General features: G+C 36.2%; 1 protein-coding gene across 1 annotated transcript; it reads left to right on the forward strand.

Moving 5' to 3' along the window:
• Positions 1 to 30,639: 30,639 nt before the first annotated feature.
• LOC131034637 (uncharacterized) lies at positions 30,640 to 33,825 on the forward strand. The gene is made up of 3 exons (XM_057966188.2): positions 30,640 to 31,178; positions 31,572 to 33,349; positions 33,429 to 33,825. The coding sequence occupies exons 1-3, from the start codon at positions 30,725 to 30,727 to the stop codon at positions 33,648 to 33,650; spliced, it is 2,454 nt and encodes an 817-aa protein (XP_057822171.2). The 5' UTR covers positions 30,640 to 30,724; the 3' UTR covers positions 33,651 to 33,825.
• The last annotated feature ends 38,264 nt before the right edge of the window (positions 33,826 to 72,089 follow it).

Consider the following 72,089-nt stretch of genomic DNA (forward strand, 5'->3'; position numbering starts at 1 on the left):
AAACACTAAGTAAACCTACCAGTGAGATAAAGAAAGATATCACAATGCAACCACACAAAGGCACATCACATGACACTGGTATATACAAGGAAAACCCAAGATGGGAAAAAGCTTGGTGAGAAGAGATGCTGGAGACTACTACTCCAATCTAGCCTCACAATGAAACGCTCGATTACAACATTTAGGGCACCAAGCCAAGGAGCACCAACCCCTGCACTGAGCTCCAACTCAGTGACAACAATACAGTATATCAAAATAATACAATAGTTGAATCCTAGTTACAAATTAGTTATGTAACCTCTGCATGTAATCTCTCTCTACCGGTTTCTCACCTACTCAGCTTTGCCAGTAGTATTCTCTGTCTTCCACTCTACTACCTCTCTATCGGTTCACACTTCCCTGCCTCACCGGTTCACTACTATCTCCTGTCACAGTGCCTCCTTATATTATCTCTTCTTACTCTCTTCCTCTATCTTCTTAGCTTGCTGCTGCTACCTTATCGGTTCAGGCTCTACCGGTTGTCTATCTTTGCACCTGGTTACTAGTGACTCCCTTAGTGCTAATTAAACCCTGCTCTGTTCTTCACCTTGCTGGATCTCCTTCAACACGCTTCCTACATGCTTCACTCTTCTCTGCTCGTTTCTCTCCTCTTCCTACTTCACTCTTCTCTATCTGCTTCTTACCAGCACAAACTCTACCAGTTTATACTACTGTTAAACTCTATAACAGTTTACCGGTTGTCTAAGCCTTACAAATTATAGCACTTTCAATCCTCTTACTGGTTGCACCTCCAAATGCTTAGTTGTTTCACTCTCATAGTTAGATCAACTCTTTTCATTTAAATGGCATCACACGTTTTGGCAACATGAATCACACTTCATCTTTGGTCCACATACTTATATTTGAGCTCTCCTACCAAAATGCAACTTCAAACTATTGGTGCGCTAGGGTTTCTTCCACTCATCATGAGGAGTATTGGATCTAATCAGATCTCGTTCTGCACGAAGATAAACAACCTTCAAGCAATCATGCATCACCTACCATCTCTTCTTTCTTCCAAGGCACATTTTCTATACTTAGTAAACACGAATAGTCCATCAACAAGGCACTTGGTCAATCACCATAAATGGTTCAACAGATTGCATCACCAATCTCATTCTGTACTTGGACATTCTGCATCAATCGATGTATCCCATCGATCACCTCTATTCGAGCTTCCTCAAGCCGCACACCTCTGCAACAAATCCCATGATTTACGAGGTCTACATTTAATGTCGACCAACTTTGTAACTACCTCATCGGTACACACTCCATCTACCGCTGCATGCGTGTCCGCCACCTTCACTCCACATGGCACTTTTGTTGGCATCTACCTTAGCTCACTTAGTCGGTCCGACTTGGGCACCGACAAATTACACACAACTAGTGTGTGCTTCATACCACTGATCCCTCTTTGCCTATCGATTCTCTAACCCTGCAGGTATATATTTCCTTACCAGTTAACCTTCTTGCCTTCACCTTCCTTGTGTTGGTGGATTAGGTCATCCTGATCATCACACATACCGGTTCTTAGCAGCTATCTAGGGTGACTCACCATGTGCTTCTTCAACTGATTGAGAGCATTTCACTTTTGTCTCTCAGTACACTTTGTTGCATCCCGGTATCCTTATTTATTGGTTGGGACTCTACATCTGCCTTCATGTCCATAACATGCATGATAACATCATGCAGTCAGTCTTCAACTGTCATTGTACCAACCCACATCTTCATTCCGGTTGCACTCTATGACTACAGCTGAACCTTTCCTTCTTCTTCATCTGACAGGTTCTCCTCTTAGCCGGTTTGTCAAAGTGACAAACTCATCACTCCTTGTTTGTTTTTGGTAGCTCACCCGCTTACGCTGCTGATCAAGTGTACATCTCCGATCTCACATGTTGGAGGCTCACACATATCATCCGTTTGGTTGAGGTGCATACACAGTGGCTCACAATCTGCCAATCACTGGTGGGAGAGGATCTATGTCATCTGCTGGCCAATGGTGTGACTTCCCTATTATTGAGTAGATGCAACTGCCTTACAATCCTCAAGCAACATTCTTCGTTCAGTCTTCTCTTTATCCAAGGACAACATCATTTACCAATGGGAGTCCTGCTAGATTACATCACACTAGCATATGCTTTGCCCTTCAACCTTCTCCCTGAGAAAATGATACTTGATGGCTATATGCTTTGTCCTTGAATGCATTACCAGATTCTTTGATATGTTGATTGGCACTTGAGTTATCACACCAGATGGGAATAGGATCCGAGATGTCCACCTATATGTCATTGAGGGTTTTCTTCATCCAAAGAACCTTAGAGCAACATGTAGCAACAACAATGTACTTTGCTTCAACAATTGATAGGGAGACTGAATCCTGCTTCCTGCTATGCCATGAGACCAACCAGTCACCTAGGAAGAATGCACCACCACTTGTGCTCTTCCGGTCATCAATGCAGCTTTCCCAATCAACATCAATATATGTTTCCAAGATGAATTCCCCTTGTTCGGGTACCACAATCCATAACTGAGTGTTCCTTGAAGGTACCTAAAAATTTTGCTTACGACATTCTTATGTGATTACTTAGGTGCGTGTAATGACTGCTTCCAGCTTAAGGGTTCAATAATAATTTTTTTTTTTGAGACCACATAAAACATTTGTAAAACTTCAACACAAGTATATTATAGCATGTATCCAATTCCATACAATGTTGATAAACAATAGCGTATGGCTTCTACTAGGTACAACTACTCATACCTTCTTCATTCATGAGTTTCTCTCACCAATCCATCATCATGCAATTCCTTTATTTCTAGTACCTGCATCCGCAAATTTGTCTACTTGTCTAGATACACAATAGAAGGTTAGCATATATTAGAATTCATGATTTCCACACCAAGTCATACTAATACTTTAACCAATTCAATCACACAATAGATGATTATTGATTTTATAAAGATGATTAAGATATACATACTAATGGAAAGGTACAATAAGATCAATGTAAACCCAAAAGGAGCATGACCTAAGGCTATACCTAATGTATCGGGGGCTCATCATAGATGGCCTTGCCTACGTGAATGCACAAAGACATCGTAGTTCATGAAAACAACTAAAACCCCATCTAATATGATGGAATAAGAGTGGGTACGCAACCCTTTCTAGGGTCCAGTCCCCCAGACAAATCTCTCGTCGGCTGCCACCCACTAAGGTGAAACAGAGACGAATACCTTGATATAGACAGGGATTGGCTCGGGTTACAAGTACTAAAGGCTCATTACTCACCATACAATCATTACTATTCATTATAAGGGTAACTGCTAATAGTACTATAATAATTGCTTGGAATCAAATCATCCTATACAAGAGACTATTTGGTGTGGGTTCTCCACAAGTTCAATAGGATTTAGTGATCAAGGAAACAACCAAGAATATGCACATGTCGAGTAGGCACTACTAATTAAACATCAAGTTACTGACCATAATGAGACCCTATCATAGAGTTTTAGTGCACTTCTAATCGATGACCAAAGTTAAATAATCAAAGGACTATGCATTAATATAATATCAATCCATATGCTAATAACAAACCACAAATTGCTTGTTTAACTCTACTAAGGAAACATTTGCCAATGTATATTTTTCATAATTTTAAATTGGTTACTACACCATCAAAACATCTATGACTTAACAACTTCTTAAAACCAAGATTCAAGAATCCCTATTACATCATAAGTAAATCTCTACTATCCCTTACCATTATTTCGAAATAATTGCAACTTCAATTAAAATCCTTACTTTTACTTGAGCACCCAGCCACCATATCCTAATTGTTACTCAATGGGGGCCATAACATTCTCTAATGACCATAAAATTCATGAAAAATAATGTCCCCCTATTCGTTTTGACATGAAATTTATAAGGACATAAATAAAATGACTATATGATTCCTCTACCAAGCTAGGGTGATTGACTCATATAAGATGATGCCATAAAATTTACCTCTCAAAACATTATATGGTGGAAGCATAGACTGAGTAAGATCAAAGTGTTAATACAATTTACAATTTGCAAATGAGAGTAAGAAATAAGGTACTCTACAATTAATATTTTAAATACTCACAAGAATGTTAATCCAATATCTTCTTACCATTCCATTAGGCTCTAATTTATCATAATAAATACCTTCCAATACCTTGTAATTATCTCAACTATATTTAACTATACACATATGTTAACTCACAACATATAACTCTTTACCTGCAGCTAATCACATTAATCAAAATCTACCTAAATTAATCCACTAGAGCCATCATAACAAATCCTAGCTATATGTATACATTCATCCAAAACAATATAATCTTTTTATTAATTATACCATCTCAGCCAAACATTCTACTCTTCCAAATTTTAGACATAAAGACATCTAACTCCTTGATTATTATTATTGATTTCTCTCTTTCCATATATGTCCAAGTACCATGAAACTAAATTAATCTCATTGCAATTATAAAAGACAAAGTCAAATGATACACAAGAACCCACTCACACACAGATAAATAAATAAATAAATAAATAAATAAATAAATAAATAAATAAATAAATAAATAAATAAATAAATAAATAAATAAATAAATAAATATATATATATATATATATATCTGAAAAGATCAACAACTGGATGTGATTATTTAATCTGTAATTTGTACCTCATGCGTAAATATATGAGCATTCATATTATATATACATATGCAAATATAAAGAATGGAGCTATACACTGTCAAACACAGAAATCCACATAAATATAAATGCTGATAGAATCCATTGAATATGGGACGTAACGTATGACAGGTTAGGGAAAGGCCGAAGAGTTTGCTGGCCAAAACATGTGAAGGAAGGGAGCAAGGTGTTGTGCAGATCACCCACCCCACGGGGATGGGGATGGCTCCCCATAGCACGGGGAGGTCCCTATTGTGGGTCGAGCCACCCACATCATTGGTGAGCTCCCCATGATCCCCCAAAGTAACATGCACAAGGTTTAAAAGCATGCAGGGCTGAGAGAATAACAGAGTTATCCAACAATATTTCGATACGAAGGAAATAGATAATCATATATATACACACAGAGAAAAGAAAACTGAGTTAGAAACAAAATGACAGATGCAAGGTATAAAAATTCATGACCAAAAAGGATATTATAACCACCACATAGGGTGATGAACTCATTAGAAACAAGGAACAAACAATATAAGGAATGATGCAAGTGAACATATATCTAATTATAATATGAAATTTCGATAGCTACAACTAAGAAAGAAAGGCTCTGATCAACTAATCAAATACAATTCGATAACAAGGAAATTTTGATAGGTACTAGCAAACTGTTAAACAAGGGGATCAATAACACACTAGAAAAAAACATGTTCTCGCTAAGATAACAATTAAAAACAAACACATGTATTGAGCTACCTCCAGGAAACATATCACAGGGGACAGACACAAGGATTCTGAGCATAATCAGAAATCAAACAACAAGCGACAGTTACGGTACTGGGAGATAAATAGGAAGGTTTCAATACACATTATCGCAGCTGGTGAAATAAATAAAGATGAAGGTCGACTCAAAATATATTGTGCACTGGGTCACTGGTTTGTTCCTCTGGGTTAGGCAACATAATTCACATACAAGAATGGGGTTGCCTACGATTTAACTAATCAATTAAGTGAATAGAAGAAGACAACATCTAGGCCTAGATTGCAATGCGACTCATTATTGGGTAATCACAGAGGGAACACGCCGATAGAGGAAAGAAGGAAAAACAGATACAGATGAAGCACATACTAAAAATACCCAGCAACACAGACACAATTACAGATAGAAGGCGAATCAATTCATCTATTTGGTTAAGACAGTAGAGAAGGGCACTAGGCAAGTTTATCAAAAAGAGAAGGCAAATTGATTAACAAGCAGGAACATGTTGACTCTTCCAATTGGTGGTTCCAGGAGACAACCATGTCGATATATAAAAATCAAGCAATAAAAGGAATGTTTCTAATTGAAGATCAATAAAAGAAAGAAGGTACCATTATACTTATTGTCACAGGGAGCCAAATCACAGTGGTAAGAAAATGGATCTGAAGAAAAACACGAAGCCACCACAACATACGGTAGAGATGACAGGTGAATGACATTTAAATGGCTTAATTATGATGTTCACCATAACAACTATGCGATTATCATATTACCTATAAAGATTATGAAAATACGCTTCTAAATGTAAAGGTTTAAAGCATCGATTAATTTATTCCGATCTACTCACTAATTTAATTCAATCTGCTAGTAACAAAAGCACAAATAAAGATTCAAGGGGAAAATCAACTTATGCAGAAGATAAATCAAATAGCGAGTGGATGTTTGTCAACAACATCAACCGGTAGAGGAAAAAGAGATTCACAGAGATTAAGAAGAAATCACCACTGAACATTGATGAGCGATACAAATAATGAAAGATTTGCACTCATAGACATGGCTGAGCAGAGAAATTCGAGATTCCAAAACCTGACTGGAATCCTATGCTAATGGAGAGAGTTTCTCCAAAAAAAACACCACTAACTCCCAAAAGCCAAAAATTTTATTCCAAAAATTCCCTTGAAAATCTCATGACCGACAAAGAGCAAAATTTTTAGAGCAAATGAAATTCAACCCCAAAACTTCTTTCTTCCTCCTAGTGTATACCTGCGTCTTCTTTCATAGACTATTTGCATGCCCAAAATATTTTTTGTAACTTCCAACATTAAGTATTGTAATTGCTGAATAGCGTTAGTGTGGAAATTTTCTTAAAATATTTGAACATCCCTAAAATGCTATTATTATTATCAATTTTACAATTGGATATAATTAAAGCAAGTGACATGGACGTCGACAATTCCCGTGAATAATCATAATTCCAATTCCTTGTGTAACTTCTATTATTACGCATGATTCTACCAAACACATGCACACACAAGTAAACGTTATGAAAATTTACTTACTACAACCTTGGCATTCAACGAAAGGTGAATAACTTTGTAGTTGGGTTCATGAATTCCTAAATTATGATACACCACAATAAAACTTGAAATACCTATATTTAAGATGTACATACAAATTAGTTCCTAGAATCATATTCTAGTGAATTGATCTTAGTCACTTTTCAAAGCTTGTAAATAATTGCATTGAAACATACATGGGAGATTTCATCAATGTTAAAGTGTGCATATCACATTACCTCATTATCATAAAGCGTAATTCCTACCACTTGACTCTTTCGGTTCTAAGAAGACCATACTTAATCGTAATTGCTAATGCAACGTAACACCATAGAAAATCAAAATAGACTCCTAATCATCATGTAACAAAAATAATATTCCATCTACTTCGTTTACCATATATAAATCACTATATTCTATCCATTCAACAAAATTTGTTCATTCCAAGTTAATATTGTATAGAAATTACCCCATATTGCATTTTTTCACTTCCACCTTAGGTTATATATATGACTTTAAATAACTTCTCATGCAATGTAATTAAAACAAGGATAAAAAGGAAGAAGAAAAAAAAACTATTAAAATTATACATCCTCATTCACAGAATCCTTTTGAACCTTGGAAGTAGCATCAAGTATTTGATTTAAATTTATCCCCTAAATTTCTTATCTTCACTCACATTAAGAGACTTTTTTTTAATACCTTATGATGCACATATAGAAACAACTAGAATTATAATAGAAAGAGTGAAATAAATGTTAACTATGCCCATATCATGTAATTGAAGTACTTACCTCTTGGTTATGAGTTTAATTTTGTGTCGCTTGATTCATTCAAATCTAAGATCAATTCACACTCAATATAACCATCAGTATGACATATTACTTTGCAATCAAGGTGTCATGGACTTATAATCATCATAAGATGCGAGGTAATTACATTTGCTTCATTCCTGATTTATAAAAGCAACATACTTCATCCTTGCATAAGCCATTGTTCATTCTAGGCTGATACAACTAAACTACATTGTATTTTCAATTTTTTTTTTTCAAAAATAAAATGTTCTCAACATGAGACCAATCCACATAAGCATCATAATCATAATTAAAATTTAACCATAAAACAAATGTCCACATTATTCAAATCAAACCTAAAATATCCCAAAATAATACTACAAACTTGCAATGTTTGTATCAATTGGTAGGCGAAACTTGATATAGAGGGTCATGATAGTGCGGCTATCTAGCCACCATACATACGACCTGCACTATATCCGGTCTAGAAGCAGTAAGATACAATAAGCAACCTATCATGGATCTATATAATGTCTGATCCACCACCGTTGATTCATTATTATTGCTTAATTTTCTTCCGATCACCATGGGGGTACTCACTAGTTTGTAGACCTCCATTAGATTTTTTTTTAACATATCCTTTGCATACTTGGTTTGTGAGATAAGGATTCCCTTATCTTGCTGTGATATCTGCAAACCAAGGAAGTGTGCCAATTCTCCGAGCATTGACATCTCAAATTCGAATTGCATCTGATAAGCAAATTCTTTGCAAAGGATGTCCTTGTTGCCTCCAAAAATAATGTCATCTACATACACATCCATAATGATAATGTGGTTTTCATCTTCCTTGATGTATAAATTGTTGTCTACACTCTCCTTTTTGAATCCTTTCTCCTTTGCAGGTTGTTCTACCTATAAACCATACTACACTTCCAGTCACTCGGTGGCCCAATGATAAATGACCACATCCTTTTGTTGTTCTATCATACTCCTGAGTAATATGATTATGACTTTGATAGATAGAAAAATTGAATAGGCACCTTCCCAAAGTCACTAACATACCGGTTTGGTCAACCAATTGCCTAATTTGCCATTATTTTCAATATGTTTGATACCAATTAGAGGATATAGTTGTGAACTCCCCTTGAATCACAGATCTCAAGTCATCTTTGCCTATTAGGTTCTAGAGTATGACTGGATACATTTCCATAGAAGCATACTGCATTCATCCTAACTGGATGATTGGAAGACCTTCTATCAAACCGGTTTGATCCTATTTTCAGGGTCATGCCATTGAAGTCTGCTATCAGTTTCAATTGACATCTTGATCTTGCAGGAGCATTTCTCCTTTAGGCATAGTTTTTATGTTGTCTGCCATGTGAATGAATCCTCTTCTTCCTGCACTCATTACTTCTATGGCTAGATCCATTAGAATTACAACATATATAATTTATATTTCTTGAAGCAGCAAATGGACTCTAGTTAGCATAATCGTGAGTGAGCTTATGCATCTTTCTACATGTTCTGATACCCAAATGCAATAAATCTTGTACAAACTGAATTGTTATTCCTAGGAAGAACAACTTTTCTATTCCTAGACATCTTTTTGCATTCCTCTACCCTATGGCCATATCCTTTACAAGCAAAACAATAACTGGAGAATGGAGACATATTACTTACAAATTTATTCTCCCAAACATGAGGTGATCTTACTGGTTTGGTTTCTCCACTTCTACTTCTCCTGGGTGCTGCATCTCTTTGTCTTCCACTAGTGGGGAATCTCTTAGGGTGCCTTCTTGTATTCTTATTTCCGTTGTACTTATCTTTTCTCAGCTTTCTTTTTCCTTTAGGATTTGCATTATTTGTTCTTGCTGTACCGGTCTTCTTCTTTCGCCTCATGTCCTTACCGGTTGTGGTTAGGTCAACCTTCTTTCTTGGCGCACCTTTGATTGTAAAGGTCTGATCCTTATTATCTGCATTAGAGGAGACAAACTGAATGTCCTTGTGAGAGACATCCTTGCTTGTGGAGCATTCACTGATAACATATCCTAATCCTCCGGTATCCTTGGAGTGTTTTTGTTTACTCAACATTTTGTCCAAGGCCTCAGTGCTGCCATCATACTGAATTCTTACCTTTAGCTCATCTTGACTCTTCTCAAGGTCTTTCCTGATGCTCTCCATTTCTCCTTTAAGTAACTAACCTTCTTTGTCCTTTGTCTCCACTTCCAGTTGCAACTCCTCACATCTTCTCTCCTTGGCATCCAAGACTAATTTCAAATCATCAACCATACCTTTGGCCTCTTCAAGTTGAGTTGTCAACAAGTTGATGTTCTTGTTTGATTCCTCAAGACATATTCTCAACTGACTGCATTCATCATGAATTAATTTTTTATAATTTTTAAATTCATTTCTAATATTTTTCAACTCTTCCAGTGTAGTTACCAGTTGTTGTTCATGGTCAACTTCGAGTTCATCTTCATTATCACTCCCAAACACATCTTGTCGAGGAGGTTTATCTACATTCTCACCTTCTGATGTGTGTTCCTCACTTTCTGTCTCTTGATCCATGAAGAGGTGAGTTCCTTCTTCATTATTTTTGCTGCAACAATTGGTTGATCTATCTTCATCATCTGCACATGTGTTTGTTTCATTGATCTTCTTGCTTCCATAAACTGGTTCTATAGTGCTAGCTTCATTGTCATAAAGCTTCTTCAACCTCTCCCACAAACTCTTTGCCGATTTGCATCTGTTCACCTATGAGGAAACATCATCCGAGAGCCCACAGAGTATAGCCTTCCTTGCTTCCTCATTATACCGCTATCTTCTTTCTACTTCTGAACTGGTGGGAGGATTGACATGACTAGGGAGACCATTTACAACAGACATTTAGACATCATACTCTAATACAAACATGTAGACTTCCATTCTGTAACACCAAATGGTATAGTTAGACCCATTAAACACCGATATAGAGATTGACTCAAAACAACCCATTGTGTCCTTATTCTAGAATCTACCCAAGCTAGAGAAAGCTTATCAACTGAGAACCTGGGATCTGATACCAATTGTTAGACACAATGTTCCACTGAGAGGGGGGGTGAATTAGTGGTTTCCAAAACTCGTTAACCTTTTAATCCTAAGAGTGAGTACCAGTTAGCAATGCAAACACTAAGAAAACCTACTGGTGAGATAAAGAAAGACATCATAATGCAACCACATAAAGGCACATCACATAACACCGATATATACGAGGAAAACCCAAGATGGGAAAAACCTCAATGAGAAGAGCTGCTGGAGACTACTGCTCCAATCTAGCCTCACAATGAAACACTTGGTTACAACATTTAGGGCACCAACCCAAGGAGTACTACTCCTATTGTAGGGCACCAACCCAAGGAGCACCAACCCTTGCATCGAGCTCCAACTCAGTGACAACAATACATTATATCAAAATAATACAATAGGCAAATCCTGGTTACAAATGAGTTGTGTAACCTCTGCATGTAATCTCTCTCTACCAGTTTCTCACCTAATCAACTTTGCAGGTAGTATTCTCCATCTTCCACTCTACAACCTCTCTACCAATTCACACTCCTATGCCTCACCGGTTCACTACTATCTCTTGTCACACTGCCTCCTCCTTGTTTGATCTCTTCTTACTCTCCTCCTCTATCTTCTTAGCTTGCTGTTGCTGCCTTACCAGTTTAGGCTCTACTGGTTGTCTGTCTTTGCACCTGGTTACTGATGACTCCCTCAATACCTGTTAAAGCCCTCTCTATTCTTCACCTTGCTTGATATCCTTCAACACTCTTCCTGCATGCTTCACTCTTCTCTGCCCGCTTTACTCTCCTCTGCCTGCTTCACTCTTGTCTATCTTCTTCTTACCAACACAAACTCTATTGGTTTATACTACTATTAAACTCTATAACAGTTTACTGGTTGTCTAGGCCTTACAGGTTAGACCACTTTCAATCCTCTTACTGGTTGCACCTCCAAATGCTCAGTTGTTTCACTCTCATAGTTGGATTGACTCTTTTCATTTAACTGGTATCACACGTTCTGGCAGCATCAATCACACTCCATCTTTGGCCCACATACTTATATTTGAGCTCTCTCACAAAAATGCAACTTCAAACTATTGGCACGCAAGGGTTTCTTCCACTGATCATGAGGAGTATCAAATCCAATCAAATCTCATTCGACATGAAGATAAAATACAAGCAATCAGGCATCACCTACCATCTCTTCTTTCTTCCAAGGCATGTTTGTTATACTTAGTAAACACAGATAGTTCGTCGACAAGGCACTTGGTCAATCACCATAAACAGTTCAACAGATTGCATCACCAACCTCGTTCTGCACCTGGATATTTTGCATTGATCGATGTATCCCATCAATCACCTCTATTTGACCTTCATCGAGCCACACACCTTTGCAACACATCTCATGATTTACGGGTCTACATTTAATATTGACCAACTTTGTAACTACCTCGTCAGTGCACACTCCATCTACTGCTGCATTCATGTCCACCACCTTGATTCCACGTGGCACCTTTGTTAGCATCAACCTTAGCTCATGAAGTCGGTCTAACTTGGTCACCGAAAAATTACACACAATCATTGTGTGATTCATACCATCGGTCCCTCTTTGCCTACCGATTCTCTAACCCTACTAGTATATCTTTCCTTATCGGTTAACGTTCTTGCCTTCACCTTCCTTGTGTTGGTGGATCATGTCAACCTGGTCATCACACATACCAGTTCTCAACAACTATCTAGGGTGACTCACCAGTGCTTCTTCAACTGACTGAGAGCACTTCACTTTTGTCTCTCAGTACACTTTGTTGCATGTTGGTATCCTTGTTTAACAGTTGGGATTCTACATCTGCTTTCGCATCGGTAACATGCATGATAACATCATGCAAGCAGTCTTCAACTATCAATACACCAAGCTACATCTTAATTCCAGTTGCATTCTATGGTTGGTTGAACCTTTCCTTCTTCATCTGACAGGTTCTCCTCTTAGCTGGTTTGTCAAAGTGACAAACTCATCACTCCTTGTTTGTTCCGATAGCTCACCTGCTTACTTTGTTAATCAAGTGTACATCTCTGATCTCACATGTTGGAGGCTCACACATATCATGGGATCAATTGAGTTGGATACACAGTGGATCACAATCTTCCAATCACCGGTGGGAGAGGATCTATGTCATATGATGGCCAAAGGTGTGACTTCCTTTTTATTGAGCATATGCAACTGCCTCACAATCCTCAGGCAACATTCTTCCTTCAGTCTTATCTTCATCCAGGGACAACATCATTTATTGGTGGGAGTCCTGCTAGATGACATCACACTAGGATACTGGTGGCATGTTCACTCTACAGTATTACAGGTCATCATCTTACTGGTTAGTGCTATTATGTATACTAACTTGTTCACTGGGTACCGGTTCCTTCATTCCCATCATCAACATGTATACCTATGACTCTAGCATGCATACCGGTTGACCTCCATGATCATAATGTCGATTGACATCAATGACAATACAACACATACATATCCCATACCGGTTCCTATCCTATATCGGTTGACATCAATGACAACACAATGCCAACAATCTCCTTCTTTGGCATTGATGTCAACACATGTAGTATCTGGTATACTACATATTCTTTCTCCCCATTTGACAACAATGACAAAGGGTCGGGGCATCCTTTTATCGAAACCTTTCTCCACTGATTTTAAAGTGTATTCTCCTCTTTTGGCCACAATCCGCTCAACCAACATATGGTTCAAGAGATATGAGATTTTACAATGAACTCCCCATGAACCATAGATCTCCTTCCAATCTTTAAGTGCATGAGGTAGGTGACACAACTCCCAACTTGTGTCTTAAGTACTCAAATGTACTTACCGGTAATGGTTTGGTGAAGATGTCTGCCACTTTTTCTCCTATAGGAATGTATTCCATCTTTATATCATGTCCTTCAACCTTCTCTCTGAGAAAATGATACTTGATGGCTACATGCTTTGTCCTTGAATGCATTATCAGATTATTTGATATGTTGATGGCACTTGAGTTATCACACCAGATGGGAATAGGATCCAAGATGTCCACCTGTATGTCCTTGAGGGTTTGCTTCATCCAAAGCATCTGAGAGCAGCATGTAGCAGCACCAATATACTCTACTTCAATAGTTGATAGGGAGACTGAATCATGCTTCCTGCTATGCCATGAGACCAACTGGTCACCTAGGAAGAATGCACCACCACTTGTGCCCTTTTGATCATCAATGCAACCTGCCCAATCAACATCAGGTTATGCTTCCAAGATGAATTCTCCTTGTTTGGGGTACCACAATCCATAACTGAGTGTTCCTTGTAGGTACCTAAAAATTCTACTTACGACACTCATATGTGACTGCTTAGGTGCTGCTTGAAATCTATCCACCATGCACATGACCTATACTATATCTGGTCTAGAAGTAGTAAGATACAAAAAAATTCCTATCATGCATCTATACAATGTCTGATTCACCACCAGTGATTCATCATTCTTGCTTAATTTTCTTCTGGTCACCATGGGAGTACTCACCGGTTTGTAGTCCTCCATTTGATTTTTTTTTAACATATCCTTTGCATACTTGGTTTGTGAGATAAAGATTCCTTTATCTTGCTATGATATCTGCAAACCAAGGAAGTGTGTCAATTCTCCAAGCATTGACATCTCAAATTCTGACTGGATTTGATCAACAAATTCTTTGCAAAGGATGTCCTTGTTGCCTCCAAAAATAATGTCATCTACATACACAACAACAATGATCACATGGTTTCCATCTTCCTTGATGTATAAATTTCTATGTGCACTCCCCTTTTTGAATCCTTTCTCCTTTGCAGGTTGTTCTACCTATAAACCAGATTGCACTTCCTGTCACCCGGTGGCCCAATGACAAATGAGTACATCCTTTTCCTATTCTATTATACTCCCTGGTAACATGATTGTGACTTTTATAGATAGAAAAATTGAATTGGCACCTTCCCAAAGTCATTAACATACTGGTATGGTCAACCAACTGCCCGATTTGCCACTATTTTCAGTATGCTTGATACCAATTAGAGGATATAGCTATGAACTTCCCCTGAATCATAGATCTTAGGTCATCTTTGCCTATTAGGTTCTAAAGTATGGATGGATACATTGCCATAGAAGCATAATGCATTCATCCTAACTAGATGATTGGAAGACCTTCTATCAGACCGGTTTGATCTTCTTCTTAGGGTCATGCCATTATAGTCTGCTACCAGTTTCAACTGACATCTTGATCTTGTAGGAGCATTTCTCCTTTGGGTATAGCTGTTATGTCGGCTGCTATGTGCATGAATCATCTCCTTCCTCCACTCATTACTTCTATGGCCAAATCCATTGCAATTATAACATATATAATTTATATTTCTTGAAGCAGCAAACGGACTCTGGTTAGCATAACCGGGAGTGAGCTTATGCATGTTTCTACATTCTTGATGTTCTATGCCCAAATGCTTTACATCTTCTACAAACTAAATTGCTATTCCTAGGAAGAACACCTTTTCTATTCCTAGACATTTTTTTGCATTCCTCTGCCCTATGGCCATATCCTTTACAAGAAAAATGGTAACCAGAGAATGGAGACATATTACTTACAAATTTATTCTGCCAAACATGTGGTGATCTTACTAGTTTGGCTTCTCCATTTCTACTTCTCCGGGGTGCTGCATCTCTTTGTCTTCCATCGGTGGGGAATATCTTAGGTTGCCTTCTTGTATTCTTATTTCCGGTGTACTTATCTTTTCTCAGCTTTCTTTTTCCTTTAGGATCTGCATTATTTCTTCTTGCTGTACCGGTCTTCTTCTTTCACCTCATGTCCTCACCAGTTGTGGTTAGGTCAACCTTGTTTCTTGGTGCACCTCTAACCGTGAAGGTCTGACCCTTATTATCTCCATTAGAGGAGAGAAACTGAATGCCCTTGCGAGAGACATCCTTGCTTGTGGAACATTCATCGATAACATATCCTAATCCTCTGGTATCCTTGGAGTGTTTTTGTTAACTCAACATATTGTCCAAGGCCTCAAGGCTACCATCAAACTAGATTCTTACCTTGAGCTCATCTTGACTCTTCTCAAGGTCTTTACTGATGCTCTCCATTTCTCCTTTAAGGTCCTAACCTTATTTGTCCTTTGTCTCCACTTCCAGCTATAACTCCTCACATCTTCTTTGCTTGGCATCCAAGACTGATTTCAAATCATCAGCCATACGTTTGACCTCTTCAAGTTGAGTTGTCAAAAAACTGATGTTCTTGTTTGATTCCTTAAGACATATTCTCAACTAACTGCATTCATCATGAACTAATTTTTATAATTCTTAAATTCATTTCTAACATTTTGCAGCTCTTCTAGTGCACTTCCCAATTCTTCTTCAAGGTCAACTTTGGCTTCATCTTCACTTTCACTCCCAAACACATCTTGTTGGGGAGGTTTATCTGTATTGTCACCTTCCAATGTGTGCTCCTCACTTTCTGTCTCTTGAGCCATGAAGAGGTGGGTTCCTTCTTCATCATTTCTGCTGCAACAACTGGCTGATCTATCTTCATTATCTACACGTGTTTGTTTTATTGATCTTCTTGCTTCCATAAACCAGCTCTGCAGTGTTAGGTTCATTTCCATAAAGCTTATTCAACCTGTCCCACAAATTCTTTGCTGATTTGCATCTATTCACTTGTGAGGAAACATCACTCGAGAGCCCATAGAGTATAGCCTTCCTTGCTTCCTCATTACACCGCTATCTTCTTTCTACTTCTGAACCGGTGGGAGGACTAACATGACTAGGGAGACCATTTACAACAAACATTTAGACATCATACCCTAATACAGATAGGTAGACTTCCATTTTGTAACACCAAATGGAATAGTTAGAACCATTAAACACCAAAGTAGAGATTGACTCAAAACAACCCATTATGTCCTTATTCTAGAATCTACCCAAGCTAGAGAAAGCTTATCAACCAAGAACCTGGGATCTGATACCAATTGCTAGACACAATGTTCCACTGAGAGGGGGGGTGATTAGTGGTTTCCAAAACTCGTTAACCTTTTAATCCTAAGAGTGAGTACCAGTTAGCAATGCAAACACTAAGCAAACCTACTAGTGAGATAAATAAAGACATCACAATGCAACCACATAAAGGCACATCACATAACACCGATATATATGAGGAAAACCCAAGATGGGAAAAACTCGTTGAGAAGAGCTGCTGGAGACTACTGCTCTAATCCAGCCTCATAATGAAACACTCGGTTACAACATTTAGGGCACCAACCCAAGGAGTACTACTCATGCTTTAGGGCATCAACCCAAGGAACACCAACCCCTGATTTTAGGGCACCAACCCAAGGAGCACCAACCCCTGCATCGAGCTCCAACTCAGTGACAACAATACATTATTACAAAATAATACAATAGGCGAATCTTGGTTACAAATGAGTTATGTAACCTCTGCATGTAATCTCTCTCTACCGGTTTCTCACCTACTCAGCTTTGTCGGTAGTATTCTCTGTCTTCCACTCTACCACCTCTCTACCGATTCACACTCCCCTGCCTCACCGATTCACTACTATCTCTTCTCACACTACCTCCTCCTTGTCTGATCTCTGCTTACTCTCTTCCTCTATCTTCTTAGCTTGTTGTTGGTTCCTTACTGGTTACGACTCTACCAGTTGTCTGTCTTTGCACTTGGTTACTGGTGACTCCCTCAATATCATTTAAACCTTACTCTATTCTTCACCTTGCTAGATCTCCTTCAACAATCTTCCTGCATGCTTCACTCTTCTCTTCATGCTTAACTCTCCTCTGCCTACTTCACTCTTGTCTGTCTACTTCTTACTAGGGCAAACTCTACCGGTTTATACTACTGTTAAAGTCTATAATAATTTACCGGTTGTCTAGGCCTTACAAGTTAGAGCACTTTCAATCCTCTTACTGGTTACACTTCCAAATTCTTAGTTGTTTCACTCTCATAGTTAGATTGACTCTTTTCATTTAACTGGCATCACACGTTCTGGCAACATCAATCACACTCCATCTTTGGTCCACATACTTATATTTGAGCTCTCTTGCCAAAACACAACTTCAAACTATTGTCACTCTAGGGTTTCTTCCACTGATCACGAGGAGTATCAGATCCAATCGGATCTCGTTTGGCATGAAGATAAACAACATGCAAGCAATCAGTCTTCACCTACCATCTCTTCTTTCTTCCAAGTCACATTTTTTATACTTAGCAAACACGAACAATCCATTGACAAGGTACTTATTCAATCACCATAAATGGTTCAGTAGATTGCACCACCAACATCATTCTGCACCTAGACATTCTGCCTAGATTGATGTGTCCCATCAATCACCTCTGTTCGACCTTCCTCAAGTCGCACACCTCTGCAACACATCCCATGATTTACAGGGTCTACATTTAATGTCGACCGACTCTCTAACTACCTCGTCGGTGCATACTCCATCTATCGCTACATGCATGTCCGCCACCTTGACTCCACGTGGCACCTTTGTTGGCATCCACCTTAGCTCACTATGTCGGTCCAACTTGGCAACCGAAAAATTACACACAACCGATGTGTGCTTCATACCACCGATCCCTCTTGTCTACCAGTTCTCTAACCCTGCTGGTATATCTTTCCTTACCGGTTAACCTTCTTGCCTTCACCTTCCTTGTATTGGTGGATCATGTCAGCCCGGTCATCACACATACTGATTCTCAATAGCTATCTAGGGTGACTCACCATGCGCTTCTTCAACTTACTGAGAGCACTTCACTTTTGTCTCTCAGTACACTTTGCTGCATGTCGATATCCTTGTTTACCGGTTGAGACTCTACATTTGCCTTCATATTGGTAACATGCATGATAACATCATGCAAGCAGTCTTGAACTATCATTATACCAACTTACATCTTCAATCTGGTTGCACTTTATGTCTGCAGCTAAACGTTTCCTTCTTCTTTATTTGACAGATTCTCCTCTTAGCCGATTTGTCAAAGTGACAACATCATTACTCCTTGTTTGTTCCGATAGCTCACTTGCTTACTCTGCTGATCAGGTGCACATATTTGATCTCACATGCTTGAGGCTCACACATATCATCCGGTCGGTTGAGGTGGATACACAGTGGCTCACAATCTGCCAATCATCAGTGGGAGAGGATCTATGTCATCTGCTGGCCAATGGTGTGACTTCCTTGTTATTGAGCAGATGCAACTGCCTTACAATCCTTAGACAACATTCTTCCTTCAGTCTTCTCTTTATCTAGGGACAACATCATTTACCGGTGGGAGTCCTGCTAGATGACATCACACTATCATACCGGTGGCTTGTTCACTCTGTAGTCTTACAAGTCATCATCTTACTGGTTAGTACCATCATGTATACTAACTTGTTTGCCCACTTATTCACCGGGTACTAGTTCCTTCATTCCCAACATCAACATGTATACTGGTGACTCTAGCATGCACACCAGTTGACTTCCATGACTACAATGCCGGTTGACATCAATGACAACACAACATATACATCTCCCATAGCGGTTGCCATCCTATACCGATTGACATCAATGACAAGACAATGCCAACAATTTGATCAATCCTGAAATATGGTCATAATCTGTAGAAATCAATTGAATGTCATTGTAGCTTTCATTCAAGCATCTTTATTTTTTGCATCAGTAACAACTAGTGGCACCAAATTCCATGCATTGACATATCTATGTTCTTGGTTGTTGCATTCATCATAGTTTCCGGAAATGCAATCAAAACAAAATTGTGAGTAATCCCTAGTGTGCAATGACTACATGCGACTATATGTACTCATGATAGAATGCAAATATCTTGTCTTCTCTACCCTCTTGCATCCATGCATTGTTCTTCTATCCACACCTTCAAAACATAAATTTTTTTTTTTTTTTAATTCAATATTAATATTTAAATTTTAAAATTATTTGAAAACCAAAATAAGTTCAAAATATCACATACACACATGTGCATACCTAATATCTCCCAAAATACTCTATATGACCTGCAACTCGATCCATTCTCGATGATGTACCAACCTCATTTGATGCAAAGTGTGTCTTACACCATTCAATTACATCATGTGCCTCTTTTATATGAAATCCTTGATAATTCATTTGAGACTTTCTTAGAGCACATGTGTGATGCAAGCTTTTGCACCATCATGCTCATCCTTTCCATGTCCACTCTTGAAGAAACTTCAAACATGTGGTATCTTTTGATTTCGATGATATCTACATAGTGCATAAAATGGCCTTGATGATTTGAATTGTGCTGTGTACATGCATCTGACCAAACAAAATGCTTTTCAATTTTTATGCCTCCGTTTTCCAAATATCCATAAAAATTCTTAAAGAAATGTTCTACAAAATGTGTGTCATGCTCTTTATCATCACTAAGATAAAAATGATATTCTTTCTTAATGAACCGTGCTTCAAATGTACTATCAACACTATCCAAATCCAAATGTGCATGTCAATAACACACCAACACCATAATAGTGATATGCTTTTTAAACTAGTACTATGATTGAATATATTTTTGATGTACAAAAGAGTAATTTTTTGCAAAGTCGACAACCGATAAAATAGTTCTAGGTGGGAAAGTGTCTCTCAGTGTTTGGAATTGTTGTGCTTTCCACTTAGCAAAAAAAGCATGATGTATATAAGGTTGAATCAATTTACGAAAATTTCCCATAAAGGTTCCAATAGGTATCTCTTCTTCTACATATTCTAACATTGTGGATTCTTTCCCAAATTTTGTTTCAAACTTTATGTACTTATGACTTATATTTTACCATCCTTGTCATGTCAACATATTCATTTCTCAAAGGAAATTTAGCCAAATTATCACATGTTTCACAAAGTCCTTTTATGCAATTTATTTGACCTATTGCATTATCATCTGATTTATCACATAAAAGCGATGCTATGGACTGACTTGGCCATTTATGGAGAGAATTTTTAAAACAATCACTTTCTTCTATCATCTATCAAAACATTTGATAGTAGAGATCAAATTCAATATGATAAACAACAACACCAAGTTTCAAAAGATTTGTTTATCTTCACATAATATGGCTTTAATCTTTCAAACATCGTTTGTCCAATCTTTATATTAGGATTTGAATTACAAAATGACAAATATAATTCATGTTGCATTGTGTCCAACCATTTTTTGATGACATATTCATTGGGCCCATTCCTATGTTTGATAACATCTATAGTATTTGATGAAGGACGAGTATGATCATTCCAAAATGTTGTGATCAAGTTCCTAACTCCATCTTCAATCCTGTTAGAATGAGGGATCTACACATTATTGTCCAATTGCCTTCCAAGGTACTATCATCTAAATTGATTCTCTTTTTCACATAATGTGATATTGTCTTCCTACTAACCAATCTTAGATGAAAGTGAAAAGATTTGTCTTTTTTGGGACATGTTTTTATTTAAAATAGATGTCAATATCACTCTTCTTGAAATGGCCTTATCTGCATATCTATATTGTTCCCAATGGAACCTAAACCTTCCTTAACATTTTCAACAATATCTTTTTGTAGGTGAGAAAATTTCCTCTTTTCAATTTCGTATCCACACCCAACAATTTTAATGGCTCTTTTAACTCATTATGAAGACGTTGAATGATAATAGTTGGGCTTTTTCAAGTGTATCAAGATTTTCAAATTGAGCAATTATTTCCTTTGACTTTCTATTCAATGACCTCCTCTTAGCATGTGTAGGTTTTTAAACATAATATCTCAATTTATCCACATCCATTTGTTAATTGCCTAAGAAGACCTAACATTCATAATAAAGAGATCCTAAAAAGACTTAATCACCTAAAAAGACCTTAAAAAAATACTAGAGAGAGAAATCCTAAAATGACTTAAGATTTCACCTAAGAAGACCTACACCTAAAAATAATGAGTGAGAGAGAGAGAGAGAGAGAGAGAGAGAGAGAGAGAGAGAGAGAGAGAGAGAGAGAGAGAGAGAGAGAGAGAGAGAGAGAGAGAGAGAGAGAGAGAGAGAGAGAGAGAGAGAGAGAGAGAGAGAGAGAGAGAGAGATTCTTATTTAAAATACTTCTTTATAATTATTTATTTATTGTCGAATTAAATCTTAATTTTAATGGTCTCTAGCTTTATACATAGAAAACCTTATTTTGTATCTATTTAAATGTTGCAATAAAAAAACCCAAAATTATATTCTCAAAATATAAGCATGCATCCCTCTTCAACATGGAGAAAATTCCATCTATTTCTATTATATTTTATAATTTGATTACTTTCAAACTCTTTAGGCTATATTAGAAATTGTTTATGATTGACAAGTAGTTCAAATTATCCATACCAAATTTAAGTGGGTTGATGAATTCTAAATTGTAAAGATGCATACCTGTTTTATTTATATGATATCTTGTTAGTTCTTGTTCACGACGTCTTTGTTCATTATCAGGTGAATACTTTCACACAGTCTTATTTACCACTGTCCTTTTATTTCCCATCTCCTTCCTTTGAAAAAATTCCCCTTGAAAATTCCACACCAAAAAAATTCACTTCAAAATGTCTTCTTTATAAAAAATGCAAATTATCCTTTAATTTTGTTTTCTAAAAAATGAGAAAAACACATTCATATGCCCTTATCCATAAAAAAAACAAAAATTCTAGCCGATAGGGGGTTCTATTGAAGTCGTTATAATTTTTTTTGTGCCTAACATGTTTGATAGAACATATGTTCTATCGAACATGATTTCTATGCATCTCCCCCCCAATCTCTCAAATTTCTACAGATTTCTAGCTTCGAAGCTCTAATTGAAGGCTCAAATGGAACAATCTTGACAAACCCAAATGCATGATAGTAGTACTCAAAGCGATCTTTTCAATGATTATAATTTTAATATATATTGAGTTTGTTATGATTTTTTTTTAGTTTAACTAAACATCTAGGTTTTTCACCAAACATCAACTTCTCTGTTCAATGCTTATAAAAAATAGTAAACTAATGAAAACAAATTATGAAAAATATCTATGCACTAGGTATTGAAGTCCTATTTCCAACAAAATAAAATAAAATTGAATTTTGAGATACATACACAACAAGTTATGAGTAACCAAATGAACCTATGTCTAAATTATAGTTAAATCGACTTCAAAACTTAATAAAATATGAAATACTCAACATAATATCACAAAACCAATTGCAAACACTAGATATCAAAATTACAAACCTAAATTTGAAAGAATCACATTTTTTTATCTATTTTAGAAAAAAAGTTGTGTTACCAAGTGAGTATCTCTCTTTAAAAATGTTGTTTATTGTTAAAAACTAATTTTTGAGGGAGATAGAAAAATGGATACAAATAGATTCCAATTTTTTTAAAAACTATATATTTAGAATCTACATACAAAATGTCACAAATCACTAGTTTACATTATCGACAAATTTCTTATGGTTTAGCGGTAATAGGTGTTCGAATGTAATTTTTTTTTTTCAAATTGTTTGTTTCAATGTCAGAGTTGGCTAAAAAGTATAACCCACTATTGTCAAATAATATTTTCTTAACTATCTGAGATTATTTCAAAGATCTCAATTCCATCTCAATCACATGTATTCCAAGAGGTAAACATAACATGAATTTATATCAAACAAAGAGAAAACACAAGAAAACATTCATGCATTTCTAATTGATGGTTTACACATTATGAAATTCCATTCATGCATATCATTCCAAAGGTAACAATTACATACCCGAATTTCTAAAAAAAAGAGAGCATTTCATAGCTAATAACTCCAAAATTAAATGCATCTTTAAATCAAACATAGAGAAGCTCACATAAGCACACATACATTATTACAACTCCCTTTTTGAAAAATGAAATCTTTCAAATAATTAAGATAAGATATTTATCAACAAAAATCAAGATATATTTCCAATTAGGCATAGGCCTACTTAATTACCTAGTTTTCCTCCCTATTTTAATAATCCAATGCTAGAATCAAAGGTAATAAACATTACTAATTTCATATCATCTAGGGGTGACACTCAAGAGATAATAATTTTTAATAATATATTCATGTTCTACCATGTCATTCTTCTCTTTCTTCACTATGCATGTTTATCGAAAGGTTTAAAGAATGAGATTCTTGACATATAACATTTCTACATGATGATCACTTGTATAATACCCACGATTAATGAAACTCTCTATTGTTAAGGTAGAATTTAGAAGGTTTAACTAATTTTATCAAGACAATGGATGTCCAAAATCCTATCAAATACTTTCATTATACTTACATTGATCAATGAATTCAAGGGACTTTAATTGAATTCTCTCATAAGACAATAACATATCTTGCATCTTATTATTAACTTTATAATCTAAATTTCAATCATTGAGCAAAAGAAGAAATAACTCCACACAATACCCTAAAGTAATATGTAATTATATCAAATGAATTTGACTTCAATAGCTTATCTATATTCCTCAAGAATAACAATACCTGTAGCATCCAACACTTTAGATGGTGAGATAATCTTGAATATTCCAAATAGTCAAGTCTTCATATTAACATAGATACTATTTAGAGTAGAATATTTTACTATCCAAACAATACAACTTAGACGCTTATGTGTTCTGAAATGTGTATTATACAATCATGGATCTCTTAAATTAAGTGATACATATAATGATTATATACAAAATAAACTCAATTTCCTATTATATAACCATTATTTAAGGTTTTTTATCCTTTATAAATCAAATTATAAATTCACTTTCTAATTGATAATAATACTTTAATATAGCTTAATAATCAACAATAATATGCTATAATAGCTCACCAATAATCTACACATAATAATATGATACTGATTATATTTAATGCTTAGTATTCTAAGAAACTTAATATAGAAAATGAAACTTGTATTAAATTTTATACACTCCAAACCAACCAAAATGACCATGATAGTTTATAAGCTAATAAATATAGAGCCTAAGCTTGCCATATAGATGCAATATACCTGCTCAAAAAACATAATCAAGTAATTCAAATGCAAGATGAATGATATGGAATATCCAACCATAAATATCCCTATTATTAGCTTTTCCATGAATAAGATAAACTAAGTTTTAATTTAATATACAAAATTTCATATTTATATTTTTATTCAAAAATAATTTTAAATATTTCTTTTCTTTTTTGGTTGGTAATAGTTATTGATTTTACTGAGAAATTGGGTTTTGAATTGGCCCGAACCAGGCGGGTCTACAATTAGGGATCCACCTCCCCAAATTCATAATTGACCCTTTAGGAGATCAATGATTACATTGCTGATTTAACTCCGCCCTCTCAAGAAAGCGGGGGATCATGCTAAAACTCCCCTCATTAGCTCTCTCATCTCTCTTCCTTTTAACTTCTATCCATCATTCCTCTCTTGCATTTTCCAATAACTTCAAATTGGAAACTCCCAAAACATCCTTCCCCCTTTTCTCTGAGCTTTACAAACTAAAATTAATCTCCCTAGAAACACACCCCAACTTTGAATTGGAGATATATTCCTCGACTCTTGTAATTTCTCAAGTGCATCCCGCTTGATTTGAACAACTACCTACATTATCACCATCTTTCACCACATCATCAAAATCTCCCGTCATACCCTATTTTATCTCCCAAGACTTTGGTGGACCTATGATTTCCTTAATCTTTGGTTCCTTTTAATTGACCCCTTTGTGCTCAGCATCCAATCCTTGAGGGATTTTTTGGTTCACCTCCACCTTCTCCACTATGTAATGCCGTGGAGTAACCTGTTTCCACCAAGTTGCTGGCCTTTCCACTCTACGCTTGTCACAAAAAGGTGCATTATGCCCAATTTAAAAACATCTCCTGCATCTAAATGAGACTCCTTCAAAGTCCACAGGTTGTACCCAACTCTACCTTTCAGAGTTGTAATAGAATTTTTTTATGGAAGTTCTTTACACATATCCATCTCAACCAAATATGAGCAAAAGTTTTGCGTGACAAATTTAAAGAACCCTTGTCAACCATCAAAAAATGACCTAAAGAATTCTCTACCACCTCAAAACAGGAATCAAACCAAAACTGCATGGGAAGATTTGGAAGCCTAATCCACAGAGGAATCCAATGTTTTTCTCCCAAAAAAGATGCAAAGTCATTCCACCCTAATCAACTACTAATAACTTTTTTTTTTTTTCTTCTGCGGGATTATTCTGTAGCCAACACACCATTTCATAGAGGGTTAAAAGTCAGATGCCATGGGTTCAACATCAACAGACGGTTGTTCTTCCAACACCATTCACTATCACCAAGGATTTTGTTCCTAACCATCTCATTTAAAAAAAATACAACAAAAAAGCCTCGAGCATGTGGATAAATTTGCACACAACCATCCACGATGGGTTCCCAATGAACAAAGATCGACTTGTGAAGATCACCTAGACTTGACCACAAAACTCTGAAACGCTCAAAAAGCCCTAAACCCAAGAAAATCCTTTCATTATGATCTACTTATTTCTCCATCTCCTCTGTTAGATTAACAATGATAGGCTTAGCCATCAGTGACATATTCATTGCAAAGGGACCAACTGATTTACCAAACCCATGAGACTGTAAATCCCTAAGTGGCACAAACGGAAACACCCCTCGCCCCATCTTGTTCCCATTCTTGGCAGCCTTAGACCATCCTTCCCCAACAATAAACCCAAAAGGGGGGCATTTCACCTGACCATGCCCCACTGCATAGCCATCCTTGCCCACACCAATGCCAGAGCCATTTTGAAAAAACTCGGCACCATCCTTCCTATCCTGTTTGGACACAACAACAAAATCCTTTCAGAAAAACCCTTGTCTTACCACAAATGCCCAACATTCACACCCTTTGTGCATAAATCCTCCCTCTTGTAGGAACCCTAGCGGTCAGATCTTGCAACAACATGTCGCAATTTTAAAGATTTCTTAATCATTGCGAATATTGGTTTTAATATTTAGATTTAAATGAATTTCTATGTATCTTATCAAGTGTTAAATTTTATGGTTATGACAAAATAAAGCATATGACAAAATGTTTAATAGATAAAATGAATTCATAACCAAAAGTATTAGAAATATAGTTAAATTAAGTGCTTGAAAATTTTTATTATCGATTTCTTTACTGGAATAGTAACTAATTTTAAAAAACTATATAGTTAAAAAAACTCGCATCTTGAATTTTAAATTTTTTTTTTTCAAAAAAGATTTAAAATACTAACTTATAATTCATCAACAAACAATTTATCAATAACAAGTTAAGTTTCACTACTTACAATACTATTTCCTAATGACAAGTACTAATAACTATATAATTTGACTAGTTGCATTTTATATAATTGTAGACATGATATTTTAAATTTTTTGTGAAGTGTGAAAAAATACTATAGATAAATATAATATAGCATTCTAATTTATATTATCAATATATATTAATTAAAATATTTATTATAAAAATACATATTGATTTAGAATATTTTAAAAGATAGAATAAATTATCTTTACCTTTTTATTTATTTTTACTAATATCGTCTTGAATATTTTTCAATATAATTTTAGAAGTTGCTTAATATGAATTGTAATAGTAAATTTAAGATTTTTTACATCATTACTAATAGTTATATCGCATTCTAATATGTATAGGATATTTATATGATGTACACAATAAATGACATAATTGAAAATTTTAATTTATTATTAGAAATATCATATTTGTTTTATTGGTGAGGATTGAGAATGTGATAAATATGCTAGTTACATAACCATTGCATTATTAGATGAGAAACCCACTTTCTTGATTGCATTTTCTATTTTGATATTCTTGAAAGTTTGGATTTTGTGATGGCTAGATGTTATCAAAATATCTTGAATAAATAAAAATAAAAAACATTGAAAAGTTCTCTTTTTTTCTAATAGTTGATGAAAGTATTGATTGATGTTTTAGATCATTGCCTTGATGTTTATGCAACATATTTAAATTTAAAGTGTCATAGGGCACTTATTTCTATGTTTATGAAGATCGTAAATGTGTTAAATGGAAAATGGAAAACTAGATATGTGATGCTATCAATCAATTGATGAATGATAGAAGACTTTCATGTTAACAAAACCAATAATTATCTTAATAGATGGGGCTTTTGCAATAGTTGGGTGTGAAAATGAATTTGTGTCTCTTTTGAAACATAATATTCTAAATTATCTTAATGATAATCTTACCGGAATCATGGGTCTGGAGAAAAACAATGCACACTAATGATAATATTACCACTCTAGTTTCGTTTAGCCACGAGGTTGCCAAGAGAAGTGCAAAAAGTATTAACACTAATATGGTTGACAAACTTGAGAAAATGTATTAGAGAAAGAATTAGGCGGTGGATGTGGACACAAATAATAAACGTAAACATGTGATGGAAGAGGAATTGAGCTCATGCATACGAACCTATGGAAACCTAAAGAGGTTAGCCGAGCAACTTGCTTAAGAGATCCAGGATTTCAAGAAAATCGTTATAAATATGACCTAGCTAGAAGCTAAAGATATTGAGGCCTTAAAGAATCTTAATTAGGTCTCTTTTGTTGGTTCTTCCTTTCTCTGCTTTTTGCTATTGGTTGGCTGCCTAAATTTACTGTTGTTATGGCGATGGTAGTGTTTTGTAATTAGGGTTTTGGGTCCCTTCAAAACCTGTTTGATCCTTAATTAAAAAACATTCCAAATATTATTTCAATACATTGCATTGTTTATCATGAGTCAATAGAGGTAGTAGATCCTTCTAAAAGGATAGTTGAGTTGTTATTTGTTGAATAAATAGGAAATAAGGTGCATTTATGGGTCAAAATTCTTGAAACAATAAGTTGAATTATATATTTATACTTATTAATAATTGATGTTTTAAATGTTGTGCATATCATTAAAAAAGATGGTTATCTAGAGGAGAAATCATAACAAGGCTTATGAAGCTTATGTGAGTTATCATAACTTTGAGAAAAAAAACATAAGAAGTGTTCATCATTGTATGGAAAGACGATGTTTTATTTTATTCACTTTTTTTTGCATATGCTTCGTGATATTTTATGTGAATTGAATAAATTGAATAATTTTTTTCAGGAAGAAAATTTAGAAATTATAATTATTAGTTTGGTTCTTTTTTTAAGGGTAAATGCTTTTGATTGTAGCCATGAATTGATGATGCCGCATATAGGGGACCTCATTCCCATAATGAAAAGTAACCAATATCACTCCAATATGGATTTTAATCTTGATGGAAAGAGTTGCACATAATGACTTACCCACCACACTATGCCATTATTGATAATTATTAGTTTGGCTCTTGATGAAGCAATATGAAATTTATATAGATGGTTTTTGAAAGAAAGGTGCATTTATAAAAGGTACATGTTATTTTTCAAATTCTTGATCAATTCTCAATTTGGATGTATTGAAGTAACAAAAGAAGATGATAAATGTGAATTACAATATATAGGTCTATTGTAATTGATGGATTTGAGTATGGAGATGTAGGAAATGTATCATGAAACCCCATATTGAAGGAACACACCAAAGTTGTCAACACTTCACGAAAGGCTATATTCAATCTCTCATTGATCGTTTGAATTAAAAAAAATAAAAATGATCTTCCTCTTTTTAATGAAATAAAACTCTTCATCCCTTCTCACTATCAAATAGATTATCAAACTCAAGATAATATCTTATAGTGTTTGTTTGATAAGCTTCTCCAATATATGTAGCATGTACGATTTCAAATAATGTTGATAAAATTGTATCCATGTTAATAGTTGCAAAAGAGAGTTAAACTCTTTTGTTGATTTCCTTTGAGTTGTCACGGTTTCAAGATGAAAGATGCATGGAGAGTTTTGTAATAGAGAATATAGGTTTATAAGCCATCATTTGAATACGATGAAGTTATGGCAAGCCATGCTTACTATTTCTATAATTATTGTTGATTGTGAAAGAGATTTTTCAAAACAAAACATCATCAAAGATGTTAGAAAGTCAAAGTTGGGTTAAGACACATTGGATGCATTAATGAGTGTATCTCTAGATGACCTTGAAGCAAATAATGTAAATTCAAATCAATTATATCATATTTGAAAGAATAAAAAGTCAAGAAAAGTCCTCAACCTTTGATATAGCATTTAAATTTTTTTTTGTTATTGTATAATGCATCAAAGAAATTTGTATATAAATTTTACAAATAACAAAAGAAAATAGTTAATTTTTTTGGAGAATTTAATTTTAAGTTTAAATATAAACAAATTATCTATTGAAAGTTTATATTAGAATATATTTTAAAATAGTATATTAATAAAATTATTTACAAATTTTATTAAAGAATAAATTTAGGTATTTCATATTTAATATATATAATAAGACCCATAAAATATTTCTATAATTAAAATGCAGCCCTCTATGTCCCTCTTGGGCGTAATAAAAGCTAATAAAATTATTCTTTGAAAGCCGTGAAAAAGTAGTCGTTTATCCGGTTTTCCACTTGTTCAATGCAGGACGAATCGAGGGACACTTGTCAAACGCCATTAAACGTGTCGAGTTGCAGAGATCACAGCGCTATGAGCAGCAGTAACCGGAAGAATGAAGAAATATGGAAGTTTTGGATCGATGGGAATGTTTGAGATCAGAGGAAATCTTGAGACTGAAATTCTGAGCTAATAGGGAAGCTTAAATAGTTAAGATGCTGAATGTTGCGGCTTTCAGTTTGGTGCTGTTGTCGTTGGTGACTGCTGGAGTATGGTCGCCCGAGCCTATTCATCAGGCAGCACAGCATCAGAGCACTGTGAAGCCAGAGGAACCTAAAGTTCTGGTGAGTGAAGCGCACGGAGTTATTGTTGTGGAATATGAAAGAAAGGGTGTTTTGGACGCTGCAAAGAAGGGTACTCATGATGCCATTCACACTGCTGCGGATTATGCTGAGCTGACAGGACACAACATTCGCAACGCGGCTTCTCAAGTGGAGGAGGCTGCTGAAAAGGCTGCCGATGTCGTCGGAAGAGGCGCTCGCAAGTTTGAGGAGGCTGGCGAGCAAGCTGTCCATGTTATCAGAAGTGGTGCTGATAAGACCAAGGATACCGTTAAATCTACTGCAGGAAAGGTCAAGGATAAGGCTGCTTCTGTGCTTCACCATCCAGGTATGTTCCTCTGGTAGACAAACAAATCATCATTGTTCTTATTTCCTTGAAACTTTTTGCAAAGATCTGTTGGAAAGAATTTTTATGTTTTTATTTCTAATTTCAATTGCAAAGTTCTGTTTGAAAGAATTCGTTATATTTTTATTTCTAGTTGCAATCTTCTATTTACTTTTCATACAAATTGTTAGTTGTCCTCTGATTCCAGAAGTATTTGAGGATTCAGAAAAAATAAAAATAAATTTTGAATTTTTCTTGTCGATTGTTTTAAACCTTTTGTCATTTTCATAATTTCATCCAATATTGTATATTTCTGTTGAAGAAATCCATATCTTTGAAATCAGTTAGGTTATAGATTTCGTATCATATTTTGTAATTTAGCCTGCGGCATGGCAGGGAGTGAGAAAGAGGTAAGTAAAGATGAGAGGGTGGAGGGGTATGTAAAGAATAAACCTGGAGAAATATACACTTCTGCAAAGGAAAAGATTTCTGAGGCTGTGGATTCCGTTAGAGATGCAGCCGCCGGAGCGAAAGAGCGTTTCAAGGACAGGTACCACGAAGCCACTTCGCACCTGCCTAAAGTCGGGCAAGGTATAGTGAATGAGGAAAATGCAGAGTTATATGGTCTTTACAGAGATTCGAACCCTGAATCTACCTGGGAGATCGCTAATGTGATAACTTTTGGAGAGCATATCGACAAGGCAGGGGAAAGCTTAAAGGACGCTAGTCGAAGATTGAGAGAGGTGGCTGCAGAGAAAATAGAGAAAATTAAAACTTTAAAAGGTGAAGCTCAGGAGAATTACAGAGAGAATGTAGAGTCGGCTGGACAAGGTTTAACCAGAAGCTTCCAGACTGTGAAGGAAAAAGCAGATGATGCATATGATTCCGCCAAAGACAAAGTTTCCGGCACCGGCGAAAAAATCAGAGGAACTGCTGAGGAGGCTTACGATTCTGCTAAAGGTAAACTCTCCGGCGTCGGACAGAACATCAAAGGAGGTGCAGAGCAAACTTATGATTCCGCCAAAGGCAAAGTTTCAGACACCGGCGAAAAAATCAAAGGAAGCGCTGGGGAGGCTTACAATTCTACTAAAGGTAAAATTTCTGGCACGGGGCAGAAAATCAAAGAAGGCGCAGAGCAAACTTATGATTCCGCCAAAGGCAAAGTTTCAGACACAGGCGAAAAAATCAAAGGAAGTACTGAGGAGGCTTACGATTCTGCGAAAGGCAAAATTTCGAGCACGGGGAAGAAAATCAAAGAAGGCACAGAGCAATCTTTCGATTCCGCTAAAGGTAAAGTTTCCGACACCGTCGAGATATTGAAAGAAAGTGCTGGTCACACCCACGATTCTGCCAAAGGCAAAGTTTCCGGCGCTGGGAAGAAAATTAAGGAGAGTGCAGAACAGGCTTTTGATTCTGTTAAGGGCAGAGTTGCAGATGTGGGCGAGAAAATTAAAGATGATGCAAAGCAGACTTATGATGCAGCAAAGGGCAAAGTTTCTGGTGACGGATATAAAACAGAGGAAACCCTAGGGAAGGCTTATGATTCTTCAAAGGATCCCACCTCTGGAGGAAAGGACAGCCAAGAGTTTGATCATGTTGAACATGGTGAAAGAATCCTTAGAATCCAGCGGGTTCTCAGACACGCCGGAGAAGTTGCCATTGAAAAGTTCCGGCAGGCCATGGACGAAGCCTATGGCAAATCCAGTAATGGTTCTCACTTATCTGAAAATGCTGACGATTTTGAGACTCGAACCACAAACCTCTTGAAAGACGCGGTTATAAATCTCACTGATGGTTCTATCAAGCAGTCGCATTTGTTGCCTTCTAGATTCGAACGGCTGCCACTTAGAGAGTCGATGAAAGTGGGAACAAGAATACTTCATTTGTTAGCATTTTCTACATTATATGGGAGCTCCGTGTGGGTGAACCTCTTGGCAGGGCACGTTCTGGCAGCCACCATTCCCAGGCAGCAGTTTGCTTTGATTCAGAGTAAAATGTACCCTCTTTACTTCAACACCATGGCATTTGGCTTGTCAATCTGCCTTCTCACTCACCCGGCCATACATCCCTCGAAGTCTGAAGCAGGCATCCAGAGATTGCTGGGCTATAATCTCCTATTTTCTCTTCTTTTCACGCTTGCCAACTTGCTTATCCTGGAGCCCAGAACAACCAAGGTATGTGTCATTCGCTCTGTGTGAGTGAATACAACTATGAAATTGACAAATCCTTGAGGATTTATATTGTTGTGTGCAGGTGGTGTTTGAGAAGCTCAGGGTTGAAAAGGAGGAAGGAAGGGGAACTGACGTAGCAGACAACACAAACGAAGACAATGTTTTAAAATGCAGAATTATGCGACTAAACAGGAAATTGAAGTTTCTTCACAGGCTTTCATCCCTTGTAAATATGCTAACATTCATGAGTCTGTCATGGCATCTGGTATATCTCTCTTCCTATATTAAGGATACAGTTGTATAAGTAGGTCTGGCAAAAGATACAGTTGTAAAAGTGTTTGTATAGGCAAAGTCGTCAATACCACTGTTGTAATTAGGGTCGAATATGTATGTATGATGCAAGGCTCACACTTCATCAGAAGTGTTTTTGATTAATACCTGTATTTATTAAATAAGTTATTTACGCCCTGTTCTGTTTTTCTTGGGAGGAAATGCCCGGGTTTTAGCCGGTGCTCCACAAAAATCTCGGAGCAATTAGCTTATGGCCACATGGAAGGGGGCTAGCTAAAATTTGTTCACATGTCTTCTTGAGAAGAACTAGCTAGGAGATTTTTCAAGGAAGGTGCATATGTTTTTATTTTATTCTTTTAAAAAACTTGAATGGGAAGGACGACTTTTAGATAAGGAATTATAGTAATTCCACTTTTAGATAAGGAATTCCAACTTTTAGATTAGGAATTATAGTAATTCCATCTTAATTGTAAAAAGTGGAAGCAACACCTAAACACCTAAACACCTAAATTTGAGTGTCAATCTATTACATTTGAGGGGTTTGAGGGTCAACCTTGCTTGTCAAGTAAGATATTTTTCACAATATTTATTTAAAGTTTAATTATTATTAATTAAAATATATTTTATTTTAGAATACATTAGAATAATCTTATAAACTAATATACCTATATTTTAAAAAATCGAAGTAAAGTATTATATATTTAATGATAAGGTATTAGGGGCAAATTAAGTCAATGATAGATGATGTTTTTAATTTAATTTTGGTTACATTTGAATTATTGATAATCAAAATGAGATACTTCTTTTTGGAGCTATGACAACAACATTTGTAAAATGGTATCCAAATTACAAATTTGGAATGTAACAATTTAAATGATGACATGACTAGATCACTGTAACAATCTAAATGATGACATGACCAGATCGTGTCCCTTTGTACAACTTGCCATCTGAACCAAATGCCAAGGATAGCCTAGTCACCAAAATTCTTCTAATCATCACTATCATCCCTCTTCAATCGATCATCCTCAATCTTTTCCTAAGGACTTAGGACATCAATCAATCACAAAATCAATCACCTCCAATTATCAAAATCCAAATCAAATCCAATTTAACCTCACATTACCTCCAATTATCAAAATCAATTCTCAAAATCCAAATCAAATCCAATTTAATCTCACCTTAAGGTTGCATGCCTTTTGAAGTTTCATTTAGACCTCATCCTTAATCACTTTGCTTTCTCAAAATCCAAATCAAATCCAATTTAACCTCACATTAAGGTCCAATTTAATCTCACATTAAGGTTGCATGCCTTTTGAAGTTTCATTTAGACCTCATCCTTTAGACCTCATCCTTAATCACTTTGCTTTCTCAAAATCCAAATCAAATCCAATTTAACCTCACATTAAGGTCCAATTTAATCTCACATTAAGGTTGCATGCCTTTTTGAAGTTTCATTTAGACCTCATCCTTAATCACTTTGCTTTCTCAAAATCCAAATCAAATCCAATTTAACCTCACATTAAGGTTGCATGCCTTGTGAAGTTTCATTTAGACCTCATCCTTAATCACTTGCTTTGTGCTTGAAGAAGAATCCTCTCTAAGTATCTTTTTGTTTTACTTAGGGTCATTAGTCAACCCTTAGTGGAAGAAAGACTTTTTGTTCTAAATTCTACTCGTCTTGGTCATTACCTCGCTTGACATTTCCCACCTAAGATCCTCATCAAGGACTAAGGTGCAATCCTAATCAAATCCAGGTCCTAATCCAAAGACCCTATCAATCAGCAAAATCAATCCATTTTCATCAAATTCAAATCCTAAAATCCAAGAGCCTTGCTAAGTCCTCTCATTAAAAATTTCCTCCTTCAATCTTTTCTAAGGTTATTCTTGTATGGTCACAACTCGATCTCAAAAGAAAAAGATAGCCGAACAACAATAGGGTATGTCGGACATTAGTGTCCTGTATGAAGATCCTACACAAGATCCTACACAAAGTGTGCAACCTAGCATCCAAAATCAAACACAAAATCCTAATATGGTTGACCAAGATGAAATCTCTCCGGAAGTACAAACTTTCCTAGCAGACTCTTATAAACATCAGACTCTTATAACCAAGTGATGTTGGAGAAATTTATCCAACTGCACTTCTAAAGACCCTCCTTGAAAATGGAGCTCAACTCCCACCTGATTTCGATAAATCCACCCTTGGTCAACAACCACAAGGAGACCTTGCTCCCACTCATACCACCGCACTTATTCAAAATCAATCAATTGTGGCCCCACCAATCATTCAACCCCAATCAATAGCACCCACGATGCCTCCCCTGTGCTCTCCATTCCACCTTCTTCCTCCTTACCATCTATACCACAATCAAATCTGATCTCATCTATTCTCCAACATGCCTCTATACCATCTTCTTCTCAACCATATATTCCCATTCCACAAACCTCCATTCCCATCAACAATGTCGCCAGCTTCATTCGGGCCGCACTTAATCCTGTCACAAAAGTTTGTGGGTCGCAACTGACTGTCACTCAAATCCCCACGACGTCGGTCATCACATCTCACATCCCCGCTTCCTCATCATATCAATACATTAGTGGTGGTGCACCTTCAATGAATCATCCGATTCTAGGGGCAAACACAATCCATCATTTCCAAAATCCACAACAAGACCTCATCAAAGAAATTCAGGACATGAAAAACATAATCAAGGACATGAAAGAAGGGACTAACAAAAGGAAACCTTACTCCTTTGAGAAATTTGGTCCTTGTCCTTATGACCCATCTATATCAGTTGCACCTTACCCCCCAAGGTTTGAGATCCCTAAGTTCACCAAGTATGAGGGCAAAGGGGACCCTGTGACCATGTCCGGGAATTTCACATCCTATGTCAAGAAGTCTCCTATAGTGACCTATACCTTCGAAGACTGTTCCCTCAGATTCTCACAAAAGATGCCTTGGCATGGTTCTCGTCCTTACCACGAGGTTCCATTATCTCCTTCCCAGACTTGGTAGAGAAGTTTGTGGCTCACTATGCCTACAACATGGCTATTGATGTTTCCATGATGGACTTGCGTAACACAAAGCAATGGCCCGGAGAGACTTTCACTAACTTCTTGCAAAGATGGCGACACCTCATCAAGAAATTCCAATGGGACATGCCAGAACAACACCAAATTAAATTATTTCAAAAGAATTTGGTGCCCAACCTATCAAGGCCTCTGACATCTCAATGTATTAAATCTTTCCAAAAATTGACTGATAAGGGCCTAGCCCTTGAACGTGTCTTGTTAGAGGAAGGAACCTTAAAGCACTACCAAAGATCAAGTCAATATTCTTCCTCTTATCATAATGATAAACCAAAATTCTGGTCTAAAAACAAGAACGTAATCGATGATGGTGTAACTGATGCAAAACGGGCCGAGACCGTGGCCGCTCCTCCAAAACCCACCTCCACCAATCGCCAATTCAACAATCAAAATAATCAAAATCAATCCCAAAAGCCTCATAACAATGTCTCAATCCAGAGGCGACCACCCCAATCCAACAACACGACTCCAAGAGACTTCACTCCTCTTGTTGAGCCCATTGAAGTGGTGTTTCAAAAGCTTGTTCAAGCAGGCGCAATGGTTTTCCTAATTACTCACCTGTTTGATCCCAATCAACCCAAACCTAGGTGGTATAATGAGAATGAATATTGTGAGTATCATCGTATTACATGAAAATGCATGAAGCTTAAAATCTACACAGAAGATCTCATTGATAGGGGTGAAATTGAAGTAGCAAATGCAAAACCTGATAATAACAATGACAAACTCAAAATGTACCAAGAACCCTTCCCGAAACATGATAAAGGAAAAGGCTCATCATCTAATGTGGTGAACTATGACTACAGTAATCACATAACCGACTTTGACTCTTTAGTAGGTTGCATTGAGCCCACAGACAATCATGTCAATGCCATAACTATCCAAGGAGTTAACCCTCCCCCTCCCCAAAGAAGACCTAACCCTGCTAGAATAGTCATTCAAGGTGCTACACCTTCCACCTTCTACGAGACTGCAATGTAACCACTTGCCGAGGCAAAGTCACCGAGTTAAGGTTCAAATTGGTTTTATCTCAGAGTTCAATTTGTTTTGATTAGGTTTAGGGTTAAAGTTAAGGTTGATTTTGATTTAGGGTTACAATTAGGGTTAGGGTTAGGGTTAGGGTTAGCATTAGGGTTAAAGTTAATTTTGGTTAAGGGTAATGGTTAAATTTAGTTTAGAGTATAATTGGGTTTATAGTAAATTCTCAATCTAGTCTAATGTTAGGATTAAAAATGATTTAACATTAGGGTTTATTTTGTTTTACTATTAAAGTTAAATTCAAATTTGATTTATTGTTCAATTAAGGTTAGTGTTAAGGTTCAATTTGGTTTACTATTATGTTTAGGTAGATATTTGTTAAGGGTCAAGGCTATAATCTAATTTGGTTTAATATTTAATTCTAATTAGAGTTAAGGTTCAATTGAGAGTTGGGGTTAAAATCCAATATTTTTTAAAGTCAGGGTTCAATTTGGGTAAATAAAATTTATATCTTCATTTTCTATGAATAAACCTTTTGAAGACATTCTTATTTTGAGAATTATCTTTTGAAATGGTTTCTTGTGATAGGTTTCATAAAAATATAAGGTGTTTATTTTATGGAATTTGATTTGATGCACATTGTTAAGTTTCAATTCAATCCCTACAAAAGGAAACCATGGTTGTAGTTTAATTATTGAATCTAATGACCTTAGATTATAATTGATTGGATTTATATTCAATTAGGTATACCATTTGGTTTATTTTACACTTATAGTTACTTTTAAAATTTAATTTAATTTAGTTATAATATGCTTTTATTTAATAATATATAAGACATGTGTAAGAAATGTGCATTTGTATAACATATATTAGATAAAACATTTTAAGCCAAAAGCCAACATTTATAAAAACTTGGAAAGTCTCAAAATATAAGTAAAATCATATTTAGCTATTCTCACCCCAAAGAAAATATTATACATTATGTCTTCAAAATAATCTCCAAAAAACTTGGATAAGAAAGGAATTAAAACGGATGAAAAGAGGGAGGATGAAAACAGAGAGCAGATTAATTGGAAGCAGGAAATGGAGAATAAGGTAAAATCGCTGGAAGAAGGAAAAGAAGCGATGAAAAATATGATGGGAGTTATCCCAAGTATCCTCTCTGCTGTCATTAAAAACCTGGAGGACATCACCAAGGTCGTTGATCATACCTACACTCCTAAACCAGTCGTGGATCTTGACCTGGAGGAAGAGACCATCCAGACTGGACGCGGTGATGCTAATCCGGTGGGTGGTACTGTGAAGAGAACCGGGGCTAGTATCAAGAAAGCTGTGGTTGCTTCAGCAAAGGATCCCCCTAACTTCAAAGACAACATCAAAGAGCTGTATGATATCAACAACACCCTGGCTAAAGCCCTGGAAAAAATCTGAATGCTAGAAGGCCTGCTGGCTTTTTGGGGCTTTTTTGGGTGTTCTTCGGTTTTCCGTTGGTTTTTTGTGGTTTATGTTCTTTTTTGTTTCTCGTAGCTTTGTTGTTTAAGTTCTGCTTGTAAAGGGTTTCAGGGCCCCTTGAAAACCCGCTTTTTCCTTAATCAAAAAATAATCTCCCCATTGCAATAATATTCTTGTGCAAATTAACTATGATTTAAATTATAATTTTTCTTACTTTTTTATTTATAAATTAATAAGATTATTAATCATAATTAACTTTTAACTTTTACTATTACATTAAAAAAAAAACATTTATATGAGAAATTGCAAATGACATTTAATAATAAATATTTTTGTATATTAAAAATAATATATTACTTTTGAAATATTTATGTATGTGTTACTTTGAATATAAAAATATTATGTTTAAGAAAAAAAATTAGGCACATAGAAAATAATTTAATTTGCATAAATTGAAAATTAAAAATTAGAAATTATGATATAAAATAGTATATTATTTTCAAATGTTATATTATTATTATTTAAATTTTGAAGCATATGAATTGTTTTTGATTTGTCTATATTGAAAATTAATATATAATTTTCAATATTTGTGTATACATTTAACTTCTATGTTTTGAATTTAGAAACTTTCTATATCTATTATGCATGTAACTTTAATTTTTTAAAATTAAAAATATTATGTTTTTTATGTTTAAAATTTTGAAACATAGAAGTCTTTTTTAATTTTTCTATATTAAAAATATAAGATTCATTTTTTATCAAAGCAAAAAATGCCACTATGACACAACACTTAATTTGATTTATTATTTAAATAATTATCAAATTAAATATAGAATATCTCAAATACATATATAATAAATAAAAAATATATTTTATTTTAATTAAAAATATTATTTTGAAATATTTGTGTACTAACTTAACTTCTATTTTTTGAATTTAGAAACTTGATATACTATGTATGTATGGGTAACACTAATTTTTGTAATTTTGAAACAATATGTTTTTTATGTTTAAAATTTTGAATCATAGAAGTTATTTTTTATATTTTCTAAATAAAAAATTAAGATGATTTATTTTTTATCAAAGAAAAATATTACATCCAAAATTCAATTATGATTCATATTAAAAAGCACATCAGTAAGTTGTTTTTCATTTGTTTTTTTATCAAAGTAAAAAAATATTTCATAAATAGAATCAATTATGATAACTTAAAACGCTTAACACTTAATTTGATTTATTATTTAAATGATTACTAAATTAAATATAGATTATCACAAATACATATATATTGAAATTAAATATAGAGTATCAAAAATACATATATATTAGAATAGTTATGTTAATGTTGGCTTACTTTTTAGCATGGATTTGTGACCTTTTTATATTGTTCTATATTGATTTCTAAATAAAAAGATTAAAATATATTAAAATAAATGATTTTCTTTTAAAATAAAATCTAAGAAAAACACACAAAATTATTGATCAATTGTAGTCCATCTACGAAAGAAAATACCAATTTAATAAACAATGAAATATTCACGAAAAATATAAACTTCACAAAAAGACAATTCAATACTCAGGTATTTTTTGTTTAGTAACCTACAAAGCATAGAAACAATGATTAGATTTTCTATTTAATTGTTATGTTCATCATCAATAATCTCTTCGCATTTTGCGGTGTGAGCCATTATTTTGATAACCCAATTACCTGCAAATCACCCATCTAACTGATTAAACCAAAATCAAATATGAAATGATGGAGTTGCATGTTTTGGCGATCTACTTTCGGATCCTTTTCTATTTCCATTTGATGGTGTTCCACATTTTAGTTGTTTTGCATGAAAGCTTAAAAAAAATCTCTTTTTCCCTTTCAAATAAATTTTCCATTTTGCATGGAAGCTTTAAAGGTCTACAAAATAATACTATTTTTTAAACAAGGCTACTTTATATTACCATTATATAATTAGAAGAATGTAAGAAAAAATATTAATAATAAATGCAAAAGTAAAACAGAGCATGCAAAGCAAATTCAAAGGATTTCTAGAGCGAACATATGTTATTTGGGGGATTTCTTTTGCGGGCTTGCAACGAACAGGTAAAAAAGCCACCAAATGATTTATTTGTAATTTTAGTTCACAAATTAAAATGCATGAAAATAAAAAAACATTGTTCCATTGTCATACCTAGATTTGACAGAGACCTCTTTAGATTGTGCATGGAGACACCATTATATTGGAATGGCAGCAAGCTTTATATGACCACTTCTTAGTCTTATCGACTACTCTGCATTGTTTTGGAAATATGCAAAATTTTAATGACAAAAATAATGAACTTTCTATGTTTTTTCATTACAATTTAATATTTAATTCTTATCCTTACATTATAAAATGACACAACATTTTACCAAAGTGGATTTAGAAACTTATAAAAAAATACTTTCAAATGCATTACTTTCCTTTTTCAAAAAATTACACAGATTGGATGCCTCTGTAGTGTTACACCTCTCACAATTAATATTAAATTATAATTAGTTAATAATTACTATTTTACTAATAATAAATGTCAAAATCTTAAATTTTATATATTATGTCAAGTTTCTAAATTCATATTTAAGACAATTTAATTAAAAATATTTTGAAAATTAAATTGACTAAGTTTCTCAATTCACATATAAAAATCTTATCTAGTGCGTAGTTGACTTTTTATATGAATAAAGATTTTAATTTTAGTAATTGAATTTTAATTGAATTTTAGTTATTTGATTTAATTCATGTAAGTTATTTGATTTAATTCATTAAAGTTGCTTAATTTGATTTAATTTTAGTTATTTAACTTAATTTAAGTTATTTAATTTATTTTTAATTTTTTTTTTGATCGATAAAAGATCGAAGCCAAAGAATTTTATTAATTGAAAAATAGTTACAATTACATCTCCATTCAGTGTGGGCACTGGTAGGAAAGAATGGAGGAAAGAAAACCTCCGGTCTACCCTAGATCCTGTAAAGATCAAAAGAAAAAATAAAATTTAAGTTACAATAATGGGGATGATAGTGGTACCCTGTCCATGGTAGTCTAAGTTACAATAAAGATAATGGTTCCCTGTCGGGATAGAATTGAAGAGGCTTGAGAAAATCCCTTTTGTAAATTAGAGCAGCAACCCTCCGATTTCTTGGGGTGACCCTTCTTAATGAAAGCGACAATCCTGTTATTACCTGAAATAACAGGGTGAAGCATGCCCTACACCCTAAGCTGTACAAACACTCCAAATATTTCTCACCAGAATGTTAGAAAAGAAAAGTGAACACAAATCAGCTTCTAATCTAAAATTCACAATTGATCATACCTACAAGATGGTCACCCTGTTAACATAAAAACATAAAACATAAAAACTCAAGATATTAGCCTCACAATATTTCCAAAAAGCATAATGAATGGTCATTGCTCAAGACCCATCATGGAAGATTAATGGATAAGCTAGCTATACAGTTGAGAAGCAAACTCCCATAAAAAGTTCTGCATAGATAGCGCAATGGGCTACCATCCATCATAGGTTTCAGTTCAAACAAAGATCCCTCCATGCCCTAATTGTATGTCTTGGGAAAACTTAAGAGAAATGAAAAACTATCTAAGCGAGCCTCAGTACTAATATTGGAAATAACTAGGAAGAAACTGAATTTGAAAGACCAACATTTTTGTATATATATAAGCATATATACATATATCTATATATAAATATGGATATATAGTTGTATGTCTATATATATTCAAAATATATAAATCTATATAGTGGCAAAAAGCCATTAAAAGCCTGAAGTTCACCGAGATAGTTGTAGCAAAGCATAAACATATTTATGAGACACCTTTATCAAAGATCTTTAAGCTAAGTAAAAACATCCACATGAAAATGGTCTGTTACTTTTGAAAACAAAAAAAGAGTTCCTCAAAAACCAAAGCAAAAACCTAGAAGCATGCCATCCAGAAGGAGCTTCAGCCTTTCTTGCTTGGCCTGTGAGGAGGCTTGGAGCTGGAGCTCTCTGGTTTTGATGCTGAAGGGCCAGCAGGGGAGTGTGGGATTGGCATATTGTCAGTGATAACTGTGATATTTTCCGCCTCCAAATAGTTAATCAACCATTTCTCACGAGGAGGTTTCTTAACTTGAAGAATCCATGAGAGGAAAAGGAGATTTCTTCTTCTGACATGATGAAGAGCTTTGAAGGCCATGGGGTCGTTGATTACCAGAATGGGGTAGCGAGGAATTGGGTTATTCATTCTAATAAGAATATCATAATCCCAAGGTTTGGGAGCTGTGAGTTCATCATCTATGTTGATCACCACCCTTTCTAATTCACCCAGGATATCTTTAATGAAGACCTTCTTGCATAGTTTCACCACAATATCCCTATCTTTCTCAAAATGCATTGCAAGGGCTAAAAACATTGCTACAATGTTAGGGTTCGCTTTGGTCTGGTCCTCATTCATGATGAATTCATTCCCTAGAAATTTCATTACAACTCCAGAGATCAGAGGGTTATGTTGGACGAGAATGCCCTTCATTCTTTCTTCCTTGATCTCGCCCACGAAGGCCATCTGGCATTTCAACCCTAGAAGTCTGAGAGGGGCATCCATAGTAGCTTAACTGATAAATGACAAGGAGGACCAGCTTGGCATTCTAAATAGAACTCGCACTCTTAATGCTTCATAATGAGTTGATACGATGCAAGGAATGCAATCTCCAAGGCTCATGGTCATAATTACCACTGCCTTAAGCCATCAGGCTAAGGGTACTTCATCTGTCAAATCACTGAGGGAACGTCACCTCGGCTATGCAAAGAGCTGTCAAGAAGATTTGATTGAGAAAGAGAGATGACGTATGATGTCCGACCATAATGTCTCATACGTCTGCTGTGGCTAGCTAAATATAGGGGTTCATTTAGGAGAAATAGAGAAGAGGTTAGCTGGGTAAGTTTTAGTCCTAGTAGAAGGCAGTATCTACATGAATAATAATACCTATATATCCATGACCACATATATCTGAATTGCGAGATATGCAAGCACGTTTATATACATATGCTTACTTATGTATGGTATTGCCTCCTTCTAGTCTTAAAACTCATCCAAACGGAACAACAAAACTATATAAGGTTTGAAGAAAGGCTAAATTTAAGAGTATTCAAGTAAATAGGAGTAAATGAGACCTGCGAGAAAATATATATATACCTATATATATGCTTCTACATCTATATATAAGAGGGTTATATCTGAATATATATATATATGAATAGATAAGAGTATATCATTATAGATATATATGGATACATATATATATCTATATATGTATAAAATAAATATATATCCATCAAGAGAATATTAATACATGCGAAGAGAATGTGATTGCTTATCTGTCCCAGTTAATTCTATAAAAGACCATGGGCTGCAAGAGTGTGAGAATATATATATATATATATATATATATATATATATATATATATATATATATATATATATATATATATATATATATATATAAGGATATATATATGTATATATATAAATATATATGTAAATACAGATATGAAGCTGAATATGTAGATAAATGTCTGTTTCAAGGTGAGTATCTATATATGAAAATTCCCAAATAAGTATATACAAAAATATTATAAGAGGAGCCTCTACCCAGGCTTGAGGATGGGAGGTCTTGATGGGTGAGAAAGAGAGATTAAACTGCGTATATATATAAGTATTTGTATTTGTGTATTAATGAATATACATCTCAAAGGAATAACCTAACTACCTGAGTTTATGTCTGGGGATGTATATATATGGGCATACTTATATGTATATATGTCTAAATGTATATATATACATTTATACATATATACAGAGGACCATGGAAAGGTCTAATTGGGGGGGAATAAGGCGAGACAAGCAAGGTCTAGGCAAGAGAAACATAAAGGGATGGAAGGAAAGACATGTTGACGAACACTAGGGCAAGAAGACAAAAGAAGGGGTGTCCTTAGGGAGGCTCAAAGAGGAGTTTGATGCCATCCTCTCCCATGTTGGCTAGCTCATCTGCTCTTTTATTACCTTCCCTATAAATATGATTGACTGTAAACCTGTCAAAACCTTTGCATAAGTCAATAGACTCTGACAACAAAGTGTTCAGTCTCCAGTTAGGCATGTTGCCTTTCTTTAGAGCATTGACAATTATAGCCGAATCTCCTTCAATATCCAAATTTTTAACTCCTAGTTTCCTACACAAGTGCAGACCCTCCACCAGGGCCATCAATTCTACCCAATTGTTGGTTTTGATGCCAACCGGGGAGGCAAGGGTGGCTATTTCTTTGCATTCCCAATTATGAACAAAGCATCCTATCCCTACTTGCCCCGGATTGCCATAGGATGCCCCATCAAAGTTTAACTTCACTCATCCTTCGCCTAGGGGCATCCATCTGCATTCAGCTCTTGATCAAAGACTTGCAACAGGACCATCCCCTACAAAGGGAGGAAAAGGTAAGCCCTCCCAACGTTTTTTCATCTTTTCATCCCAATAGGTTATAGAGGCATTCTTCAATATGCCAGATGAAAGTAGGTTGTTCATGAGCTCAATGGTAGCTGACTCTATTCTATTAATGATTCTATGAACCTCTAGTTTTTCATTCTTAAAGAGACGTCTATTTCTCTCCTTCCATAGTTCCCACATTATGGAAGATGGGAGAGATATCCATAAACCCTCAAAAAGACAACCTCGCCTAAGGAGAGGCCAAGCTTTGAGCATTCCAGAGATGGTGTGGGGGAAGGCTGCAGACCACTCAAGTTTTTTGGTGAACCAGACCCAACATTGAGAAGCAAAAGGGCAATTGAGGAGGATATGGTTGGTGTGTTCTTCATCTGCCTCACAAAGAGGACATCTACTGGGTCCCTCATACCCCATTCTCCTAAATTTGTCTGCAGTTAGGAGCTTGTTCTGAATCACAAGCGAGGAGAAGATACAAGTCTTAGGCATACAATATCTATCCCAGCAAAGTTTCAAGGGAAGCTCAGACATAGGTCTTATAAACACTTTGGAGATATGAGAGTACCCATCCTTGGAGTTATATTCCCCTCTTAAGGAACCATCCCATACGAGCTTTTCCTCATGATGACCTGAGGCTATGTTCCTTGTCCTGAGAATAGTCATAAGTTTACTTTTATCCCCTTCTAGGATATCCTCATCTTCCCTCTCGATCCACTGCCATCCAGCCCCTTCCACTGAAGGGGAGATATAGTTATTTAACAGAGGTCCTCTATGTGATTCAAGGAGGTTACGAGTGACACCAAAGTCATAGATATTTTCAATTACCTTATACCCACCCCATGAATTAGACCAAAAAAGGGCTTTATCCCCGGACCCCAGGTTCCACGTCAGTTTGTCATAAATAATACTCCTGCAATCCAACATGAAATTCCATAAGCAGGACCCTATGGGAGGATTGATTTCTCTGAAGATTTGGATAGGATTCCCTCCATTAAGGTATTTATGGTGCAGCAACCTTGCCCATTTGAGGTGGGGGGTTCTGAACATTCTCCAAATCAACTTGGCACCCAGGGCTCTTCCCTGGTCACATAGGTTTTTAATGCCAACTCCTCCTTCTGCTTTAGGTTTGCATATCTTGTCCCAAGATATGAGTGATATTTTCCGGTTATCATTAGCACCTTGCCAAAAGAAAGTTCTGAGATGCTTGTTGAGCTCGGCTAGTTTGGAAGAAGATAGATGTTGACAGGAGAGCTGGTAAATGGGCATAGCTGACAAAACCGATCTAACCAAGGTTGCCCTACCTGTAGATGAAAGCCATTTTCCTTTTCCTAGACTTGATTTTATCCACCAAGTTGTCCCACAATTTTGAAGATCTCCTTCCCTTGTCAAGGGGAATGCCTAGATATTTGCAAGGAAGGGTACCCTGATTGATCTACAGGACATTGCAGATCTCTATTCCTAATGAGGGGTCTATGTTGAACATAAAAACTACCGATTTTTCCAGATTCACCTATTGACCTGAAGCTAACATATAGGAATTGAGGATGCCTTTGAAGGCACTCACTTCCCTCATACTTCCTTGACCAAAAAGCATCGTGTCGTCAACAAATTGCTAGTGGGTGAAGGAGGGGATGCCACTGGTAATGGGAATTCCTTGGATCCCACCCTCCTCTTTAGCCTTAGAGATGGATCTTCCTAGGGCTTCTGCCATGATGATGAAGAGGAAGGGGGGCATAGGATCTCCTTGCCCGAGTCCTCTCGAGCCGCTGAAGAAACCTTCCAGAGAACCATTAACCATGATAGAGAATTTAGGGGTGGATATACACTCTCAAAAATTAGGTTAATCCAAGATTTGGAAAAGCCAAAAGCCTCCAAGCATTTACATAGAAAGCGCCAGTCAACTTTGTCATACGCTTTAGTTATATCTAATTTGACTAGCATGCTTGGGGCACTATTGAGCTGGACCGAATGCATCACTTCTTGGGCTATAATTACCCCATCATAGATTGATCTATCCGCTACGAAACCGGTTCGTTCTTCACTAATGATAATGGCGAGAAGATTAGGAAGTTTGGCTGCTAGGGTTTTAGTTAGGAGTTTATAAAGAGTATTGCAAAGGGCTATTGGTCTGAAGTCATTGAAGCTATCAGGTTTCTCTTTTTTGGGGATGAGAGCAAGGAAGGTATTGTTGATCTCTTTGAGAATCTTACCGGAGTTCCTAACACCTTCTAAGGCTTTTGTGATCTCTGTCCCCATAAAACCCCAACATTTTTGGAAAAACCTAGTGGGGAAGCCATTCGAGCCCGGAGCCTTATCCAGATTCATCTTCATATGGACAAATTTAACCTCCTCCTTAGAGAATTTCTTTAACGGGTCTTTATTGTGGTCATCGTTAATGAGTTTTGGGAGATTCTTGATAATATTAAGTTGGCCTCTTAGGTTGGAACCTTCAATATTGTTTAAGATTTTGTCAAAGAACCTTACTTCCTCAGAGGCAACATCATCTGATTCAGATAGGATGGAGCCTTGGAAATTCTTAATACTAGAAATTTGACTAACCCATTGCCTCTGCTTGGTACTATTGTGGAAAAACTTGGTATTCCGGTCACCATCACTCAACCAAGTCTCCCTAGATTTTTGTTTCCAGAAAATCTCTTCATTTGACAATATCTTTTCATACTCAGAGAGTAGTGATTTTTCCTTAAGGAAGAGATGTTCATCCATCCCTTTCTCCAGAACTTCAGTGTTAACATTCTTAAGATCATTTTCTATTAAGAGTTTTTTATCGAAAATATTTCCAAAATTTATCCTATTCCACTCTAAGAGCTTCCTTTTGATAAGATTTAACTTGCTTTCAACAATAAACATCTTCGATCTTGAGAACACAGAGCTTCTCCACCAATTTTCAATTAGGTTTAAAATGTTATCATCTCTGAATCACATGCTCTCAAATTTGAAGGGGTAGTTTCTAGGGGAGTGGTCTGATAATAAGTTTAGTTGGAGTGGGAAGTGGTCAGATCTTTATAAAGGGAGAGGATCTGCTTCCATGGTGTAATTAAGCTCTGAGAGCCCCCCATGGATAAAGAACCTATCTAATTTCTCAGCAATGTTACAGAAACCTATCCTTCTGTTGTTCTAGGTAAAGGCATTCTCTGCCGTCTGGATTTCCAACAGGGAGTTCCTATTAATCCAATGATTGAAATCTGTAGTAGCTGGAGGGAGTTTGCTACTGCCTCCTCTTTTGTCTTCTACCTTAGTGATGGCATTGAAATATCCACCAATGATACATACCTCATTTGGGAAACTTTTGAGGAAAGCCTCAAGTTCTATCCACACCCGAGCCTTATCCCTATTTTGGATAGGGTCGTAAACGTTAATCAATTTGAATCTTAGGTTATTTTTATAGCTTGCTACTTCTCCTCCTATCCAATTTTTCTTAATCTCTAAAGGTGTAAACGAGAAAAATCTAGAGTCCTAGATGATAGCTAAGCCCCCAGAGGCCCCTATAGCAGGGGAATGCTTCAGCTGTCTGACACCTAGTTTTTTCTCAAAAATGACAATCTCAGAGGAGTTCATTTTAGTTTCTTGGATTAAAATTATGTCTGGTTTAAAATTATGTCTAGTTTTGAATCAGAGATGCATCGCTTTAAGATGCCCTATTTGTTAGGGGCATTCAGACCCCTAACATTCCATGTTATGATTTGCATGGCTCTGTGGGGAGGAACTTCTCCCCCCCTACATTAAAAAGAGTAGATATTTTAGACTGGCCCCTTGCTTCCCCATCCTTTGATCTTAGTTCAACAAGGGATCTCCTACCTCTTCTCTTACCGAGTTTAGCGTAGTCAGGAGAATATTTGCTTCCTTCAGAGTTGAGAATGCCTAGAGTGTTTGGATTATCATTTTCTAAGTTATCTAATGCTACAAAGAGTTCCTATGTTTCTAAGTCGACTCTGGCAATATCCACTAGATTTTTGACATAGAGATCTCTTTGTCTTTCCAATTCCTCATCATCACAGATTTCATCAACAAGTTGATCCATAAGGTCGTTTACTACTTCTTCCCCTACAAAATTGGCAATGATGTTAATTTCCTTAGCCACTTGATCACTCTCAGATTCTACAATTGCATCAGAAACAACCTTCAGAGGTGGAGGGTGATCCTCTGCCTCCTCAAAGGCCTCCACACTTGAGACTTGAGAGATTGGTTGACCTTGCAAGGATGCCATTCCTGGTACCGGGGAGTGACTATCCTTCTCCACTGAATGCGCAGAGGAGGTTAGTTTCATTAAAGGGGGAGACCTCGAGGGACTCAACCTCTTTGGTGGGATGAGAGAACTAGACGATGAAATATTTGCCAGTCCAAGTTGACCCTTCTGAGGGGGCAACTCACTAATTTTGTCTTCTTCCAGGTCTCAATCCCTAAGCAATGAGTCAGCTATAGGTGGACTAATAGTTGGCAGTGGGGGGAGAAGGGAATGAGGGGTATTGACAGGGGAGCTATTGGGATGGGAATGAGGACATAGGATCTCTAAAGGATCTAGGGTGAGATGATTAGAGCTAATTTTAGTCTTATAGCCCTCTAAGGTAAAACTCCCTCTTGCCACAAATTTGAATGAGGCACCATCAGACTTGAGAAACGATCTAGGGAGAGGTTTCTCAGAGGGGATCTTCCTTGGAATAATGTCTTCAAAAGACCCATTATAAAAGGGTAATTCTAGGGTTAAACTATAATTATCGCATTTCAGCGTTATGGGCTCTAAAGATTTAATGTTAATATTCATGTTAACGATAAGAAGTTGGTTAAAGAAGCTAAGGGCTGATTTTTTAACTTCTACAAATTTACCAATTTTGTTGCCTATTATTCTTAAAAAGTCATTATTTCGCAATTCTACAGGAAATTTATCAAGTGAAATTGCTCTATTAACCATGCAGGAATTTAATTGAGATGGAAGAAAGAGGGGTTGCCATTCCCAACAATCAAACCCGAGACCCTTGAATGTTAATATGTCCCCATTTAGCAAACTATTTCTCAAACCCCGATTACCACATTCAATAGAAAAGAAATTATCAGGAAGGATGTCGATTTTTACCTAGTTATTGAAAGAAGAAGACAACCAGTTAGCAATTAGTTCTGACAGGATCCCCCAACCTTTCCATCAAGCAAAGATCATTCGGTCATTGCAATGCATTTGATACCTGGCCTGAGTTTGGGTATCAATTTTAATGACTAGCCCGTTTGAAGTTGCTGGAGGATTCCAAGGTAAATCCGTCTTAGGATGCTTATCTTCCTTTGAATTATGATGATTCATGAAAGAATGGCGGCCTAGGGTATCCATACCCTTTGATAATTTACCCGAGGGATTTCATGTAGGAAAAATATGGTGAGCAGAGGAACTATTTGGCTGGTTAGGTTTTACTAAACCCTCCTCCCGACAATGATTGGAATTCCGATTGTGGCAATTCGGTTGCCCTAATGCCCATTTATTTTAGTGACTCACCATATGCCAGTCCTGATCCCAACCCTTGCAGGGAAGAGGGGGAGCCCTAACCGTTTCAATCAGAGAATATTTTGTTTTTGCAAAGAAGGCCTCTTGTTCATGGGTCCGTGATATGATCATGCCAGGATCCTCAGCCTAGGAGTTGTTTGCCAACACAGAGAAGTGATTTGCAAAGCCCCTATGAATTCCTCGTGGTAGATATGAATGCTCGAAAATGGTTGTCGATGCTTTGCATCGATTTTCGCACGTAGAGCCATATTTTGCACTTTGCAAAAATATTTAATTTATTTTTTTAATTCTTAAACAATTCTTGAATTTTAATTAGCTTAGTTGTTAGTGTGAGATTTTGCCAAGATCAAGAGCTCAATGAAAAGTACAATAGAGAGACAAAATATAGGATAAGAATAAATTGTATTCTCATCAATAGATAAAGATCAATTGTTCCATTTACATACAATGTAGATGAGCTTGCTTATATAGGCAAGGCTTATGGATTTGTGAGCACACAAACATGACATGTGGCTCAATAAGAAATAAGGGTAGGTAGGAAATAGGTGTGGGTAGGTAGGAGAAACAATATAATAGTCCACATGAGGTGGATCACCCACTGAATGTGGAGTGTAACAACAAGATCAACACCATAAAAGGTGGAAATTCTGCTACACACACTATCCCAATGTGGCACAAACACCCAAGTGTCTCATACGCAAACTACTATGAAATGCATTTCCTAAGTAAACTTAAGTAAGGTGTAATAATATCCATGATGAATAATTATTTACACCAACACCCCCCCTTAAGTGCAACTTAGGGGAATGCACTAAAGTCTACAATGCAACTAAGCAATGCAAGATGGGTCCTGACTACTAGGCCATGTTAGGTACCTATGTACAAATGAAAATGAATGAAAACCAATGCAATATAGGAGAACTCTCATAGAAGAATGTGAGGAATGAAACCCCATGTGAGGAAAAAGTCCCCCCCCATATGAGAGAAGAAGAGAAGCTAGGAAGCCCCCCCTCAATGTCGAATCTGCACCAATGATAGAAGCTTGATGTATGAAGAAACTGCTCCACAAACGTCGAACATTATTCCTCCCCTTAGGAAGAAACAAAACCAAAGGTGTATCCATGAAGTCTCCCCAATAATGAAGGGAAGATGTATGAAGAAAAGTCATGATGAAAGGAATCTTTGAAAACTGCTCAAGTGTCCCCATGTCGATGTTGAAAGATACCCCCTCCAAAGGTGGTAAACTATGCCACACTGCTGAAAAAGGCACTCCAAGATCTAGTGGAGATGGATGTAGAACATGTCCCAAAGACTCACATGTCTCCTCAAAAAATAAAAAGACCTCCTCCAATTGCTGTACATAAGTATCCGCAATCATGTCAACCTCGAAAGAATGATCATGTAGAGAATGAACAAGAGGGTCAGAGTGTTCCCTTGCAACAATCGAAGAAGGATCACCTTCATCAACAAGAAGATGAATGTCATCAATGATGTCTCCCAAATCTGCAATGTAGGATTCCATAAAGAAACCTGCAATGTCTGTCAAGTAATCATCCCATGAATCTGAAGCTGGAAAAAAATGAATATTCCGCTGCACTGAATCACATGAAGGCAAAATTGTCGCACTATCCGCATCATTAGGTGCAATAGGTGATGTGATATCAATATGAGGAGATGAAATACAAGGCTCAAGAATAGGGTCACATGTGAGAGTCCCCATGATCAAGTGCCCAAAGTTCTCCTCAAAATCAAAACCATCACAAGAAGTATGATCAACATGTGTAGAATCATCAAATGTGAAATCATCATCATCAACAAAATCTGAAAAGGAGTATAACCGAGATGCATGATCAACCACACCAGTCACAATGATAGCTCTAGTCTCCAAGTCTCTAATGAAAACTGACTCAGGTGTGAAATCCACAACTCTCTTAGTTGCGCCATGTGTGATTTGTTAGATAGAAAGGAGATTGTTTGTCAAGTGGGGTACACACAACACATTATTGAAGGAGTTATCCCCAATGTCAATAGATCCTTTCCCAATCATATCCATGTATGTATGATTGCCCATCAAAATCTGCGGCATGGTGCAAGGCTCAAATGTAGAGAACATAGACTACGAAGATGCCATATGATGAGAACCCCCTGAATCTAGAAGCCATCTCTATGAATCATGACTGATAGTAGCACATAGAGCTTTTCCTTTTCTTGTCCCAAAAGAGTGAGTCTTCCCACTTGTAGAAGCCATGAATGCTTGCCCTTTTCCTTTTGAATGTGAGGAAGTGGAAGTTGATGAATCATCCTTCTTGTAGACATTAGGCAAATCAATGTTATGCTTTTTGATGATATGTGTGAGCTCATCAATCTTCTTAGAATGGCAACGATGCTCCTCATGACCAAACTTTTTACAATAGGCACAAGTAGGTCTCTCCCTCTTTGGTGAATTATCCCTCCTGGAAGAGGATGCATCTCCTTGTTGTGGAGAGGATGATGCTTTGTCCTTAGGATTTGATTGCCATTTCTTCTTGTTTGAGTTGTCCTTTCCTTTGTTCCCTTGATTTGCCACTAATGCTTGAGACTTAGAAGCCTTAAGAATGCCCATGCTTATCAACTTAGTTTGTTCCATCATCAACATTTCATTGAAAGCATCAAAAGTAGGCATTGTGTAGCTTGAACCCATTGTCATCCTATGGGTTTGGAAACTAGAAACAAATGCTGCATATTCTTGTGGAAGCTTGCCTATCAAGTTGAATATCAATTGAGTATCCTTCTTATCAATGCCACAATCTTTGAGTTGTGCCCTCAACTCATTTGCCTTAGTGACATAATCTTGTATAGTATCATAGTTCTTGGGATCCAAAATAGTGAGATCATTATCAATTTGATATCCCCTAATCTCATCAACTTGACCATACAAGTTTTGAAACTTTTGCCAAGCATCCTTGATTAGAGTACACTTCTCAATATGAAAAATGAGATCCTTTGATACATACTTTCTTAAGGTAGCAATTGCCATGATATTTTTAGTGAGCCAATCCAAGTGACCAACTATATCAACCTTAGGATCAGTAGGAGCAACAATAGTTCCATCAATGTAATGAGTTAGTCCTTTTTCCATAAGTTTACTCCATGCATCAATTTTCCAAGTAGCATAATTATGAGGAGTTAAGAGAGGAAACTTAGAAGAACCCATAGAAGCAAAAAGGAAGGAACACAAGAGTACAAAATCATAAGAGACACCCCCCCAGATTCACTCAATCAAAGTACCCCCCCCCCAAAAAATGATGATTTTGACACTTTATATGTAGTGCGTGTACAATATGCCACTTGCAAACAATGGCAAGGTGGACTTCTGATTTTTTTTACAATTGCCCCAATAGGCTGAGAACTACAAAGTAAAAGATCAGAAAGATAGATCTATGCAATACAAATGTCAAATTGGCCAAATAAGACCATATGATGAAAGTACAATTTCTACCCACAATTTCTACAAACTGATAGCATATTCTAAGAGTAGACAAAAAATGATGCACTTTCAAAAAAATGACACCTGAAAAGGAGTTCGTATGAGCCCGAACGGAGACCTGGAAGTTGCAGAAATGTGGATTGGACAAGTACAGTCACCAAAAACTAAGAATTATGAACAATCTGTCCATCAAAATCAGAAAATAATTCCACCATGTGAAAGTACATGAAATTTGAGTCCATTTCAAAAAAAATTGCACCAAAAAAGGAGCAAAAATGAGCAAGATATGGCCATTTGAAGTTGAACTGCAAAATCAAAAAGCTCAATGAGAGGGGCCTGCAAAATTTTTGAAAAAATGATGACGTCAGCAGACTACGAGGTTAAATTTGACAGCTGTATGACCATCGCCCAAACTTCATGGCTGACTGGGCGCTGACTGTGCAAGTGATTTGGTAGGTGATGTGGCAGCCAACTGGGTTGTTGACTGTGTGCTGCTGACTGGGTAGAAGGTATGGATCCCAAAAATAATTTCCAATTTTTTTTTTTTTATAATTTTTTTAAAAAAAATTTTCAAACTAGAAAATAATTTTCAGAATTTTTATTTTTTTGAAAAAAAATCCAAAAATTCCGTACTGCCGCCCGAATTGGGCAGAAAATTTCCTCCACACCCAAAAATTGATTTTCGCCAAAATAGGTCGAATTTATACTTGATTTTTATGGAAATGGCCTCCCGGACGCAATGGTGAGGTCAAAAATGCTCTAAGATGCCTCCAAAAAATCAGATCCAAAAATAGAAGCCTTCCACGATGTCTCCAAAAACCAATCAATGAAGCCCTAATGGCTCTGATACCATGTGAGATTTTGCCAAGATCAAGAGCTCAATGAAAAGTACAATAGAGAGACAAAATATAGGATAAGAATAAACTGTATTCTCATCAATAGATAAATGATCAATTGTTCCATTTACATACAATGTAGATGAGTTTGCTTATATAGGCAAGGCTTATGGATATGTGAGCACACAAACATGACATGTGGCTCAATAAGAAACAAGGGTAGGTAGGAGAAACAATATAATAGTCCACATGAGGTGGATCACCCACTGAATGTGGAGTGTAACAACAAGATCAACACCATAAAAGGTGGAAATTCTCCTACACACACTATCCCAATGTGGCACAAACACCCAATTGTCTCATACCCAAACTACTATGAAATGCATTTCCTAAGTAAACTTAAGTAAGGTGTAATAATATCCATGATGAATAATTATTTACACCAACAGTTAGTATTATTTAAATCAATTTCATTTTAGTTATTTAATTCATCTTTATTTTAGTTATTTTAAACATTATACAATAATATATATTGCATATTAATATTAAATTATAATCAACTAATAATTACTAATTTACTAATAATAAATTTCAAAATATTAAATTTTATATATTATGACAAGCTTTTAAATTCATATAGAAAAATATAAACTATTTTAAAAAATTCATATTAAAATATTTTTTAAAAATAAGAACAATTATTTCCTATTATTTCAATTATGACAAGTTTCTAAATTCATATTTAAGACAATCTTCTTTAAAATATTTTAAAATAAAATTGACTAATAATTATGCCTCTTAATATAGATAATTTTTTTTTTTAATTGACACATTGGTTGACGGTCAAATGCACGTCAACTTAAATGACTTTCATTTTTATTGATGGAGAATCTTACATTTGTATGTGAGCCTAATACGCCTCTCAGTGTAAAAATAACTAAAATAAGAATAATTTTATAGAATTCGTATAAAATTATCTTTTTGTGATGATAATGTCGTATGTGTCTACAAATCTAAATAAGAATAATTTTATAGAATTCGTTTAAAATTGTCTTTTTGTGATTATAATGTCCTATGTGTCTACAAATCTTACATTGACTTAAAAACTCTTTGTGAGGGAATTTTTTTAGTTATACATGTGAACTTTTATAAGTTTTAGAGCTTCAAGATTGCAAAGGATTTTGTTTTTATCAAGAGTAAAAATCTAATCTACATTGGCAAACATTTGGCCAGTAAAAAAGAAAACAAACTACATAATTACTACTCATTGCTATCTATCTAGCTATCCACCATAAACAAAAAAGGAAAACGGGCTACATAATTACTAGTCATTTCTATCTATCTAGCAATCCACCATAAACAAAAAAAATAGACTACATAATTATGCCGAGGGGCATCTACAATGACATCAAAATGTCCGTAAACAAAAATCCATTTTTGAAACAATTTGACATGCAAATGACAGGTAAATGTGTGAAATATGCCATGTTTCAATTTTTGTGGAGGTGTTATTTTATTACTCCAAATAAATGAGAACCCTCACCACTTGTCTCGAGCTAGATTCACAACTTTTTGCATGTGGGACTTTAATGGATTTGTATTCTTGGTGTTTAGTATTTTAGAAGAACATTTATTTTACAGATGATTCTCTTCTATTATAAGATATCTCTCGACATATTTTACATATTATTTTTAAATATAGGTATACTAGTTACTAGTCATTGCTATCTATCTAGCTATCCACCATAAACACAAGGCTTAAGGCTTGTTTCATTTCATATGGAGTTAGTGTAAGGAAGAAAAGGTGTGCGAAAACGCTTCCTACGCTAATCTTGAGAGGAAGATTATGCAAATTTCAACTTAACTATTAAAGAGATCACAAGAAGCACATAGAGTAGAAATAAAACAATAAACACATAACATAGTGATTATCGTGGGGAAAACCCATATGGGTGAAAAACCCCAAACTCTAAAACCTACATAGTATATTAAAAAATCAACAAGAGATTACAATACACTTGCAATGCAAGTTCTTACAAGAGCATCACCTCAACTCAAGCTCGGGGAGACTTCACTACCATCCTTCTAGCACCCTGCCTTGCAAACCAAACTCCATCATACAAACTCCTCCCCAAGCCCTCATTATATAAGAATTTTACAACCTGGAAACCATTCGTGGTTTTACAATACCATGGGCAAAACCTCTATGACACGTGTTGCCCACCCTTGACATTTGTTTTTCCAAGATAAGAAAACCAGGTTAAAAATAGTTACTCACGTCCAAATTCTTATCCCCTATTTTTGACCCTCATAACTAACATAAAATGTGTCATATAATCTCTAAAAATGGCCCTCCTATATTATACTATGGACAAGGCATCTTTTGACAACTCATATACCTTTTTTTCAAGGCACCGACACATGGGAAACCTCCCAACTACATTTGGAACTATTTACTGAAAATTGCAAGGTTGAGACACATGTATCTCAACATTCTCCCACTTGTTGAATACCTTGCAAGAGTCAGGGGATCTATATTACCATGGAATCAACAGTCAGGGGATCTATATTACCATGGAATCAACAGTCAGGGGCCAAGAGGCCCATAGACTCCGAACACCATCTGAACTTCTCTGTGCTCACGGGTTTAGTTAATGAGTCAACAACATTCACCAAAGTTTCTACCTTCTCCAGCTTCAACTTGCCATCCTCAACCATATCTCTCACAAAATGATATTGTACATTAATGTGTTTGGTCCTGGCATGAAAAGTCGGGTTCTTCGCTAGACAGATTGCACTCTGACTGTCACTATAAATTGTCACTGCACCTTGTTTAAACTATATATCTAAACACAATCTCTTAAGCCAAATGGCTTCTTTGCAGGCATGAGCTGCTGCCATATACTCTGCCTCTATCGTGGACAAAGCGACCACAACCTGTCGCTTTCTCATCCAACTGATTGCACCATCAAATAATGTAAACACATATGCACTGGTGGATCTTCTTCTATCAACATCACCAGCCCAGTATGAATCTGCATAGCCTCTAATATCCAAGGAATGCTCATTTCTTATTCCATTAAAACATATAGAGTACTCTGAGGTACCCCACAAGTATCTAAAAACTCTTTTTACTTCATCTCAATGTGCTCTTCTTGGATTAGACATGTAATGAGAAAGTACTCCCATTGCTTGGGCAATATCTGGTCTTGTACAAACAATAGCATACATCAAACTTCCAACAACACTTTGGTATGGTACTCGACTCATCTCTTCCATATCCAATGGGGATGTAGGACATTGTGAACTAGAAAGTTTTGTTCCCATTGTAACAAGAACACTCAATGGTCTAGAATCTTGCATATTAAATCTTCTCATAATTGTACCAACATACTTACTTTGGCCTAGCCAAAGCTTTTTGTTTTGTCTGTCTCTTACAATCTCCATTCCTAGAATGTGTCTTGCTGCACCAAGATCTTTCATATCAAATTTTGCTGAGAGTTGAGATTTTAATTCTATAATCAAACCTTTTCCTTTCCCAATAAACAACATGTCATCAACATACAAGGCAATAACCAGGAAACGATCACCATCAGATTTGAAATATTTACAGTGATCAGATTTAGACCGCACAAACCCCGAACTCAATACATATGTATCAAACTTCTAGTACCACATCCTAGGACTCTGTTTTAAACCATACAAGAATTTCTTCAACTTACATACCAAATTACTTTTACCTTTTACCACGTAGTGTTGTGGCTGTGTCATATAAAATTCTTCCTCCAAATCTCCATGAAGAAAAGCAATTTTTACATCCATTTGTTCGACCTCTAGATTGCAAGTTGCTGCAATAGAAAGCAAGAAACGAATGGATGTCATTTTAACTACAGGAGAAAAAATCTCACCATAATCTACTGCCTCAACCTGGGAGTAACCTTTTGCAACCAAATGTGCTTTGTACTTCTCAATTCTTCCATCTGAACCTATCTTCCTTTTGAACACCCATTTGCAACCAACATGCTTTCGTCCTTCAGGAAATGGTACAAGGTCCCATGTGTCATTCTTCTTAAGAGCTGCGATCTCTTCATCCATGGCAATTTTCCAGGACTCTGAATCATTCATACCAAGAGCCTCTTCTACAGAATTCGGTTCATCAATATTAGCATTAAAAAAAAATATGCATCTCCAATCATCAGGAGAATATCCATACCTTTCAAGTGGTTTTCTTTGTCTAGTAGACCTTTGAACAAGTTCAGGTTCAGGTTCTTCTTCTTCCTCTAATGATTCAAAACTTGCAGAGCTCTAATCAACTTCCTGTCTTTCTAAGGGCCTCGATTCAAATTTTTCAGGTGTAGCAGGCAGTTGAATCACATCTTTCTTTTCTTTCTTTTGTTCTGGCTGCACTGTAATAGAAGAAGACTTAGTTTCTCTAAATATAAAACTTCTAGAATAAAATACCTTTTGTGCAACAGGATCCCAAAGCTTGTATCCGTTCACACTATAACTGTATCCAATGAATATACATTTAACAACTTTTTTATCCAATTTTGTCCGCTTCTCCTTTGGCACATGAGCATATGCCTCACAACCCAAAACTCTCAGATGACTAAGTGAAGGCTTGTGGCCCGACCATGCTTCCATTGGCATTTTATCAACAAAAGCTGATGTAGGAGACCTGTTTATCAGGTAGCAGGCAATGGCTACAACTTCAGCCCAAAACTTTTGTTCTAGACCAGCACCACTTAGCATACTCCTAACATTCTCCATCAAGGTCCTGTTCATTCTTTCTGCAACTCCATTCTATTGTGGAGAATACAGAGTTGTCTATTGTCTCTTAATACCAAAATATTTACAAAATGTGTCAAAATCATTGGAGCAATATTCACCGCCATTATCTGTCCTTAAACATTTTATCTTCTTTCCAGTCTGCAACTCAACCATTGCTTTAAATTCTTTGAAACGACTAAAAACTTCAGCTTTACTCTTAAGAAAATAAACTCATGTTCTTCTACTGAAATCATCAATGAAAGAAACATATAAACCGATTTACCAATAGAAGAAACATCAACTGGACCAAATACATCCGAATGGATTAGATCCAAAATACTTGAAGACTTATAAGAACTGGAGTAAAACTGAATGCGGTTTTGTTTTCCATAAATACAATGCTCACAAAAATCAAATTCAAGATTGCAATCATTCAACCCATTAACAAGGTTCTTATTTTTCAAAGTTTGTAGACCGTTCTCACCTATGTGGCCGAGTCTCAGGTGCCACAACATTGTCTTCTCTGCAGGCAACTTTGATTCAGTAGATAGAGCACCCTTGGGTACCCAAAAACCATGACCATCTGCTAAAAGAGACACCCTCTCCTTTTCCAACATAGTCTTTATCATAGTCTTATCAGAAGTGCTATTGCACTCAACTGTGCATGCATCAAGCTGGTACAATGTACCCATTCTGCTTCCTCTTTCTATTACCATAGCACCTCTCACCATTTTCACACCTGCTTTAGAAAACTGTACATGCACACCCTCATCTATTAGTTTGCTAACAAATAACAAATTTCTTGCTAGTCCCGGGATATGCAAGACACCATCAAATCTTCTAGTTCTACCTGTAGACGTATAAAAATGACCATATTCCTAAATGAATATTTTATGCTCATTTCTCTATTTAATTAAATCCAATTTAATTAAACTATCTGCATTCCTCTATTTAATTAAGTAAATTACTCAATTAAATTCACTATACCCATTTAATGAATAAATCATTTTATTCAATTAAATCCCCCTATTCACTTTTAATTAAATTCAAATTTAATTAAAAAGTTATCCTAAATTGAATAAATCTAATTTATTTGATTTCCCCAATTGCAACCAAATTGAATTAAATTGACTTTATTTCAATTAAATCCTATTATTCCGCCATCCACTTGCACTTTCCTACATCTCCCACTTGCCTTCCTAAACCCCTTCCTAAATCCCTTCTAGACTCTTCTAATCGCTTCTACTTAGCCTAACCCATCTTCTAAACTTTGTCACATCCCTAAGCAAGGGGAGGTCACTTCTCAAAACCTTAAAGTCTTTGATAACCATTAAAGGCTTCAAATCTTCAACCACTTAATATCCCCAAAGTCTCCCAAACCATTAATGGTTAATTCAACCCTCTTACATGGTTAGAGACTTTTTGCCTAACTTAACCTTCATCCAACCCAAGGGTCTCATCAAGCCTTTAATGCTTTGACCATGATTATCTCTTAATCATTTGCACAAGAGTTTATCCTTGGATTAACTCTTAATCCAATGGGTAAGCCTAACTTAAGCTTAACCCTTATCTCTAGATAACCATAAGGTCTTCTCAGGCATTTAATGTCTCCAACCCCTTCTCTCAACCCAACCCTATGTTGACACTTGTCACCATTTCATTGGTGCCAATTTCAAACATGGATTCCCAACTTTCAAACTCAACCCTTGATTAAACCATTCAATCCTGGCCATCCATTGCCCTATTTTTGCTATAAATAGAGCTCTCATTCCTCCATTTTCATAGATCATTCAAGTTTGTAGTATCATACTTATGCTCAAATACATTCAAGCTTTCATTTCATATATGCTCATCATTTAGCCTCTCTTTAAAATAGAAATTAATCTAATATGCACTTTAGAGTATTTCTATTATCATTAGCTCAATCTTAGACTAATATAGTATGCTAGGATAGTTTGTTTACTAACCTTGTCATCTTATAGTTAGTTTATTGCATTTGTAGAATCATGCATAGTTTAGGATGCATTTCATTCTAAATCTATCAAAGCATCCCTCGTTCTTACATTTTCCATCCCTAAACCATTTTGCTCAGTGATCTGAGAGTAAAAATATTGGTTTGAGGGACATTGTAGGATAAAGAACCATGGGACCCACCTTGGGAAGCTAAGTTATACTTCATGACTCCATAGCTTGCACCAAGAAGTCCTGTGTGTGTGTGTGGACAAGTCTTTTGGAATATTTTCACATATTGAGTTCTATCGACCCGCTTTTCCCGCATACATTTCTGGCGCCCACCGTGGGGCTCGACCCCATATGTCAAATCATTTTTTGAAATTAATCACTTTTGTAGGTCTGCGAGAAATAGGAATCAGCGCGTGGGAAATATTTCTTGGCGCATCCGGTTAACAGTCTAGTGCATCCCACTTTCTGTTCAGCGCATAGAGTCCATCATCTAGCACTTGAAGTCCTTTCTTTAGCGCATGACCCCTACTAATTTTTTTCTATAGGTATCAACGCGGGAGAAAAATAGAGTAGCGCATCTGAAAAATAGTTTGGCGCATCGGGTTTGTTAGATAGCGCATCCATCTCACTGTTTAGCGCGTGCAGTCTATTCTATGGCGCGTGAAGTCTTTTCCTTAGCGCATCATATATCTAACAGTTTTCTGTAGGTGTCAACGCGAGAGAAAAATAGAGCAGCGCTTTCGGTGCACAGAATAGCGCATCCTGAAAATAGTATAGCGCACCATGGGTTTCTTTTAGCGCATCACTGTGATTTTGTAGCGTGTACAGTTTGTTCTGTAGTGCATCACAGACTGAAAACCAAAATTTTTTTTTTGTAACCGAAAGTTAAAAATTAGACTTGTGGAAGTCCACCAAATCATCTAACGTTTTTCCTCTGGTTTTCTTGCAGGATTCTAACAAATTTGTTCCAGAAAGGAGCTTAATCTTAGAATATTTAGATAATTAGAATTTTCACTAACTTAGTTAAGTTAGTTTAAATTTTTAAACGTCTTTTATTCTTAAAATTGAACTCACTTATTTTTCTTTTGGGCTATAAAAAGAACCACTATCGGAAATTTTCTTTCTTTTATAGGAGAAAAACTTTATTTTAGGCTCTAAAATGAACAATACAAACTTTCTTTTTTTGTAAAAGTAGATATAAAAGGAACCTCACCATCCTTTGGTGTATAAAAGGATTCATTTTCAAATTTTGCAAAGGAAAGAACCTCACTTACGAAGTTTTGTTACAATCAAAAGAGGGAAGTTATTCCCCTTTTCCGATTTTCTTTTATTGACCATATCAAAAATTTTGCTTTGTTGACCAGGTTCCTTCACTAGATTAAATAAACATTGCTTTGAGGAACTAAAAAGAACACCATGCTTTTGGAGCAACATCTCCAAGTAGAGATTAGCAAATCACTGAATTGAAGGCTTAAAAAGAACTTTGATTGCCTTGTCTCGAAAGTGAAAGGAATATGCTCTCCCCTTAACTGGGTGATCAAAAAGCCACACCACTCTTAAGCTTTCTATATTTTAAGCATAAAACCTTTAACAGACTTGCCTTCCCGAGGAGTTGGAATCAACTCTTAAAGCCGTTTATGGCCGGTGTGAAGGGAACGACCTAAGTGGGGAATGACTTTGATGCCAAGAATTCCAACCCACTATAATCAAATGTGGAAAGTGACGAAAGTCCTTTTCAATGGTTGCGTGTAGCGATTAACCTTCCCCCAGTATCCTTGAGATACATAAAACCTTTGTTCTAAAGGTTGGGAAGCCTCCTAAGGGAGTTTATCAGTGACGGCCGAATGGGAAGCCTGATTACGAACCATAGAAATAGAAGCTTTGAACCGAGTCAGTAACCAGACATTTATAACATCATAGTGTAAGGGTGGGGGAAGAATCCGCCCCCAAGATTACTCACCATATATCTCCCAAGATAACTACTCAACTGTGAAGCGATTCACTTTGAGTTAATTTCTGGCAAAAGGCAAAAAAATGGGGGCCCTCTAGGGGGTGACACGATTGTTTGAGCTGATGGAGTATCGAGACTAGTGGGCTATGATGTTATTTATGACCTTTGAATAAAGAGTATTTCTGAAGTGTATTATTCGTATCCAAACCTGTTAAAACATTGGGGATTTGAACACATCCTCGCAGAACATACACTTTTTTTTAGATTAGGCAAAATGGTTGTACTTTTTGTGCCGTGCTTGCATTTACTACTTTAGAAAATCATCCATCAAACTTGAAAAATTCACAACAAATATCTAAAGTTTACAAAAAACCAACCAAAGAAAAAAATTAGGGCAGTTTAGCGCATAAGACCAACTTCTTAGCGCGTGAGGTATTTTTGTTAGCGCATCCAACCATCAAGTTAGCGCGTCGGTTCCAAACAGCAGCGTTTTATCCCAAATCAAACCAGTGTTGAAACATTTAGCACATCAGAGAAACAGTCCAGTTTGTGGAAGCATCAGCTTAGCGCGTAGAAACCAAAAGTTAGCGCGTTACAAGCCCATGCCAGCATATGACTTTTTAAACAGATAGAAAACAATTTTTTTGAACTGTCAAAACTTTAGCGTGTGTCTGGGGGCAGCCTAGCGCGTGTGGTCATTATTTTAGCGCGTGGAGTAAATTTGGTAGCGCATATAGTCTCTATTTTAGCGCGTGACCAAAAATAAAAAAGGCAGGGGGCAAAACAGTAAGGAATTTAAAAAATTTTGAAAACATTTTCAAAAGCCTCTCATTATCAACAACATTTTTCATCAAAACAGAGTGACAAAAACAAACCGTTAAAAACTATTTCTTGAGCTAAATTTGTGTCAAAACAAACGTTGTAAAAATCCTAAACTAATCGCATGATAAAACATGTCTATCTTATCATAATCCGGAAACCTCATCCTCAATATCAACAGAATCCTTTACCATCTTACGGATTTTATCTCAAAAACACTTGTTTAAAATTTTCAAGTTGTCAAATCAAGTCTCCATATCGGGAGGTTTTTATCCATATCATTTGACACGCTTTGTCATGAAGGGGCATCTAAACCTTCACTTTGATAGAGTAAGATTTGAAATTTTCCAAACAAGACCAATTGAATCCAAAAAAATCAAAGGAAACCATTGATCACTCATGCATGACTAATCCCCATATTCTGAGAAGAAAGAACCTTTATCGTAACATCACGTTGAAGAAACAACAACCTAATTTTTCCAAATTCATCAAGAGAAATAAGTTTTTATACATCAATCATCAACTCTTCAAATCTCATCGGGTATTCCTTCATCACGTCAAACGTTACATCCAAAACAAATCCAATGAATTTGACAAAGAACCCTTAAAAACAAGAGCCTACTATCAAAAGTTTGCTTTTAATCAAATCATAAACCGCAGAGGAAAAATCAATCCAGCATTCTTACCCGATGAGTGTATCACTTATAACACATCTCGACCAGAACCACTCACCCCCGAGCAACACATCGAAGAGGATTTTGTTCCCTTCGTCACTGAAAGTTTTTACTAAAATGCCTGTTACTTGCTCTCAAAGAAACCAACAAGGCGAGACACACGCAGAGTCTAGTATGAATCGAAGATTGTCAAATCCTTTTGAAGTTCCACACTTAGAAGAGACTGAAATTTCTGAAGCGCTTCTTCAGGAATGTCAGGAAAACCCTTCATTCCAAAAACTTGTTGAAAGGCTCATAGAAAATGACAAAGAAAAGTATCTGCTCATGCTCACAAGTAAAGGTGTTAAACTTCCCGAAGATTTAGACACAAACATCTTTAGAACCGGATCTCGACAATATGCATATCAAGAACAACAAAGAGAAGAAGAAACTCACATACCTGAGCAACACATTCCAGAACAACGTATACCAGAAATGCGTATACCTGAGCTAGAAACTCCAGAGAAAAATATACCATTTAACACACCTTTTCAGCTAAGAACTAATATAAGGGAAGAACTTTTCCCTCGACAAGATAATGCGCCTTTGGTTGCTCTTACTCAACAAATGCAAATGTTACAAAGACAGATACATGACATGCAACAAGGGACAACAGTGCAGTACTCTTTAAACGAAATCTATCCTTATCCATTTGACAGAAGATTGAACATGGTGCCTTTTCCTCCAAACTCAGACGTTCCCAAATTTGATAAATATGATGGGAAAAGTGATCCCTGAGATCATGTTTGAGAATTTTGCACAATGAGCCTTGAATTTGCTCATGATGACACCTATCTGATGAGGTTATTCCCAAGAAGCCTGGGAGGGCAAACAATGGAATGGTTATCCAAAATTACGCCACCTGTCAGATCATTTGATGAATTGGTTAACAAATTCATAACCCAATATTCCTATAACATCCAACATGCCATAACCATGCTAGATGTTTGTAACACCAAACAAAAGAACAATGAAACATTCATGATATTCCTTCAACGCTGGCGACGTATGGTATCACGATATCCTCGAAACATTCCTGAAAAAGGAGAAAATGGAAATCTTCATTGACAATTTGAATGGTGAAATGAGTTACAGACTCAAACTTCAATGCATACCGTATTTGGCTAAATTGATTGAAAATGGCATCCAAGTAGAGGAAGCATGTGTCAAAAAGGGAACACTCAAATTCTACAAGGAAGGAACAAACTCATCAAACTACAATAACCAGAACAACACCAACCTCGACAAATCTCGATTTTGGACTCGAAACAAAAACGAAGGCAACAATGAATCATATGATCCCAAATCTAAGCAACCAGTGCTTGCATTATCCGGAAATCCTCAAAATACGAAGAATCCTAAAAATGCTAATCCAAATGCTAACACATATGCACCAAACACCGATCAAGGACAACTCAACACAAACAACAACAACGATACTCAAAGCAAAAACATGAATCCAGGACCTAACAACAATTCACGCAACAACACGAACAATTTCCAAAAGCGTATCTTCACACCACTGGGGCAATCCTTAGAATCAACATTCAGAGAACTTTTGGCAAACAAGATTCTTTCTTTGCCTCCAATCAGCAACTATGAACCCCAAATCAAACCACCTTGGTGGAATGATTCACACTATTGTGATTTCCATCGTAACAAGGGTCATCGAATGAACGATTGCATGAGATTCAAACACATGGTATAGGACATGATTGATCAAAGTGACTTAACGGTAGATGGTCTCAAAACAAATGGTGATCACAGAGCCTTTAAAAATCCTCTCCCAAATTACAACAAAAGATGGAGCTTCAACCTCGGATGATACACGCAAAGCTCGTATCAACCATATCTACAACAACACCATAAACCACATATCAGCTGAAGATCATCAAGTAAATGTCATCACCATCCAAGATTGATGTGATTATGAATCTGTCAATGTAACAACCCGAACTCAGAAATATGTCTTGAAAGGACATACTGCACCTACAACTACTACACCAAAAATCCAATATGACTTGGTTAGCCAACTACGCAAAACTCCTGCTCAGATATCTATGCTAGAATTGCTGAAACTATCACCAAAGCACAAAGACATATTGGAACAAGCGTTATTGGAAACCAATGTACCTCAAAATCAACATATAGACAGATTTCAAGCCATGGTCGTCCATATGACAAGACCTCATAACCTCACCTTCTTAGAACATGACAATACTTCCTTGAGCCATCCGCATAATACGCCTCTCCATATCGAAGTCATTGTTTGTAAACAACGAGTAAAAAGAGTCTTAATAGATGGAGGAGCCGGACTTAATATATGTACTTTAAAGCTTATCTGTGCATTAGGCTTCTCAAAAGAGTTTATTGATCCCTGCAAGAAGATTACCATAAAGGCATATGATGATGAGGAAAGGTCCTCTAAAGGAACTATGATATTACCCATTCAAGTAGGACCAATGCAAAAGGATACTATATGTCAGGTCTTAGACATAGATCTCACCTACAATATTTTGTTAGGGCGACCCTGGATACATGAAATGCAAGCAGCACCTTCTACATATCACCAGTGTGTCAAATTTCCTTATGACGGACAAGAAATATCCATATCTGCTGATCACAATCCATTTCAACATTGCAACGCAATGGGGGCCACCCAAGATAGTTTGGTTCCTCAGAATAGAGAAAAGCAGCGATCTTCAAAATCAGATCTCCAAACAACAAAGCCCAACTCCTTATTTGGAGATTTCAAATAGAAAATGCAAATCAAAGACCAAAGCATAGGAGAATACTCTTTGGAGCCCTTATGTTTGGCCAAATTGCCAACATCACCTAGATCTCATGGATTGCCTACTACATCAACACATCTGGTCACTCAGCCCATCACCAAATTTGATGGTACCTTCATCCAATTAGGCACTCTAGCACATGAATCAGAAGACAAGGATGTTCTTAGCTGGTTATACAAAGATGAGGAAGAAGATAATAGAGCAGCTGCTCTAGACATTGTTCTACCAACACACCTGTATGGAAAAGGATACTTAATCATGCAGCAAATGGGATATGACGGTAAAGGACCTATTGGGAAACGCAAAGAAGGAGTCACTGAACCTATAGATCTTCCTTCACAGCCTAGTAGAAACAAAGCAGGATTGGGTTGTGAGCTCACTTTCCTATTGAAACGACCGCCCAGCATAACTCCAAAACCTCAATGGAAAGTAAAGAAGAAGTACAAAGAAGAATCCTGGTAGGAAGCACTCTTTGAATCAGCAGAAATAATCCGCAAGGCATAGGAATGTCAAGATCAGAAGTTACATTAGGGAAAGCTTCTAAGCCACAAGAAGGCCATATCTACAGTAGTAGCTCATATTCAAACACCAATATCTCAATAACAAATCATATCATCTCCAGATACCATTATTCCTCCCCGAGGAAGCACCGTCTATGAACAAATACAAAAAGTAGAAGCCGGATCTGACACAGAATCAACAAAAACTATCAAAATGGTATCCATCATCAAAGATTTGTTTTCACCATACAACATACCAGTTTACAGCACTTATAGAATCTGGGATGATGCCTCAGAGACTGATTCCAATGAATATGAATGGGGTACCTACTCCAATGCTACTACATATATCCCTAATGATACTGATTCTATATCCCTTTCTGAAGAAGAACATAACGTGGAAGATAGACCTCTTGAATTTGGACCACAAAATATCTATGATGCCATGGAAAGCGAACAGAAACATTATGAACAAGTCTATATGGAGGATAATACCATTGAAGACCTCGACAAAATCCTGGACTTCTTTAAAACCAAGAACAATCACGATGAAAACTCTGTCCTAACACTTACAATAGCAGAACTTGATCCACCTAACGATCCCTTACCACTTGTCTTTCCTGACCTCATCGACTGGGATGAACTTGAAATCCATGACATGCCAATTTTCCCAGATGATGAATCTATTATCCATTACCTATGTACCATAAATCTGGAAACAAGCTCTACCAGTGAACAAAGTAACGATGTCTGCAAATCAGGGAATGCCAAGTCTCTCAGTCGCAAAAATAAATCACAAGAAAGATCTGATGTTGAAAACCAGTCAATGGTAGCTCTAGATCACAAAAAAGTAAAAATAAAGGACGCATTTGAGGATGAAAACCTTTTTAAGGCACCTAACGATGGGCGACTTGACACTCTTCCTGAGCACTTTCATGAGCGATCACCCATATTGATTGAGCCCACTCAATCAATCAACATTGGTACCATAGAAGCAGTCAGAAACCTACACCTTGCAGAATCTCTGACAGAGGAAGAAAGATTAGCATTCATCATTTTCTTTAAAGAACAACAAATTAACTTTTCTTGGTCATATGTCGATATTCTCGGAGTGGATCCACACTTAATCATGCATCATTTGTCCATCTCTTCAGGAGTTAAACCAGTCAAGCAAAAGCTACGAAAGATGAATCCACAGGTGGCACTCATGGTCAAAATTGAACTAAAGAAACTATTAGATGTCAGATTCATCTGACCCATTGACTATGTAGAATGGATTTCCAACATTGTTCCAGTATCAAAACTAGATGGTAGTATCAGAATATGCACTGACTTCAGAGATGTCAACAAAGCTTGTCCAAAAGACGACTTTCCTCTGCCCAGTATCGACATAATTGTAGATCTCACAGCAGGCCATGCAATGCTCTCACTAATGGATGGTCTCTCAGGCTATGATCAAATCAAGATAGCCCCAGAAGATCAAGATAAAACCGCGTTCACCTGTCCTTGGAGAACGTACTATTGGAATGTTATGCCTTTTGGCTTAAAGAATGCAAGGGCCACTTATCAAAGAGCAATGACAACAATCTTTCATGACATGATGCACACCTTCATGAAAGACTATGTGGATGATTTACTAGCTAAATCCTTCACCAGAGCAGAACATCTCAACATCCTAACAAAGATTTTTGATCGATTGGAGAAATTCCAAGTCAGGCTCAACCCTAAGAAGTGTGTCTTCAGGGTTACATCAGGCAAGTTAATAGGCTACATAGTCTCAGCTAAAGGTATCGAAGTAGATCCAGCAAAGGTACAAGCCATTATGGACATGCCGCCACCAAAGAATATCAGTCAACTCAGATCTCTACAAGGATGACTTCAATCAATCAGGCGATTCATCGCTTAACTAGCAGATAAAAGTCTACCATTTAACCATTTACTACACAAAAATGTACCATTCAGATGGGAGACCAAGTGTGTAGAATCTTTTTACCAAATCAAACAGTACCTGATGAATCCACCAGTTCTAGTACCACCAGTTGCAGGAAAGCCTCTTATCCTATATATCTCCACAACAGATATATCGCTAGGGGCACTATTGGCACAAGAAGATCAACAAAGAAAGGAACGGGCCATATATTATATCAGTAGGACATTGAATGGCTATGAACTCAACTATACATTCATTGAAAAGGCTTGCCTAATAGTGGTCTTCGCATCTCAGAAGTTCCGACATTATATACTAGCACACACCATTAAGCTAGTCGAAAAAATTGATCCTCTCAAATATCTACTCAGCAAGGCAACTCTTACAGGCCGATTGGCTAAATGGGTTATGATTCTCAGTGAATTCGACATCTAATACGTAGAAAGACGAGCCATCAAAGGACAAGCAATTGCAGATCAGCTGGCTGAAGCACCGCTACCAAGAAAATAAACTATGGAGATTGAATTTCTAGATAGGGATGTTCTTGCTCTTTCTACCAAACAATGGACCCTATACTTTGACGGATCCTACACACAACATGGTTCAGGTACTGGCATTCTATTCATCACTCCTGAAGGACACACTATACCAAGATCATATAGGCTTATGTTTCCATGCACAAATAATGTGGCTGAATATGAGGCATTGGTTATAGGCATCAAAATGGCCGTAGAATGGAAAATCACAGAGTTAAAGGTCTACGGAGACTCACAACTAGTCGTCCATCAAATCAATAACGACTATTAGACAAAGGATGACAAGCTACTACCCTACAAATGAATGGTAGATGACTTCAAACAGTATTTTGTGCACATCACCTTTGAGCAAATACCAAGGTTGAACAACAAAGCAGCCGATGCAATGGCTACAATTGCTTCACTACTACAAATTCCAAAGCAACAGAGTCGTTACGAGTTCCTGGTAGAGCAACTGTTCTCCCTAGCCTATGACCACTCTGAATCCCATGTTATCTATGCCTTGACTGGTTCAGATTCTCTGTTATATGGACCAATATATGACTACCTCAAGAACAATATCTTACCCATTGACCAATCCCGTAACCAAAAACGTAACTTTATCTGACAAGCTACCCGTTATACCCTTAGTGCT

This window comes from Cryptomeria japonica, chromosome 11 (genome assembly GCF_030272615.1).
Source record: "Cryptomeria japonica chromosome 11, Sugi_1.0, whole genome shotgun sequence".
In the NCBI taxonomy this organism is placed as follows: Eukaryota; Viridiplantae; Streptophyta; class Pinopsida; order Cupressales; family Cupressaceae; genus Cryptomeria; species Cryptomeria japonica.

Excerpts from the sequence above, each read along its gene's own strand:
- LOC131034637 (XM_057966188.2), top strand. The coding sequence starts at position 30,725 with ATGCTGAATGTTGCGGCTTTCAGTTTGGTGCTGTTGTCGTTGGTGACT. Across the intron at positions 31,179-31,571 it reads TTCTGTGCTTCACCATCCAG|GGAGTGAGAAAGAGGTAAGT; the intron begins GTATGTTCCTCT and ends GCGGCATGGCAG. Across the intron at positions 33,350-33,428 it reads TGGAGCCCAGAACAACCAAG|GTGGTGTTTGAGAAGCTCAG; the intron begins GTATGTGTCATT and ends TGTTGTGTGCAG.